The 72,089-nt window shown below is 41.2% G+C and overlaps 2 long non-coding RNA genes across 2 annotated transcripts; both read right to left on the bottom strand.

The window, feature by feature from the left end:
- Positions 1-43,055: 43,055 nt before the first annotated feature.
- LOC146768036 (uncharacterized) lies at positions 43,056-53,159 on the bottom strand. Its single transcript, XR_014954003.1, has 3 exons — positions 46,793-53,159; positions 45,565-46,189; positions 43,056-43,352 (listed from the first exon to the last, which is right to left on the bottom strand). It is a non-coding gene; the product is annotated as an uncharacterized LOC146768036 (long non-coding RNA).
- Positions 53,160-63,186: 10,027 nt separating this feature from the next.
- Positions 63,187-70,648, bottom strand: LOC116183456 (uncharacterized). Its single transcript, XR_004148090.3, has 3 exons — positions 69,983-70,648; positions 68,328-69,471; positions 63,187-63,969 (listed from the first exon to the last, which is right to left on the bottom strand). It is a non-coding gene; the product is annotated as an uncharacterized LOC116183456 (long non-coding RNA).
- Positions 70,649-72,089: the final 1,441 nt, after the last annotated feature.

The raw sequence follows: 72,089 nt of genomic DNA, 5'->3' as shown, positions 1-72,089 counted from the left end.
CAGGAAAGGAGGGAACTTCCACATCTAGTTTTTTAGTATTGGATCCTGCAGGAAATATAGAGAATTTCACGGGTGAGATGTCCCAAACCAAGCTCAAAGTTATGTTGTCTATACCTACAGTGTAAGAAGGAGTTTATTTCTGCAAACTGATGTTTACAGTTTTATGAAAGGAGTGGGAACCTTTGGGAAATTCATGGATAATTACTAAACACAAGGGTCTGAATTTAGACAAGGTTAAATATAGGTGTAAGCTCAAAAATATGTCTTTGCACAGCCCAAATTTTCTCTGTATTAAATATTTCTGACTACATCTGTCATATTATTTGAGGCAAAATGTATTTTCAGTATGCCTCTAAGTTAAAGGGTAAAAAGGTTAAGTTGCTGTCATGTCAATATGTGCTGCCCCTTCCATTTTTATGAGAACATTTCACCTGGGTTCTTGTCTGTGAACATCTATGTTAGGGAGAAAAATAGGGTTTGGATATAAGAGCTAGGAGTAATTTTTTATTTTCTGATCTATAATCAAGCACAGTAAATACAAACACTTGGCCTGAGCCTCCTGTGACATTTGATAAGACTTTGATTGTGAGTCAAAGTAGTCAATTTTTTTTTCTGTGAAAGTATTGTTGCACTCCTATCAAGGAGAACATCTGAAATGAAGTGGATACAAAGTGTACTTCACTCTGAAAGAAAAAAGTCAGGTTTTTGATGTGGATCATTTGGGTTTTAAGTAGCATATTGACAGAATAAATTGTATTGTTCTGTCTGAGAAGAAATAGGGATTGGAGTACTTCCAGTTAATGATTGGCCTCAGATTCCAGGTAATTTTCTTCTTTGTCTGTTAAAAAATAGACAGAAAAAATGACCTGGGAAATTTCAAGTTCTAACACAATATTGAATAAGGAAAACAAAATACTCTCAGTACTGTTCAGTGCCCAGTAAGGGCAGAGGCTGTCTACTACTTTTGAAGAGATCTTCAATATTAGCGCTAAGTGATGATCTTACAGGGAGTAGAAACTGACAGAAGAAAAAGTCTTGAAGAGAAAGCTTAGAAAGAGGAGTCAGGGGTTTGCTCCACTTTTGCCTGTGTGATACTGACCAAGAAACAGTAAATTGAATACCAGACCTGCAAACTCCTGGGTGAAGCTGAGAAGTGTATGAAAATACTGGCTTTGGGCTTTAATTTAGGGTCTGAATTGTCAAGGTACCGAGAATTTTGCAGAAGAGCACAAATAATTTTATTGACTTCTGTTGTACTCAAAATCCTATGAAAGACTGCTCCCAGAGCCCTGAGTTACTAATTCTTCTTCATCTCAAACATTCTTGTTGCTGTCATCAAGGCCTATTTAAATGCCTCACACCATATTTTTTTCCAGTAATGTTATACTTGTGCTGGGCTTAATATACTGTAGGGTACAGGTGCCCACCCACTGCTCTCTCACAGGCCTCTCTACTTGACCTCCCTGCTACCTTCTCTCACTCTTTTTCCTGCTGCATCAGTTCTTCCTCTCCACAAGCCATTCAGATTCAGATAGTCTTTCCAGATTTCTCTTCCGTATTCTTTACAGATGCCAAAAACAAAATTTAGAAGAGTATCACTAGCACTTGCATCTTCCATGCACATCCAGTCACGTACCCAGATGCAACTTGTGCATCATTCCCTATGGATGCCTTTCCTTCTCTATTACTTTAGACTAACTCAGCTGCAAAAGTAAACAACAAAACAGCTGGTTGGCTTTTTTTTCTCCTCTGCCATTAGCAAACCCTGGATCAGCCTTCCTAATCCTTACAAAGGATATATCCTTTACCCTTTTCCCACAAAGAACTAGTCCTTTCTGACCTCTCACTTTCCACATTACCCTCTATGCGAAACACCTCATCTCATTAACAGCTTTAAACAAAAAGTCTTTTTGCTTTGAGGAAAAACTTAATCAAACCATACCTGGGGAGAAATATTGCAGACAAACACTGTTTAAAATATTTTTCTGCTAGAAAATTGCAAATTCACTTTTCCCTTCCTGGAATAGTTTCTTAAATCATTGCCACACTTCTTGTCTGCCTTTCACCTTTTTTGAAGATGCTTCATCTTCAGTATTGCCAAAACTGACCTGTTCTGCTTCCCTCTGTACTCTGGCTTTAGTCTGTCTCCTGTGCTTCATTGCACTGACCAACACTGATATTGTTGCTGTGACCACAGATCTGCTAACCTGCCATTTTGTCCCTCCAAGAAAGCTGCCAAATCCAGCAAAACAAGGAAAACTGTCATCTATACTTTTATAGTCTCCCGCACTTCTTTCCTTTGGTTTTTCTTGCTCTTAAGCACATGTTGTATCTCTTTGATACACACAGAAAACCAGCCTTAGTTGTGCCTGGTATTCCAAGTACTCAGCTGTGCTCATTCTTCCTTTCCCAATGCCTTCCCATTGCTCTAAGCTTAGGTCCATCAAGCAAGCAGCCTTGCCTCCTAGCTGTCACCAGCCTGCACCCTGGTCCTGGTTAGTAGCTTGTCTAGACATCACCATTTGTTTTGAACACAAATGAACACCCAGTGGGCACGTCTGTAAGGCTCTCTTATTATTCAGCCATTTCTGCAGAAGCCACAGCTGCTACAGCAGCACCTGGTGGGACACCCTGGGCTCACAGCTGGCTCAGAAGATTTTAAATCCATTAGGAGAATGCAAAGGGGCAGGAAGGGGTGCAGATGCCCACAATGAGAGCAGGCACACGGGTCTTTGATTTTACAATTTTGCTTTCCAGCTATTTTGTGTTGCCTGAATTATTTGACTGCAAACTCTCTGGGGCAGGGATGCTCTGCCTTGAGCAGCACAACCTCTCTGTGGGTTCCTAAAGCCAGTGGAATCCTCTGTGTGCAGCTGCAGAACCCTGACTGGTTCATACCCCATCTATGCTGCTGTGCATTCCAGGAATTGTCTGTGCTTGCATCCATACTTCTCACCCTCTTTCTCATGCTTAGTGGCATTTCTTTCTCAAGCAAGAATGAGGTGATTAAATCCATCAGCTGCAAAGTGCTTGTATTTAAAATGTGTGTGTCACATGTTTTGTGGAACTTTCACAGTCAAAATATTTATATTAATGTAGTGATATACTTTTCCTCAGGAAAACGGGAGGTTTGGGGCAGACACAGATCCCTGCAGCTGTAAAGAATGATTGCCTTCCAGTTTGGCTAATGATATAATCCACTGTGGTCTCAAGTCTTGCTTTCCTCTTTAGATGATGTCAACATTTCCATGAGCTACATGTGTTGTATTCATAAGTGGTACTTAGAAGTATGTGTTCTGTAATCTCCTCCTTATGCCTGACACTTTACATGTGTTTATCTACAAGGAGTGGTGACATGAGCTTGCTAATTTTGCCAGTGTACTGTACCAGTGAGGGTGTGAAAGACTGAGAAGGATATTTAAACTGGCAAAGAGAGAATTATTGACATTAGCTACAAATACTTTGTAAGACTCTGTTTTGGAATGTCATTTGTTAGAAAATCTTTGCTGCTGAAAGTCATCCATCATTCCCAGATGGATCTGCAAGACTTAGAGAAAACTCTTCCCAAATCCCACTCATTGGCACTGGCCGAAAGTACTCACTGTGCTGACTTGGGCTGGGATAGAGTTAATTTTCTTCATGGTAGCTAGTATGGGGCTGTGCTTTAGATTCGTGCTGGAAACTGTTGATAATACAGGGATATTTCACTGTTGTTGAGCAGAGTTTACACAGCACCAAGGCCTTCCCTGCTCCCTCACATCACAGTACCAGTGAGGGGGCTGGGGATGCACAATGAGCTTGGAGAGGACACAGCCAGGGCAGCTGGCCATGGCTATCCCATACCGTGTGACATCATGATTCAAATAAGAAGCTGGGGAAAGAAGAAGGAAGAGAGGGATTCTCACAGTGATACTGTTTGTCTTCCAAAATCACCATCATGCCTGATGGAGCTCTGCTCTCTTGGAGATGGCAGAATATTGGTTGCCTGAAAATGGGGAGTAGTGAATGTATTTCTCATTTTGCTTTGCTTGCACATGTAGCTTTTGTTTTTAGTAGTAAATTGTCTCGATCTCAACCCACAAGTTTTGTCCACCCTTTCTGTTCTCTGGCCCATCCCATCAGTGGGAGAGAGCGAGTGGCTGTGTGGGGCTTAGTTGCCAGCTGGGATTAAACCATGACTGTCCTTTTTGGTGCCCAATGTGGGACTCAAAGGGTTTGACAGATTTGATAGGAATGTGCTAGACTGAATATATAACTTACTGCTGTTTCACTGGTGACAGGTTCCTGTGCTTGCCATAGGTTTTGCTTGATATGAATGATATGGAGTAAAGGCTGGATAATATGCTAGTTTTACCTGAGACATAGTTTAATTTTCTTTGTAGTAGCTAGAACTAGGCTGTGTTTTTGGATTTGTCCTGGAAACAGTGCTGATAATGCAGAAATATTTTTGGCATTGCTGAACAGAGCTCACACAGGTCTTTTCTGCCTCTCACCCCACCAGTGAGGGGACTGGGGGTGCACAAGGAACTGGGAGAGGACACAGCTGGGATAACGGACCCCAGCTGACAAAAGGGATATTCCACACCATGTGGCATCACGCTGGTCATATAAAGCTGGTGGAAAAAGAAGGAATAGGGGAGCTGTTTGGAGTTCTGGCATTTTGTCTTCCCAAGTAACTGTTACATGTGATGGAGCCCTGCTTTCCTGAAGATGGCTGAACACCTGCCTGCCCATGGGAGGTAGTGAATTAATTCCTTATTTTGCTTTGCTTGTGCACAGAGTGTTTGCTTGCCTATTAAACTGTTCTCATCCAAACTCACAAGTTTTCTCACTTTTACCCTTTTGATTCTCCCACCAATCCCTCCTGGGGAGAGTGAATGATTGTTGCTTGGGGCTAAACCACAACATGTGCCTATTGACATTGGCAAACCAGATATGCAGATATTATTCTCTGAGAAGAAGTGGAGTGTACAAATGGTATGATAAGACACAGTTTTCTTGGCTGCTGAATGGACTTCAGTGCTGAAAAAAAATACTCATGTGGCAGAACTCCACCTACACAGTAGGATCCATGTATCTATGGAACTCAGCTTTTCTTTATTAACTAGACAGTATGCATGATATTCACATGGTGAAGATCCTCAGCAAGAGCTCATACTGCCATGTAAGTGTTTTTTTAAATAATCAAGCTCTTACCTCTCAAACTTACATTCACATGGTATTGTTCAATATGTATGGCTGGCTACTATAGAAAGCAGTGACAACGGGGTACAATGCACTAATTTTATCCCACTTTGACTATGAAAATATAATCGGTACTTACAAAAACTGTAAGTACTACAGATTCATGCTAGTAGGATTATTCAAAAATGGGAGTGCTAATACATAAGAAAAATAGCTTTGCTATTCCTGACTGGCTCTTATTATCACTGTTATCATAAAAGATACACCTTTGGCCATAAAAGTGTGCTGGAGCATATATATGCATATATATACATACAAGAGAGACAAGATTTAAGGTGGTGATTCTTTTTATCTTACAATGAATTTTGCTCTTTTGAGTGGCACTGTTAGAGTAAGAAGGGCAAGATCATGTGTCCAGTTGTCAAGTCTCATCCAGCTAATGAAGCTGTAACCTGATAAAATACATGTAACTACCCATTTCACATGATTCATCTGTGCATTAGGCAAAAAATACAGTCATCCTTTATGTATTATGTATGTAAAATCTTAGGACTATTGTAAACAACTTGTTAGATTAACAAGCACAGTAGATAAAGTATCATTATAGAGTAATCATTCAATCAATCAATCATCACAGGCTTGGGAATTTTCCATATGAAAGACAATGCCTGAAGTAAGAGGGTTTTTTCCTCAGGTCATGTTATGGAATCCATTTTTGCATATCACTGTTCTGATATCACTGATGATAAATTGCCTACTATGAGAAACTGCAAAGAGAAAGACACGGTGATTTGGACACTTTTTGGGGAGAAGGACTACACAGCTGTGTTTGCAACTGGGTTGAACACAGCATAAACACCATTGCCAAATCACCAGTGACAGTCTTTATAATTTCTACTGTGTTCTTTTTGTGAAGTTTACAGTGGGTGCCTTTCAGAGTATTGCAGCCTGCTCCTGCAACCTGAAAGTCTGTGTGGCCTCCCTGCGCTGAAGGTGTTGTGTCAGCACCGTGTCAGAGCATCTGAAGCCAGAACCTTCCCTCAGGAGTCCTATCAAATGTAATTTCTCACAGTCAAAGCTTCCTGGACTCTGCAGGGATTCATTTCATCCTCATCAAGATGACGCTGTGTCGACTTTAGGACTGTCACAGAATGTAGATGCATGGCAGCCCCCCAAGGGAAACAAAGGAAAAAGATAAGTCCTATACCTGCCATGAGGAGGGCACCTTTGCAAATGAAAGCAAGTAAGCACTGACCTCACCTCTCTTTCATAGCCTTTATACATCTGGTCAGCAAGGTGGTTGTAGCCAGCCTCTCACTGCCTGATGAAATAATGCTCTGCTTGAGCCTGACACCTTAGCACAGCAGCAATGGAGCTCAATGTCCTGTTATTCCCAATGAACAAAGGGCTAAACCCAGTACTTGCTGAAGTGCAGTTTAGTTAATCTGTAACTTGTCTGGGTTGACAGACTCCCTTATCTAAATAAGATAATGTTTCAGAAATGTGCCCCAGTCCCACTACCCCCCATTCATACTCACTGAAATAATGGTAGCCATGGAAGAAGTGATAGAAGAATGGGAGAACTGATTCCTCAGCAGGATGGATAAGAAGAAACAGGTGAAATTAGTGTTTAGAGGAATGCTGACACCTTCAGACCTGTGCAAGTTTAGAGTACCAAGTAAGAATGAAAGTTCTCAGTTCTTGTAGTTGAGTTCAAGATCTTTGGTTACTGATGGAAAATGATCTAGCATTTGTTATGGATCAAGGTCAGAACTGCATGGCTGAGGGACGTTTAGGTGAGATGGAAGGATTTGATTTGGTGTAATTAATACAACATAGGAGTGCAGTGGGCATGAAAGGCTTCTGCTGGCATTGATGGGTAGATTAAGTCTTTGACTTTCATCTCATTTAAAATGGAGCTGGTTAGCTGCTCACAAAAACAGTCTGCTAGAAGATGCTGATTAAGTGCGTAAGTCCTGGAACAGTGCTAGGCTGAGACATATCTGCCAGACAGCATCTGTTTTGATGGTTCATGCTCAGTGTTTAATAGAACACTAAGTCGTCCAAAACGCCTTGAGGTAAAATAAATTGTTGCCAGCAGCTTGCTCTCCTGCTGCTTTAGTACATCTTAACAGTGATCTTTTAATCAACTGCAAGGTGATTCCTAAACATGTCGTCCAAGGTTTTGTTTGCAAATGACAATCAGTAATTTATACAACAAGTGTTTACATTATTTGCAACAATGGGGACCACTGGCAATAGAATTACCATGTGGAAACTGATTATGTCATAAAGGCACAATTTGTTCAATAGGCAAATTAAAGCATCTATGCTCTCTGCAAAATCCTGATGAGTGGATTTATTTGGGTTGGTAGACATCTGGTTAATCCTAGCTGTCTTCACTTGGACGCTGATGTGAATTCCTCACATTGTGAGGAAATTTCTTGTTAGCTGTTAGCTAAAACCAATGAGATTTGACTGAGCTTTCCATACGCATGGAAGGCAGCCAGGGTGTTGTTTGGAGAATGCATGCAAAGTGTTTCCTGAGCACTTCTCAGCTGTTGTCTCTTCCCGATGCTCTGTGTACAGGCAAAAACTCTACACCACAATTCATAGGGAAGTTTGATGCCTTTGTGGGTGGAGAAGGCAAATGAGTATTTTCACCTTGATACAGGCTCTTCAAAGCAGCTGCCTACTGCTTGCTTAAAATTTAAAGAGGCGTATTTGTGTCTATTCCAGTAGTAAGTCACTAGCACTGGAAACATCTGTCTGTCTTCTTTGGAGATGGAATGTGAAAGGAGAAGTGTTGAAAGTGAGCAGAACATCTTAATCACTTTGATTCCTCAGTGTTCCCTTAACTTTGGCTTTTAGAACAGGGCCCCTGATGTAGTTCCCTGATGGAGCATTTTTCCCTGTGCATCCATCTCTTTGCTACTCGTGAGGTACTGATGAGTGGAGGTGCATGAATTTGCATTTCTTTCTCTTCAACATCTAGCAAAATCTTGCACCAATAACTTTTCCTTCCTTGAGACACTTTACAAGTGTGGGATAGCAAAGGTTCTGTGTTTGTTCAAAATCTATGCAAGTGCATTAGAAAAAGAAAAATCAAGTGAAAAGCTTTCAATGTGCTGACCTCTTTACCATGTGTCTTTACTTCAAGAATTCAGAGAATGTGGCTGAAGTTCTCTGCATGTCTGGAGATGAGTTTGATAAATATGATGTAAGAACCGTAAATTGGAGGAAGCAATTGGAAGTGGTGACTGCTGTTACATTATTCCACTTGACTGAGTGCAATTTTTATTACTCACATTTGCAAGATGCAAGGACCCCACAAGGTTGAAAATGTGAACTATTTTTCTGTCATTCAGTAAAAAATCCATAGCAATATTTGCATTAAAATGTTACTCATGGTTGGGTTTGGAGTTCCAAAATTTACTGATGCAACAGCTCTCTAAAAAATATTGCTAGAGATCTCTGCAAAAGTTGGAGTTGAGATTGATGGTCCGATGGAATCAATCCAATTTAATATCTAAATTATCACAAACACTTGGAAAATCTCTGCTTGCTACTTATTGGTTGATGTTAGTGAAACATTACAGACTAGGGCATGCTGCAGGCAGGCAGAATAGTGTAAATATACTCTGCAGATGTCGATAGCCAGCAGTCCTGGACACACGATTTGCACAGAAATCCTAAAATTCCAATGAAAATATGTAAGTTTTTTGTTCCAATTCATTTATGACCTTTAAATGAGTACTCTACAGGCCAAATGAAATAGACATTAGACCATAAATGATTGAATTAGGATTTGAAAACTCTACACTTTTTAGACTATGCTCAACCCTTAGCTGAATTGGATTACTAAGGAAGCAAAAGCCATATCTCCATTATTTTTTGGTTCTTCAGGAATAACCCTTCCCCTAGAAACCACAGTGCAGTTTATCAAAATTAGGGATAGAGGTGGGGAATTCAGTAACTAATTAAGAATTATTTGATCTATTCTGTCCTTTTAAGACATACAAACTATGTAAATGTTGAATTTTAAGGTACTCCTGAGTACGCCCTGCCAAAAACTGCTTGTCAGAGGTTCCCTGTACACACCAAACCACATCTCATATTTAGAGAAAAAAAAAGGACGGTGCTTGAAAAGTGTCACCCATGAATATGGAATGTAATGAACTGATATGCAGTGGAGTTCATTTGCACATAAATACATAAACAAAAACAACAAAAAAATACCCCTTGACAAATATTTATCATTATTATAGAGTACAATAAGTAACTTTATGCACAGCAGAATCTGTTTGTATGAGCAATTACATTTCCCTTTACTGAGCTAATAAATACATATGTATGCACACATATATCCATATATATGTGTGTATATATGTATATACATATATGTGTGTGTGTGTGTGTGTGTATATGTGAAGAAAAGTCTTTGTAAATATCCATTGCAATATCTTGGAATTATTGGCCAGGTAGAATGTTACAGAAGAACACAAAATCATCTTCTTGTCTGAATTACTGTCACCATGGAACAAATTGGAAAAAATATTATTTTGTGTCAACCAGTTGCACCCCACTGCACACATGGATGTCTCTTAAAGCCATCAAGATAATATCTGAGCATGTAATCATAGCTGGAACAGTAAGGAATCCTCTTTTTCTGCAGCAACCAAACAGCACATTGAGCCCACAAAGACATGACCAACACTGTCACTCTCAGGCAAAGTTAGAAACTAGATTTTTCCCTTATGGCCTTTGAGATAGCTTTCTTTTTTTTTTTTTTTTTTTTTCCCAAATGTGCAGGCAGGAAACTTTGAAGACAACCCTTGCATACTAAGTAACTTGCACAGCTAAGACTAAAACTGCAAGCTTTGCAAGTCACTAAAAATTTCTGGCCAGAAAAAAAGCAGACTTAAATTATTTTTAAGAAGCCATCCAGCCTATTTCTAGGTCTGTTCCTCACAAGTTCTTTTTCCAAATCTTCCTATGATATGGATTATGAATGTAATCATTCCTACTGGTTTTACCACACTAAAAAGTTTTATTGCTTCAACCAATCTGAATATATGTAATTTATTCAGCATTTGTTGTATAACTCTTAAACATACCAGCCTATATATTATGTATATATTTATACATAATATTATGTGTGTATATATATATATATATGTGTGTGTGTGTTTCTAACTAAAACTCTGCTTCAAGAAAAACAAAGTAGCTTTCTTTTAAAATCTTAGTTTGGAAGATGCTGAATGCCCCAAGCACCCTAAATTATGCAATGGGTGCTCAGCACCACACAGGAAGTCTCACAGCTTACAAAGCATCCATTTATTTACTGTTCCATTGGCAACTTGCTGTTACCCCTAATAAACAAAACTACTACATATTTTGTTTTGGTTTTTTTTCTAATTTATGAAATTTGCCATTTTGGTCAGGTTTTGTTGGGGAAAAAAGCAAACACAGCTGTTAAATATAAGTTGCCTTTGCTTTCATCATGTTTTCTTGCTTATGGTTCTAACTTTAATGTAAAGTTCTGTTGTTTAGTTCTCCTTTTAAAAGCAAACCCAAACATACTCTACACTGCAAGAAGTCTGTGGGTACCTACATGGAACAAATGCACTTGTTCTCTAAGTGGTCATTTTCCATAAAAGCACATTAAAGTACAATTTATCCAGTTTACAAAAACACTGTAATATTTCTGTGTTCAGCATTATGTTCATGGATGGATGATTATTCTACAACAGAACGTAGTATTTACTGTTCTTGCAATTTTCTACACTTCCTGGCCAACAATAGCTAAGAAAGATGAACTGTGAACAAGTCTAATAGATTCTGGTCTATTAGTACACTGTAGTTTTATTTTAGAATAAACTGATTGGAAGCACAGAGAAAGAGCATCACTTAGTTGATTTGAGTGAACTTTTGCGGCCCAGAATCTGGGTATTGTTTGTTCTGGGCATTTGTAAAGCTGGATTTGTTACTTCTGTTTAAATATGGTTCTTATTAAATTGATTCAGGCAAGATTTTCAAAACCTCATAGCTAGGAACATTAGCTGTCTAGACAAAAGGAGAGGCGAAAGGAGCTGCACTGGCTCAGGAACAAGGCAGGGATCAGAGAATGGTTTGACTCTTTTGGTGCACAGTTTGTGTTTCTAGGAACAAAATTACCCATTAACATAAGCAGTTGCTTTCAGTGGTCCACTACAACAATAGTGTTGAAATTATTTTGCCATTAACATAGACAGAAAAAATTGTGACTTAAATTTACGTCAAGACATAGATCAGATTCACAGGATGCTTAAAATGCTGAATGTAGCATCCTACAGACTAAAACTAGTCTTTGGTGAAATTTCTGACACATACAAATAACTATTATTTGTACCCTCTGTCTATAAATTAGCACCTCAGCCTCTTCTGAGACCAGCAGACCACAGCAGTGTGGACACAATGCATCCAAGCATTGCTATTGTAGGCAGAAGTCCAAAGTCCAGCTTCCTTCAGGGAAAATTGCACAAAATTTTTCCTACTCCATTTGTGCTGGTACATTGCTTGGATTTGATCAGTGTATCTGAGTTGTCAGTAACTGTTGTCTTGCCTTTAATGGCTGGATGTGTTTTTAGTTCCAAACAAAGGGGGGAAAATCAGGTGGTTTGATATATTCTGGGATCTCTCCCCACAGATATCGAGAAACAAAATGTTGTAGATCAAAGGGAGGAAGCCATGGGAATATGCAAGATCCATAGTAGTGCCCACCCCCAACTTTCCTAGCAGCTTGTTTCTGAGATGCAGATATTTTAAGCATTAGAAGGGACTCCCCACATGTAGAGAGGGCAGTGCCTTAGAAAGCTGGTGAATTACACATAGTTTTAAGAGGAGTTTATCTGCATTTTGTCTTCATAAATATGGTAGTTTTCCACAATTTTTTTCTTTTGTGATACAATGATACATTTTTTATTATATCATGTTTTTCACCACTGTTACACAGAAATGGACCAGCCCGGTTGGGTGAGATTTTATAACCTTGTACAAACAGCAAAACTGAAGGTCATATGAAGTAGTGCTACCAACAGCAACTACTCACTGAGCAATAGAGAGTCAGTAGTAATTTAATTAGCTGCTTATAGCAGTCATAGCATGAAAAGCCAGCTGTGTAACTGCAGCCTTCACAATTTCCAGCAGAAAAGTAACACCAAAATAAACCCAAATATATTCTTCAGGATTCTCAAGTCTAAGGGCATTTATTTGCCTTTAGTAACATGAATAGTAAAACTCCCTGGAGGAGTTTGCTAATGACTACATACACTTGTTATATTACATATGCTTATGATGTTGGATTTAAAAATAAATAAGATGTGGATGTAATGAAGGCTTTTGGCTGGTGTGGAAATGGAAATCACAAAATCACTTCAAGTTTTCACCACATGGAAGTGTTTTTGAAAGGTTTTTGAACATAGATATGTTCCCCATAGTGGGAAAGTGGGAAAGCAATTGATCATCATTGTAAGAGGTAAACATGCTAATAATATTCCTCACAGGAGAAGTAGAAATGGAAGCCCAGAGGGGACATGCACTGTGGCAGTGCCCCACAGCAATTCCTGGGCAGCCTGAGCTTCCTTCCTGCCTTCACTTCTTCACAGTGCAACCTAAAGAGCCAGAGGATTGTTGTGAGGTATGGTGCTGTTGTGGGATATATGACAATAACAACATTTCTAGAAGAGAGGGAGTTTTTTTTAATTCCCTCCAAAACTACCAGCTTGGTCTCTGCTTATTGACAACAGCAGTCTTGTGTGAGTTCCAGCTCAGGTGCAAAAAGTCTTTGTGCTAAATATACAACTTGGTTTGCTCTTCTCCTTTGGATACTTCTCAGTGGTAAAAATAATAGTGCCCCTCACAACCCTGCAGACATCACTGGGAGTACTGGGAGCTGAAACTGTCACTGCCAGCCATGAGAGATTCACGAGTGCACAGCTCATTTTTGGAACTAATTAATTATGCCATGAAAGGGAGATTTATTCTTCCCCCCCTCCTTCCAGCCCCCACCTTCCCCAATCCTTGCTAATCTTGCTTTCTGGATAACAGGGGGAAAATGAGGAAGGTGTTTAGCAGTCTCAGTTGTCTCTGTGATTCAAATCACAGAATGAAGCCAGATAGCAAAACAAGTGCAGATCAGGCCTGCTCTGCTTGTGTTTTCTCTGCAAGAATCAGTTTCAAATATTAGGTGGATTTTTTTTTTCCCGGTTGCAATTAACTACGAAAAAATGTTTCAAAGCTGTATAATTAAAGGCCAGCATTTTATTCGATTTTAAAATAGCCTTTATGAAATCTACTCCTGCCACTGGTAATTACAATGTACATCTTAATACACCTCTGCTAGGCCTGAGCTGGAGATAACAGTCCTGTGTGTATTGCATTTGGCTTGTGCATAGAAGGTAAAATCCTTTATCTTATCTCAATCTCCAAACAACCAGCCTCTCTTCCAATTCAGCCTTAATCTTCTTAGTAAATAATACTGATATTTTTCACCATAACAAAAATGGAGCTGCCAGATTCAGACTGATAACACCTCTCATTTACACACCATTCTCTGTCAAAATCTGCCTGATTTTTCTTAATCTCTTTAACTTATCAAAAAATACTTTTTTACATTCAGCCATGATAAGTTCCTTGCTACCAAATAATATTATTATAAATAAATCTGTTCAATACAGCTGCCTCTCTGGGTAAATATTGGAACTCCTCTCTTTCCTGGCTTGTTTTCCTGAAAGACAACAAATTATTTTTGTTGACTTTAATTTTGCTGTAAAATTTGGTATTCTAACAAAATTACCTAAAAAGATTATTTAACTGAGATAATGGCTAAAAGCCTTTTTATTTTTCCCATGTCATCTCAGTTCACTTCTCTGGAGAACGCTGCCTTTGCACTGCCATCCTTTCCTTCACAATGGCTTATCTTTAAAACAGGGGAAATTATTACCTAAATATTTGGAATTTTATAGCATATTGATTATCTCTGTATGAATTATTACATTGTAAGAAAACACTGTTGAGATAATGGCAGGGAAAAAAGGTGGATATCTGGACTTCTGCTTACAGTGATTTAATGGAAATAATATACTTACATGTGACTAGCTTGTTTCAGCAGCAACCTAAACTCTAAGTGACAAAGACATTGGGGACCTGTCTTAATGTGGCAAAAGATCCATGTAAGTAAACATTAACTCAGTCATTTTGCACCAAACCTCCTTCCACCCATTGCTGTGCAACAGACTACAGGACATATTGCACCAGCAATTTTGGATTTCCTGTATCAGAGAAAACAATCTGAAAATCTATAGACAATATGGTCAAAATTTCCAGATGCTACAGCTGGCAGGAATAGGTATTTGTCTTCTGTAGAGCCTGTGGACCTGAAATGCTAGTTCCTTCCTCCACTAGAATTTGGTGGGATATATTTAAAAGCACAGCAAAAAGGATTTTGTTCCACTAACCTTAAGGAGGATTTTGGAGGGTCATTTTTACACCAGTCCTTCTTATTTTTTGAATGTTGCAGAAATGTTTTTCACAAGCAAGGCTGCACATGTTCATTATGAAGTAATAAGATCCTATTTCAAGGCTTGAAATGTTGCTGACATGCTTCCAAAGTGCTAATTGGGCTGTTTTAATAGGAAAACACCTACAACATCGCTATCCAGGTTGGGATTATGGAAAAGATTAATCAGATTCTCTAGATAATCTGTCATCTTTGTATCACTCTGAGAGAGGTAAGAGGCGGTAATACTGGTGAGTACCTGATACCTTGTAAGGCTGGTGTGGAATGAGGTGTGTAGTTAGCAAGGGATGGGGAACATTGGTCTTGGCCAACAGATGTCCACTGGCAGGACTCCAAAACAGATCTCTGGCTGCTGTGGACCACTGCTGTTGCTTCTGTTACTCACTTGGTAACAAAGGTGTGATGGAGTGCCAGAATTCCTTTGGAGGAAGCACCATATGAAGCTGAGACAAACAAAAGTTCCCTGCCTGATGGGCTGACATTTAGGTCTAAATGTTATATATATGTTCCCTGAAAGATGTAAGTCGTTCCCCCAGTCTGACCAGTTGTTAGCACTGACTCCTGGTAAGATCCATCACACAGGAGACACAAAAGGTGAGAGTCTTACTGCAGACTTGAAGAAGAAAGCTTACATTGTGAATGCGAGTAAAGGTACATGTGTTTATTTTCTAAGGACAGCCTCAGAATTTATAGGTATCTCTGACAGAGTTCTTGTTGGTTTAGTCTTTATTTTCTCTCTCATTTTGGTTAGCCCTCTCTGCACCTGGTCCTGTTTTGATTTGTCTTGCCTGAGACTGTTTAGCAGGACTGTGTTAACACTTACAGTGAAACCTCAGCAGAGATTTTCATAATGGAGCCAGTTGTCCATCTAAAATACACCTCCTGATGCATTCCTTGTGTGCCCTTTTTCACTGCAGTATCTCACTGCTTGCTCTCAGCTGTAGTGTGACAGACAGCTAACCTGGGGTCCCCCTCCAGCTCAGTCTTTTCTAACTGATTCCTAATTTTTATTATTAGTTTCCAAATGCATTATCTTTATGTGGGGATAAGTGACTAGCTTCATTATCTTCAAAATACTGCTTCTCATCCCTTTCCTATTACACCTGTCCTTACTGTCATCCAGCCTTTTTCTGCATGATATCCTTCTCTCCTGTGTATTGATAGTGCCAACCTATGCAGTATCACCACATTCCAAATATTTGTGTCACGATCTTAATTGAAATAAGAAGGAGATCAGACCCAAGACTGATCCATAAAGAATTCTACTGCTAACTGGTAACCCTCACGTTACTTTTCCTTTCAACACTATCTTTTGCTGTCGTTCCTTGAGACAGTCTTTACCTATCTTTCAATTCCTCTACTAATCCCTATCTTCTCCAGCTTAACAAATAATTTCCCATGTGGCACCATACCATATGTATTACTGAAGTCTAGATAAATGACATTGACTCCTTTTCCTTTGTCTAGAAAATCAGCTATCTTATCAAAGGAAGCTATTAAGCTGGTCTGCCTAGATGTCCCTTCTTTTATTATATATCCTATTGCATGATATCCAATAGTTCCTTTACCTCCAAGCCTTTATTTATCTGTTCTTTCAAAACCTGTTCTAAAATGTGGCAAACTTTAAAGGTTAGGTTAATGAACCAATATTGGCCAAAACATTCTTTTTTTCCCCTTTCATTTACTATACTTTCTCTTGTCTGATCATATGTCACTATCTTTTTATGCATCTAGGGTTTGTTCCCACTTTTGGCTTGAAAGACAAACTTCTCAAGTTTTTTACTTCAAGAAATTCACTGTCTAATTCTAATTCAAGTCTCTCAGTTGTTCATCATTCCACATGATCTCAAAACTCAATTGCATTAGTTCTCTCATTACTAGAGAACATTTGTTCTGTAGTAATAAGTAAAATATTAGTTACAACATTTTCCAAAGGACTGTCATTTAATTCAAATGGCCTAGCTCATTACCCATTTTTGTCTTTCATAACCAGATTTTCATTTGGCCCATAACAGTTTTAATGATGGGTGTTAGTGTTTTGCATTGAGATGAAGATGTGGGGTTTTTTTCATCCTTCATAAGTAATATCAAATGGATCCAGATAACTTCAGAAGAGATGTATAGGAGTAGTGGAGGATCTGACTGTGAAGGAAAGGGAAGCTAGAATTCATATGGAATGTTTTCCTAAGGAAAATCAATAAAAATTGAAGTTAGGGATAATATTTTCAAGTTGATGTCTACTTCATGCAATTGTTTAAGACTATCCAAAGCAGGGCAAGAACATAATTTGCTGAGCATCCATTCACATGTACATTCATTTTTACAGGAGGCAAAAAGAATGACACTATGAAATAGATGACAAAAAAATCAGGACTAACCTTGAGGCCTCAAATCACCTCACTTCTTATTCTGACCTGAAAATCCCACATAAACTATCCCAATTCAAATATAAGTTTGACCAAGTTCTCTTATCTCACTCAGCATTAACAGTTTCCATATGAATGTCAGAAGAAGGCTGGCCAAAGGGCAGAAAGACAGAACTCCTTGGATAAGCTTACACTTGCAAATGTTGCTTCTTATTTAAAAAAAAAAAAAAATTCAGCTACTCCATTTGGCTAATTTTATTGTTCTCCTACTCCCCAGTAAGCTGTTAGTTAAAAACTATTAATCTAGTTTCCCTTCAATTATGAGTACAGCTTCCCTGTATCTAGTCAGGGAGACATAGTCCAGAACTATCGCAGCACACTATGCTTTTTCAAGTTTCTCAGGACTTCCAGAATTAACTGGTCTGTATCTGATATATGCCTGTTTCAATTGTTTGTGTGGAACTATTCTAGCATGTATGGCTAGTAAGCTGATTTATAGATTACTTTTAGCAATTTTTGTTTAGCCCTTAATGTGAAAAAACTAAAGAACATTCTCAGTACTGACAGAAATGTGAGTGTTCAAAAGTCCATTTCCTGACCAATATTTAAGGACCAAATGCTGTTCCTTATTACACTGGCCCCATATTTTTAGATTCTTCCAGATGTCAAAGAAGACAAGTGAGAATGCAGCTTTTGCATATACTTTCCAAACTTTGAAATTTCTTCTGCAGTGCGACTGAGAAGAAAACATACAAGTTAGAGTTGTTATTTAAGTCTTACAGTCAAATTAGACCCTAGAGACATGATTGCATAGCTTTATTCTATCAGTCCCCATGAAGTTGTGTTCTCATATCAAATATGAGGTATTTCAGCTTACCACACACTGTACAAGTATTCATCTCATTGTTAAAAGATACCAGCAAAGTGATGCTTTGTTTATTTTTACAGGTGTCAGTTATTTTTAGTGGTAGTGTGAGTGTGACACTACTGCCTTTTCCTGCGAGTCACAGGAACATGAAGTTCTACATAACATTCTTAAACATTTTAACGATGCTAGAGCCTCCAGGCTTTTTGTTAAGCTCAGGATGGCATTTTTCATTGTGTCTTGCTTTTGAAGAAGGCTATTTTTGCTGCGAAGTGCTGCTCTCTTCTCTTTTCCTGTGAAGTGCTCCTCTCTTTTTTTAGGAGAAGGGGGTGTGATGGCCCAAAGGTGCAAATGCTGATGAGCAAGCAGAGCCACATCACTGTGAGCTTGGCAGGCAGGGAGCACCAGCCCTCACCTGGAAGGCTGCTGTCATCCAGAGTGGTCTGGGACAGAGGGACATCAATGAGCCAAGAGGGAAGCCAAAAATTGGTGAGGAGGGTTTGTGAGGAACTATCTCCTTGAGAAGTCATGGTACTGCTAAAACCAAATTACATAGGAAAAATTCAACTTGATTTCACCTGAATTTTCTTTTGAAAGAAAGAAAGGAAAAAATGTCAAAAGAATCAGTTTAAACATTGTTGGGGGTTTATTTTTCACTTGATTTTTTTTGCTTTTGTATTATATTTTCTCTAATAATTGGTTATTTATTACAGCACATTGACTTCAAAATGGGTACTATGAATGACCTTGAGTGTTTTTATTTTCAAGAAATTTTGAAAGGTCTGTATTTTAGTCCTGGCACAGAATGAAACCCTTGTCACCAAAGCTCCTTCTGCATAGCCTCAGGGCAAGTTTGCAGCTGATTTGGGAAGTAAGGATTGAATTTGGACTTGTCTCTCTGGCTAGTTGAGAAACACTCATGTTTCTAAACATGGTTCCTTACGTATTCTGTGATTTCTAAGTCTTGATCTGTAGTCATTAAAGTCACCAGAAACCTTTGTCCTGGCTGGAGCTTGGACCATAGACACAAAACTTTTGAACAGTTTTTTTTTGAACTTTTTTTTTTTTTCAGTGATATAGCAATGATGCATTTTGCATTAGGACTTTCTTTCACACCTGTATAATTTATGCTGTTGGGTAGCCAATGTTTTTAAAACAGCATAGCTGTCAATTGCTTATGTAATGGCACATTTTGTAATACTATCAGATGACATATAACTTGTTAAATTACATTGAAAAAATATTGGAGAGAATTGCACTATAATTAAATGACAATAATAATGAGACAAATATTAGCTGCTGCCATCAATTATGTAAGAATTATATATTTTTCAAAAAAACCTTGCCTAGTGGTTGAAAACACATTTCATTCAAAACTCTGCTGGTGCTTTTAATATTTATAAAGATGTTGGCCTTTGAATTCACATTCAGATGTTTATACCATGTCCAGAGAATATCTACATTAAAGAAGTTTGATAAAATTCTCTGAGGTTGTTTTAAAGACATTTTATTAATCACTACAATATTGTGCATTTTTGATCACTCTTTTTGTTTGTTTCATATCTGGGTGATTAACAAGTTGCTAAAAAGTTCAGGCCTAATAACCTAATAAAATTGCTTTTCCATTTAAATTTTTTGTTGGCTATCGAGTACTGTTCAGTGCTATTGTCTCTTGATGAGGGTACATCTCTTCAACATGGTCTAATTAGTGATGTTTTCAAACAGCAGCACTAGCACTAACACATATTTTCACCTCTGAAATACCAGCACCTTCTTATTCTAACACTGCAGCAGATAGCAAACACTATTTTCTGTAGTGTTTTCAACAGTCTGGTTCTGCTCTTGTCTGCACCAGTTCAGCCTCCCCTGGCACAGGGTCAGAATTGGATCTGGTCAGGAAGCCATCCTTTGCAAATCTGCTGGAGCCCTTTGGAGAAGCCATGGAAATTGTGCACAGAGGAGGTCAGCTGATAAGGTCTTTTTTCATTTTCAACAGCACAGAGGCTCTTAAAGTGACATGAAAGAAGTAGTAGGAAAAAAGTTTTATGCTCTTATGATTAAAGGCTAGGAAACATAATGTAAATGGCTAATAACTTTTTTAAACATAATAATATTTCCAATGAAGTCTCACAGAAACTTATTTTTAAGGTATTGCATGTTTGTAAATTATTTAGAAAAGCAGTAGATGCCAAGGTACCAAAACATGTTGTTGGTCTGAATTTCTCAGAAATATTAAAATAACTGCATATGAGGAGCTTCAGGAGGAGTTCACAACACCATGTGTCTGAGCAACAAAATGCTAAAGAAAAGTTGGTACTAAAAACATATAAAGTGATTGGCATGGACTTCAAATCCTGTAACATCACATGGAAATTGATGATCATTCAACTGCTCAGCAATCCTGTGTGTACAAGTGTTCGCCAGGGAAAAACAGGGAAGGGAAGGGAAGGGAAGGGAAGGGAAGGGAAGGGAAGGGAAGGGAAGGGAAGGGAAGGGAAGGGAAGGGAAGGGAAGGGAAGGGAAGGGAAGGGAAGGGAAGGGAAGGGAAGGGAAGGGAAGGGAAGGGAAGGGAAGGGAAGGGAAGGGAAGGGAAGGGAAGGGAAGGGAGGGTGATTTAACACTGGTGCTGGAGGAAACAAAAATTTCTCAGTCTAAAAGAAGATAACTAAGTGGGATGTGATGGAAATGCTCCACAAATGGTGTGGAACTTTTTCAAGGGTTTTAACAGTGCAACAGCTAAGGGGAACATATGAAACAAACAAATGGGAGTACAAGGCAAAAGGATACTCTTTCTCCTCTCAGTTCATAAACTGCTCTTACTCATTTTTACAGCATATTGTGAACGTTCACATTGATTCAAAGCAGTCCATGAAAGCTGTTAAAACACAGAGGTGTCACCTCTGGCTCAGAAGTCACTGAGTTGCCAGCTGTTCTAAGGTGAGAAAGCACATCTGGAAAGCAATGCCCTCTGCTTGCACCGTGTGAATTGCTGTACTAATTGACTTCAACTGATACCAAATAACAACTGGTGCCAAAACAAGGAAAAGTGCCAAGGGAACATTAGCCTATTCAAACTCCATTAAACCTTTAGCTGAGTTTTGTACACATTCTTGATAATGTCCTTTTTCTGTAGCAGGTGGTAGAGAATAGGTGATTACTGAACGAGGCCTCAGAAAATTAGCAGAAATAGTGTCAGATCTTAAACATTCTCTGGTTTGAAGAAGGTGAAATTGTAACCACAACCAAGAATGGATGTGCAAGCGGCAGAGCTTCTCTTTTGTCCTTGTTTTACACTGTCCCCATTGCACAACTTACCAAGGCTGGATACTATGTCAGAAAAGGCAGCAGGACAGGAGGGTTCAAGTTCTGTGAAATGCAAGCCTTAAAATCTCAAAGTGAAAATAAAAAGAGGAAAACATAATTCTAAAGCTTAAAAAAAATAAAAGTTCAATAGGCCAATTGGAAAAATAGGATAAAATATTGCAAGCAAATGTCTTCCATGGTAGTACTATGCTTGAGCTTGTACTGTGATTATATTGTGAGGGGAAAGAGTTAACTGGCAGACTTGCAGAATATATTTTCAGAGAAATAAATGATAAGGTAAAGGTTAGGTGCTCATTTTTTAGAGCTGTGGAAGTGGCAATAAAACGGCAGATGAAACTCCGTGCTGATCAGTGATACACATGAGAAGAAACAGCCCTAACTTTATATATGCAATAAGGTAACTAGCACTGGACAGGCAGCTATTAAAAGAGGGAAAATGCTCTTTCGAATGGTAATGCTTTTCTAAGATAAGAAATGTCCTTAGGTAACAATGTAAATGGAAATAAATTAAAACCTGGCTACTCAAATGTTTTGCACTAGTAAGGAGAGAAAAAACAAATAATTGCATGTCAGGATGTTCACTCACCAGGTTACACAAGGAGCATGAGCCTATTTTGGAACCAGCCTGCTCTCTGCTTATTATCTCCATCAGACATTACAAATATGCAAAATACTCTGGTTGGTGCTGTTTTTGAAGGATGGTTAAAGCAGATGGGTGAATTGGTTTAGGTGAAAATAGAAACTGGCTTCTAATCCGGTCCTTTATCTTTTAAAGTGGTCTCTCTCTGAACATATTTTTCTGAAGTTGAGTAAAATCTGAGATTCACATGCTTCTGCATTTCCTGTTTTTGACCAATAGAGGAAACAGAAACACTGAAATACTTTAAGATGTTATTTTTAAAATATTTACACTCAGCCAACCAGGAAGTTCTGGAAATCTTGCAAGAAGTCTAATCCTGTAGGCTATGTAATACAAAAATGGTCGCACAAGTTTGTCCAGTATTTCAGGTATTTATAGTCCTATCTGATGAGGATCAAACATATAGAGAGAGCTCTCTGTTAGTGTGGAAAAAAATTTGGCATGTGTTGCTTCTGAAGAGCTTCATTCCCTAATGGGAAATATGCAGAAACCCGAGCTGCAGCTGAGTGCTAAATGCCAAGGGGCCGTAGGGGATGTGGGGGCTGGGTTGCCACACAGGGTAGGAAGGCTCCGTGGAGGAAACTGCAACAGCAGCTAAGGACACCCATGGCTTTCTGCAGGGTGGCAGGGAGAGCAGGATACTGGCACGGGAGGGACAGAGGGATGGATGGCTGGATGGATGGATGGATGGATGGATGGATGGATGGATGGATGGATGATGGGTGATATGTGGAGCCCCAGCAAGAGGACTGAGAAACAAGCAGGCAGGAACAGGAGAAACCAAGAGCAGATGTCCAAAGGCTGGGATGATGTGGGGAGCAGAGTGCAATGCAGGATGTATGGGGGGCAGCAAGTCCTTACATGCTGTGAGAAGAAGGCAGAAGACACAGGGGGCTGAGGAAAGTGAGAAAAGGGGGAAAAGGGATTTGACCAAGAGTTGTGAATACCAATGACAATGTTGCAATATATCCAAGGAGTGTCGGTCTACAAAGGTGTGCCATGAGGTGGGTGGCAGGCAGGCAGTGAGCCTACAGAGACTGAATGTCAAAAGTAAATGGGATTTACTTTAAAGTATTATAGAGAAACCCATCTTATAGAAAGAAAGCATTTAACAAAACAAAACAAAACAAAACAAAAAAACCCCACAACCAACCACAAGACCTAAGTTTATGTTGCAATATTCAACATTCTTCTTCTTTATTTCGAGATGCTTCTGCTCCTTATCTTGCTGGAACTGGCTATTAAGAGTTTTGTCCAAGCAGGAGAAAAGAGTGCATCACTGAATGGTAGAGTAACTGGTATGTGAAAGCTGATATTAGTTTAGGGATGGTAATTATCTGCCTGTGTATTTTGTGATTTACTCCTTAAATGTTTTCATAACTTGGTTACTGAAAGTATGAAAGTATGAATGTTAAGTTAAAGCAAGCCAAGGAACTGTTCAGATATGTTTAACATATTGGAGGTGGATTTGGTTCATGTAACTGATGAAGTCAGTGTTTTCCATATTGTGAAATAACATAAGTTTTAAACAACTTTTTACGGGACCCTATATGAAAATCTCTTCTGGAATAGCATGAAGGTGGATTTTTTTCTATGACATTAGTAAAACATGAGAGACTGAAAACACAATAAACTCCAGAACATTTCACATCATTCACCAGAAGAATTTTTTATGTTCTTCTGTGGTGTTCTAGACCAAAAAATGTACCTTACATCAACTCCAATTTTTGTATATTTTACAAAATATCTCTTGTAGGATGAATGTGTGTGAGAACATTGTACTGTCCTTCCATCAGATATGTAGTGAATGGGAAGGGGAAAAGGAGGAAATGTTTCTGTTAGTTGTGTCTAAATAACAATAAGAGAACTTGAACGTCCTATGGGCTCCCTAAAACTTGGATAGTAAGACAGTTAGCAGCAGGAAGCCACCAAACCCCATACAAAAAGTCCCCTGCCCCCACCATTGCTCTGGGAAGCACATTTTTGACTTCCTACACAGCCATGCCTGTGAGGCAGAGACCCTCCCCTCTTGAATCACAGGCTATCTCAGATCTCTTCAGAGCCACTCATCCACACTGCATTTCACTTATGCATTTCACAGCCGTCACATATCTTGAGTCTGTCAGATTATCACAGAGCTCATCATTACTAGTGCCTCAACAGATGATATCTTCCTCTATTCATAGATATCAATCCTTAATCATCTGTGTGTGTATTTCACCATCGGCACAGCAATACACTCTTATGGATGGCATTGTAAGAGCAAGTCACTTCTTAGCTGGGATGTGACAGACTCTTTGAATCCTGAAAAATTATCTAGCGGTGATAAACTGTTAGACCTAGAGACTGTCCCTCCCACTACATACTTCATTGCTCATACTGACTCCTTCTAAATGACTTAAATTGGTGGGGCAGCCACCAAACCTGCTCCATGTCAAAACTGCAGGTTCAACACATTGAGCAAGAGCTGCCTTCCAAGATGTTCCTGTTAAACAGTGAGGCCATGCTCAATCAATATCTCTAAACAGCATTAAATGAGAGTTAAAAATGAGAGTTAAACACCAGTTGCTTTGAACTGTAAAGTGAACTAGAGTTTCTCTCCACTCTTTCTTAAATTTTATGTCAGTGAAAAGATTTTCTATAAGCTTATTAATGACCTGTGCTCTCTGCATGGAAAAACTTTGACCAAATCTGTATTTATGCTATTAATAATTACTACACACAAATTAGAATAGTAATTCTTGTAATAATTAGGCTATAATATATAGCTTTAATAAATATAACCACAAACATTTTTAGTCTGTTCACAATGGATTTTTAAATAAATATTTTAAACAGGGAAGTAGTTATTTGAGGAAGGGTTTTGGGAAAGGGTGAAAAATATAGGATGATACTAAGTGCATGAAAAATTATGACTCATACTTGTGGTTTTATTACCCAATAATATGGTATTACAAAGTTGCTTCAAATTTACAAAATGCTCTCTGAAGTTACAGGTCTCCAGAATCCCTATCACAAATCAGGACTACTTTGATCAGGTGAAATGGAGAAAAAGATGTGAAAAAGCAAAGTAGAACTATTACCAGTAAGTATGAAACCAATTAGCCATCTCTCAGTATGTAAATAGACTATTCCTATGTATCAAATAACCATGCCACAAATCATTATTTGCTTTTGTGCTCAACGTAGAAGTCAGTAATGAGTCTTAACAGCATTTCAGACACCCACTGCCTTCTCAGAGGCAATATTAAATAGAGAAGACAATGGCAGTGAGCAGCCAATAGGGTACAGTGTGGGCAATGCAAAAACATTAGGATGGAGAATTAAGAAGGCATTGGTTCGGCTCTGGAACAACTGGAATTTGATATGGGGAGGAAGACTTTGCTGAAGAGATTTAAGACAAAGACTCCAAACTGTGAGAATTGGCTCTGTATGCAGAAGCCAGGATTTGAATGTCAGAGGAGCCAAAGAGGAGGAGAGTGGGTGTGCAATGGGTGTCAAAGCAGGTGATGGTTCAGAGTTTTTGATCACAGAATCACCGAATGATTGAGGCTGAAAGGAACCACCAGTGGGGTCATCCAGTCCAGACTCCCTGCTCAAGCAGGATCATCCTAGAGCACATTACACAGGATTGCATGCAGACAATCCAGTGAGACAGACTCCACAGCCTCTCAGTACAATCTGTTCCAGTGTCCAGTAACCCACACAGTAAATAAATTCTTCCTCATCTTCAGGTGGAACTTCCTGTGCATCACTTTCTGCCCATTGCCTCTTGTCCTATTGCTTGGTACCACTGAGAAGAGCCTGGCTCCTTTTGACACCCCTGCTTCAGATACTGATAGTCTTTGATGAGGTCCCCTCTGAGCCATCACTGCTTGAGGGTGAACAGGCCCAGCTCCCTCAGGTGTGATATTTTGTCATAAATAGAGAGACTTTACATATGATCTGAAGACAGACACAGCAGAAGTGTATTGCAGGCTGTATGTGTGGTTGGAAAGTCAAAGACTGTCCTCAGTTACAAGTCTCAGTGAGTGTCAGAGAAAATAGTGGCACAGATAGTGTAGAAGAGACCAAAAATGTTTAAGGAAATACAAGGCGCTTGGTTTTTTTTTGTTGGAGACAGGGTAAGGTACAGCGTTACATGGATGAAGATAAGGTAGGATGGTACCTAGCAGAGATAAATTTCTGATCCGTTGCCCTATAATTGTTACACATTTGACTGAAGGAAAAAAGATTGTGCTAAAAAGAGTCATAAGGAGAGAACTATAAAAACAAAGAGAAATACGACTTTGTGGTGGGAAGGATGTCTGAAGGTCTCCAAGGATACATGAAGGTCATGACAGCAAAGAGTTTATTGAGAACAGTTTTGTAAGATTAGGAAGTCATAAACATCTCAGTATTGGATCAGTAGGGATGAGTTAAAGCAGAAGTTGATGGAGTAGTTTAATACTCAGACAAAATTTTGTCATGCAGTAATAACACAAACTTAGAGTTGGGAACTGTCTTTAAGAGATGAGTCTATGGATAGGAAGCATGCAATGGAAAGTCAGCAGAAAACTGGGGAAATGAAGTAGACAGCAAATATTGCTGAGAAGTGGTGGGAGACAACATGACCAGATGATATCCAGACGTAGAAAAGAAGAAAGAATAATATAAAACCAGAATTGCACTCTTCATTGCAAATTAACCACAGTTGTAGCCATCAGTTTCACTCTGTAACAGAGTAAAAAATTCCATTTGTGGAATTCCCTGAGATAGGGAAAGCCTAACATCCTTTCCAAACCAACAGAACTTTCCTGACTGAGAAGGTAGCAAATGTTTTACTTAAGTGGATATATTTCAATGTTGCCTTCACTGCTATCTTGAGTAAGGATTCCTGACATTATTTTCAAGAAATCCATTTGTTTTCCTAAGAAGTTTCATGAAACAGAGGGTTTTTTCCCTAAAGGAAAAAAAAACAAACTCAGCGTTAGAAGGAACCTTCTAATTGATAATGGACACACATATTAAAACCTAAAGCTGAGATACCTCTAAAAACTCACGGTTTCTAAAAATACATTGAAGACAATGTATACAAAGCACAAAATCAGGAACCCTGAGATTTTTAATCATTGGTTCACATATTCAGAAATGAAACACTTTTTCACTGGCTGTCAGATGCAGCTAAGAAGCACCACCTTTATAATAGGTGGCCCACTGCCCAAGGTGTTAAGAGAGAAGAATAGCATATCCAACTGAAATTACAGGAAGGACTACAGGCAAAATGTAATGAGATAATCAGTGAATGCAAATGAACCCTCTCACTTAAGACTGTGATAGAATGACTTCTCTGAATAGAACAGAAAATTCACATAGATTCTTAGGCCAATAGATAAGAGCATATTGCTAATTTTAAAAGACAAATTACTTGAATAATTATCCTCCTATTTAAATATTTTCTTAATTACTCTCAGCCATATCTTCAGTTTTAAAGCAGAAAGTTAAGTGCAAGACTGACAAGCTAGAACATGTTAAAACTTTGCAGGTATCCAAATCAGAGCTGCTGATAATTGGGCTTAATCTGTAGGACTAGTATGTAGGAAAACTCCCATTTACTTCCTAGATAGAAAAAATAAAGATCAAAGAATCAGGCCTTACATATTAATTATTCAAAGCTTACATTTTTGTACTGAAGAATCAACTAGCTGAGGGTGTGTTTGTGTAAATGTACAGATAGCCAGGCAGACAGAATTAAAATGCTCTTTTTTTTTTCTACTGGCCTAAGTTGAGAGTTTTCTGTCACTGATCAGCAGTAGGTTTGCTTTTGCTCTCACAGCACCAATAGCAGTTGTTAGCTGTCCCTGACAGTGGGACATGCACCAGCATGGCAGGGACTGGGGACGGTGGCACTGAGCAGAACACGCAGTGACACACTCCAGCTCTGACAGAAGACTCACCCACTGCCAATCATCCTGTCTTTGCCAATCAAATGCACATCCTTCCAGAGGCGCCTGCAGTTGACACTGGCACCCCAAACATAGCAAAAGGTTCATGTAATGACATTTCAGAGATGACACATTGTCAAAGGCCCAGCAAAAACAGCAGAACCACACTGTGTTTAGGAAGAACTGGTGTGTTTTACAGGACACATACATGATGACGACATTCCCAGAGGGGATAGGTTGGGTGTTAACACCCTTGAAAGACCTTGTTCAAGGAAATCAGGAGTTGGGAATGGATAGCAGCATAATAAGGCCTGGCCAGGACCCTGAGGTTCTTTCTTTTCCCATCTGTGGCAAAACAAATGTCCTTTTGCCAAAGCTCTGGCTAACCTTTGCCAGAGAAAAGTGCAGAAATAGAAAGTCAAAGCTTTTGGAATCTACAAAGCAAGCCCTCCATTTAATTACAGGGATTTGCAGGGCAGCTTATGGCTATAAAATGTATAATAACTTATTTTTCTTCTTAGATAAAGATGTGTGGCACTCCCACCCATTTTCAAAAGGGATAATTGACAATTAAAATAATTCTGGTAGGGCAAAAGCTGCATATTTAGAAAGTCATATTCCAATATGTATCCCTACCTGAATAGATGCTGTGTATATATAGCATTAAATTTCAATTGCTCCCTCTCTATCCCCATAAATTTTTCATTTGTTTCCATTATTCTTCTGGCTTGGTTGTTGTTGCTTTTCCATCTGCCTCATGTGGAAGGGCCCCTCTCCTGGCATCTTCTTCTAACCTCACCTCCGTGAAATGCAATGTCAACATTCATATTTGACTCATTACTGTGAAGTGAGCAAGTGTGAGCAAGTATGTTGGAAATAAAGTAGAATTATTTTCTTTGTCCCTGACCATCAGCAAAAAATTGCTCCCAGTTGGAGCAGTGTCATGACACTTCTCACTGACTGCAACTAGTGGACCTATTGCAGTTCCAGATAAAGTCAGTATGTCTTATTCATTTATTTGTTATTTCTGTGATTTGTTGGTTGATTGGTTGATTGATTGATTGATTGGTTGGTTTATTGGAACTTCAGTGCTGTCTGAAGACATAATAAAGTGCATAGGCAATCTCTGGGGCTAATGGTAGGGGAAGAAACTATTTCAGAAAAATTTGGGGGGTAAAATAGAAATCAAAATGCCCAGTGATAAAGGAAAATAAATTTTATTGAAAGAGCAAGGTTAGAAGGCAACTGTCTCTTCCCTGGAGACACTGACAAGGATTTGATGGCTGCAGTTATCTCAGTCTGAGCTTCTTTTCCTTGGCATCTGTAGTAAAACTTCCAGTGACCTCAATAAGAGTAAGACTGGAGTCAATATAAGCTCTTAATGTTGTTTCCTGCAGAGCTAAGTGCCACAGACTGGCCTTGCATTATGCACTGATCATCAGCTACTTTATCCCACCAATGTACTTTTAAAAATGCAAATATTAAGAAGTATCATTTCCATTCTAATGAGTGTACCTACTTTAAGAATAAGAGATAAGCCCAAACCAGATGTCCATATTCAAAAATTGCCCTTGAAATATAGGGTAATAGCTTGTTCTGACATCTTACAACAAGCTTCGTGGTCAAAGGATTGGGAGGAAATCCCTTCTTCTGGTCTACGAAAATTCTTATTCTAGATGTTTTTCCCTTTGGGATTGCCTATCTCTCTTGCTTTTCTGTGGAAGCAGTCTGAGCAACGCACAGTCCAAACACCTCAAGTGTAGGCAGTAACATTTAGGTGAATCAAATCTTAACCTGAAGTTCCACCACAATGAACTTTCATCTCCCACTTGCTTTACCTTCTATGTCTTAATCACTGTCCTGTAATATGATTTTTGCTTGCTTCTATCACAGAAGCATCTAGAGGAGAAAGTTCTGTCTCTTCCAACAGTCTCTCTTCCTTCCTCTTTGGGACAATTTCAGAAAGAGAGATCTGTTGATTTAATTACTTTAATTAGACATGAAGTCCAGGGAGTTATGTCCACATAGTACATATATAGCTGGGTGATGTTTGTTCATACCAGTGGGTTATTTTAGACTGGTGGCTGGTTTTGAGACGTGTGGAACAGTGTACTTTGACAACTGCAGGTGGTGTAAGCATGCTTAGAGTCCTACTGGTAAGAGAAGTGTGGAAACTCTTTTTTTTCTCAGTTATCTTTTTTATGTCTATCCCCAGAAAAATCAGAATGTTTCAACTGAAATCAACCCAGCTGTTAGATCCAAGCAGGAGAGATCCAGTGGTATTCTTGGATGCATTTAGATTGAAGAATTTGGAAATTATGTTCTGGTCTAAAGAATACATAAATTGCTCTCTTCTCATGCTTGCTTATGGACTGAGAGGTCTACACAATTAAATTATTGTTCCACAGGAGGCTTTCAGAAGGTGATTCAAAACTCTATAGTCAATAAAGTTTTATGTAGTTTCAGGCTGAAGACTGCACATTAGCAGTAAATGATTTCTCTCTGAATTATCAAATGTTTCTATAACTCAGCTCAAGATATTGAGTTGTTAAACCTCCCATTCTCTTATGATTGTCTTTGTCTACTCTGAAATAGCCATGAAAGTTTGGTAAAGGGCAGGTTGCCTATCCTTTTGCACAAAAAATTTATGACTTACCATTTGTTTCTTGAAGAGAAACTGTTCTGGCTGTTGGACAGTTCTTCAAGGCAAGCAGAGGACATTTCTGAGCTTCATGGGCTCAGCTCACTGAACCTACAGGCCACAGGTGCTCTTGTTTCAGCATTTTGTTGTCGTGAGAAAAGGGACAGAGTTAAAGGTCTAAGCCATTTTCTCTATTCAAAGTGCTTCCACTGGTTCTTCCTGTTTGTGTTTTATTATGTAGTGCATTTAAATTTGGAAGCAGGATTTCAGGGTACACATTCTCAAATGTTGCAAACTGGTTTTGGAAGAGCAAAAAAGCCCTTGTAGGACTATTCAGCAAAATAGTGACTTTTTTGGTGAAAGGTGGAATCAACCAAATAAATAAGGCAAGGTGCAAAAAAGTTTATTGCTGCTCTCCTCATTAACAGAAAAAAACCAAAAGTTAGAGTGTAATTATAGCTTTATGTTCCTTTTAACAGGGCTCTTGCAGCCAGTTATAGACTTTTGTATCTGTTTTCAGATGTGCTTATGCTGTCTACACCGTTCTGGGCCTGCATTGCAAGCACCAGGGTCATCTCTGAATGAAGGAAACATGACTGTGTGTGCCATGTAGAGCCAGTTTTCCCTGGGTTGCTTACTCAGTACAGATATATTTATAATGATTAATCAGCAATGCTGTTACTGGATGAATGTGTAACTTGTGTCAGGATTTGGGACTGTAAGCTTCTCTTCAAGGGCTGTGAAGCAGTTGTATGCTGCCTGAGAAGACCCTTTGGACCTTACCAGGCCCTGAAATTCTTGGAAGAATTCCTTGGCAGTAACTGAAAAACTGGGTACTTTTGCATGTTCAGTCTTCCAGATGGTGGTCTATAGACAGATCTTTTATTGTGCCTTATTTATGCATTTTTTTGGTCTGCAGAATATCAGGAATCTTTTTGATTTAGCAATGAGCCCCACTGCAAGGAAGTGAATGCAACTGCCTTTATTAATATAAATTGTGCAGTTGGACAAATGTGATGGCATGAAAATAGCATACTGCTAACTTTCTTTTGAAAAGAAACTTGAAAGAGTTTGCATACAGTATGACCATTACATTGTACAAAATTTTCCTTTGAAGAGATGAAAAAAATATTGTTATTCTTAGTATTTTCATCTGTCTATTAACCATTCCAAATATAGTCCTTGTTAAATATATGGGATGGCAAGCTTTTTACAGAAGGAGCTTCTTGTAAAATTGCTCAGGCACAAAAAAGGTTGCCTTATTCTACAGGCTAGAAGTCAGCTAACTCAGAACATGCTTTTGCATTAGTATTAATTAATATTATTTTTTTCACAGCCTGCATAGCAATTATTTTCTGTGTATACAAAGAAAATGTATGCATAATAAAGACACTGACTTAGATGTAGCATGAAAAGTGCACTACAAGGTCAAATCCAGCCCAAACTTCCTTTTTCCTTTTCATTAATATTTTTAGAAGGAGTCTTCAAACTTGTAGGTGGTGACTCAATGGGATTTGATATGAAGATGTGACACCTCATCTTAAATTCCTTAACCACATTTCTTAAGTTGACAGGAATGTCAGGAAGTGTGCCTGATAAGGCTTGCTGTCCTCTCCGAGCTGACTAATCATACATGAAGTCTTGGCAAGAGATAACCAGGTTACAGTAGAGCCAAAATGACATCACATCAACTCAATTTCATATCCTGTAGACACCAGTGCCTATCACCACTCCAGGTTGCTAACATCCTTGACACACAAATGGTATTTTCAGTCTCCAATGTCCCCCTTTTACCCTGTGTCTGTCACTCTGGGGTAAATCAGGAACAAATTTGTCACTAAATGTAAAGAACCATTAACTCACGGGCACTTTGTCATCTGAAGCATAATTTTCTGTGCACGGCTCGCCAATCCCTGGACTCTAGCTATTTGCATAACAGTTTGCTGTACGAATTTATGACGGAGGATAGTGCTGAACTTGTTAAAATTCCATGTGAATCTCAGCACAGAAAATGGACTGGTGCTTTAAATCTTGGAGAGTTGTTCACATCAATAATGAATTTCAAATAATTTATTCACTTCAAGTGTAAGTGGTTGGCATACAGTCCTTACAGCTGGTTTGTTGAGATAATTGATTTCCATATAGTTTAAAGATGGGGAAAAGAAACATATGACAACTACAGCAGGTTTCGAGGCAATTGTGAATGCCATATCAGTTTAATTATAGCTCCATCTTTAGCTAACATGGGTCTGTCCTATTGGAATGAAAATATCCCAGCAACTTGAAATGTAACAGTGATGAATTTTTTATGTTCTTCTACCTACCTTGTATGCTCGCTTAGGGCACTGTTACAAGTACACTTCTAGCTTTTTTCAGTGGATAGTTAACATGACATGCAAGACTGGTCTGCATGACACAGATAACTCAAGGGAATAGCAACAAAGTAAATGAGATGCATTAGTATCTGGATGTGAACTGGGGGATATAAGTTCTCAGAACTTCTTGTTTAATTTATAGAATTGGTTTTTTTCCCCTGTGCATAAGATTTCAGAATGGTAATCATATTCAGGAAATGAGCTGTTCCCACTTCAGGTACTAATATCAACATGTAAAAGATAATCATTAACCAGATGTACCACTCAGCAGTGCCTATTATATGTTAGCAAGCTAGCTGAGGTGATAGAGGCTTCTACTTAAAATGTAGTTATATTGACCATGGAGAGAGTGGGAAAACCATGAGGATTTTGTTTTGGTTGGATTTCTTAATTAACCACTCTATGCATGAATCCAGGGCTTAGAGAAACAAAGAGTGTAATAAAAATTTGCTTTGCAGCTAAGAGCTCATGTATGAAACACCCCCTTTGCTGAGGTCCAGTCTGGCTGCCCCTCCGTGGGGGCATTTTAAAGGAGGTGGACAGCACCTCCATATTCTCACAGGTAGGACATGCAGAGGAGCAGAGAACCAGGACTGCTAGAAACCCCAAGCTTCACTCAATTTTTTTCCTTTCCACTAAAAGTTGACTCACATAAACTGCAAATAGAAGACCTTTGTTTCATTCTTACTCTATTAATTCCTAAGTTCCACGGTGTAGTAAAAGAAGTAACAGACAGGGTGTTCAGTAAACTTTCCAACAGTCAGGAACTCCTTACTGTGTTGTTTCTACTTCACCTGATGTAACTTCCCTGATTACAATCAGGGTCCTATACTATAGTTCCACTGTTAAGTTGAAGCAGCTCCTGTGGGCTGAGGCCATAGTTTTGTTTCAGTTTAATATAAAAATTATGAGTATATCTCAAATATTTTTCTGGCATCTCTGTATGATGGAATAGATGAGAAAGGACTCTCCTCTGAAATAAATTATAAACGTAGTGGTGAAATAAGGGCTTCAGTGGTCTAGATTGACATAGATGGCACAACATTCCCTGCCATTAACTTCTTTTTTTTTACAGATATATACAAACTTTTCTTTTGACATTACTAAAGAGCAGAAAGTTCCCCTCCAGTTTCCAAGATTTTTTTAGGAGTAACTGTTGAGGATCTACAATTTAAGGAAAAATACTTGGGTAATAAAAAATAAATAAAAAACAACAACAACAACAAAAAAGGTCTTCTGGTATTTACTTCTAGCTCTAATTCCAGAATACTAGATTTCTTTTTAAATGAAGCATAACAGTAAGATGTTTGAAACGAACCTGCATGTCCCTGACAGTCACCACATAAGTATTTTGGGATGCATAATCACATTACAACTTTGCTCCCTGTTTTTTGGCTCAAATATATAGCTTTGATTCTGTAAGTGTGCATTATGAACACATGTTCATAATTTGGGGTTGGAGCTTGGACTGGGTCTTTTATCAAGAAGTTCCTGTAGGGAGTCATTCTAAAATCGTCTTAGCTGTTCTAATTTAAAGACAGTAAAGACCAAGGGCTGGAATGATGAACAAGGGCTCTGGAGACTTAAAAAACTTATTGGCACACAGATACATTAACATTAGCAAGAGTTGAGATAAGTGAAGAAAATAAAATGGGGGTTCTATGCAGAGACAACTCTCTCGAGCATCTGTTTTTACAGGGAATTTTGATTGCATACAAAATGCTGGTGATTGATTTTGTTTGCAAGAGGTTCCTGAAATGTATCAATAAGTGGAAGTGAACTGGAAATTGTAACAGAGAAATCACAAGTCAAAGTACCACCAAGACTTCCTATAGGAGAACAAAGTTGCAGAAATACCCTTTCACTTTTAAATATAGGCTCAGGTCTTGATATTCCTGGAGTGTCTTGTTATGGGCAAGCAGGAATTCTGCCAATGGAAATAAAGTAGCCAAGTGTGATATTCTGCTATAAATAAAGGAAGTGTTCTGCAAAAGCACTGCCATGGGATTTAACCTTCTGCAATTCTGAATGTAGCCAGGTAAGTGGTACACACTAATAAATACATGCCAACAATTTTTTCTGTGCATTTCACACTTCCATTACGTATTTCAGGTTGCATTTTTGCCTCCCAGACTGGTGAGCTAACTCATAACACCCTGCTTCCTCCCCTCAGCCTCCACAGGGAGAGAAAGGAAGAGCTGGAGAATAGACTCCCTCAATCTCCCACGGATGCTTTCATAATTCTTTGACTTCAGAGGGGACATGGCCTGTCCAAGCATCTAGTAACCTTAGTAGCTTTTAGGACAAATGTTTTTAGGTCTCAGAATACCTGATTTACTTGCCATCCTCTGCCACTGAACAGCCATAATCACTTTCAAGGAAAAAGGCTTAGAATCCCAGATCTAGATAATGTTTTCAAATATCACAAAACAACATTTCTTGTGTGCCATTTTTATGTAAAAGTTGTTCTTGTATCTAAGAAAAAACAGACTACTAATTCTATATTTTAATGTCTGCATAGAATACAAGGATTTGCACATAAATTTTCCACAACTTCTAAGATATGACATAAAGTGTGTCATCGACAGGAGTTTGTCCCTCTCAGAGTTAGTGAAAAAAGCCCTTAAATAGTTTGAATCAGACTCCAGACTTTCAACTCTTATTTGTGGAGATTAAAGGTATTTCTTGATATCCTGGAGCTGCAACTGCATGGTAGAACATGTCTTTTCAGCTTATAGAATGTGCTGTGTACTGTGGCAAGTTGTTAGTTATGCAACATGGTTAATCTTTCAGGAAGCCATCAAACAATGCACAATAATGAAAACTAAGTAAAGAAAATAACTTGGGCACATTTGTTGCTTTCCTTGCTGAAGGCTACCCTAGTGGTGCACGCCTTGAGAAGTTCTGCAATAGCAGCGGAGCTGGTGGCAACAAGAGTGGCAAAGTTTGTAGGGCTAGGTTGAAAAGCATGGATGTTGATGGGAGACTGACCGTTTGGACATTTGAACCACGCCCTGCATTGCCCTAGCTTTGGCTGAAACTTTTTTATTTCCATGTCCAACCTGAGCACATGCTTCAGACCCATTGTCCCAGCCAGGTGACATCTTGCTGCCTACTGTCTTTCATTTGAATGTTTCTATATACAAATTGATGTCATCTGCTGGCTCAAAATCTTAATATTTCCTTTCAGTTTCTGGCCAAGAAGTGGTGTTTGATTTTTCTAAGTTGCTGAGAGAGAGGCATGATTGAATCCGTGTGTTGCAGAAAGGATGTCAAAACAAACCCATATGAATTAGCAAGCTCCACAGTTGATGGCACATATCAAAAATGACAAAGAAAAAAAAGACGTGAAGGGAAGGAAGGGGGCAGAAAGAAAATTCCCCAGTGGCAAGTTGGAAGGAGAATCTATTGTTGGCATCCTGAGACAAACAACTTCCTCAGGCACCCTATCCAGGGCAATAGGTGGTTCCAATACAGTGCTTTCCCTGCAGCAACTACATTGTTTTGTTTAGGACTCACTCAGGCTCCCTACTGATCATTCAAATTTCCAGTTGAGCAGGGAGAGGTGCTGTGTGGCTGGTTAGTTGGTGAGCTCTGTATTTTTGAGTTCCTTAGCTTAAGCCAAATCTACAATCAAAGGAAAGGCAGAGGAAAAGGAGGGGTTATTCTTGCCCTGGTAACAGTCACTTCCACTGGAACGTGCCATGCCAGCACTATTGGAGTACAGAGGCAATATCCCACCTACCTCCAGGAGGGCCCTGTGGTCTCTGGAAATCCTCCGGTGCCACTTCAAAATTTCTATGGTGCCAAAAGCATCATTCATTCCTTCCAGTGCCATGTAGCAGAAGACAATTAATGCTGTGTGTCCCTTCATTATAAAAACCATCCAACTTTCCAACATGAGCAGGACACAGCAGTCACTGCCCATGGGGAGGACAGGCTGCTGCAGGGAGTTTTGTTCACCTAAAAGGCACTTGGAGGTAGGCAGGAAACTGTTGCTGGTGACCTGTAAGTACTGTTAAAGAGTAACAGTAAATTTATCAGCAAATTATTTGGTACTCCTGAAGTGCTTGATTAGCTGGTGTGAAAAATATATTAATAAATCCTATACATTATTCAATTGGCAGTTGTCTAATGTCTTAGATTACAAAAAAAAACAAATGGAAAGCCATGTCTCACATTAAATATTTACCTCCCTCTGCCCAGACTGTGTGCAAGGATTCTCTGAAACTTCTCTGTGTCAGAGTGTAAAATGTTGTTTGTAGAGTAGGGGACCCAATGCCACTGCTCCTATGCTAAACTATTTGTGTTTGGATCATAATGTACACATACTGATATTTGTGGCAATGTAAAAAGCCTCAAGATGTAAAAGAATAGTATAATATTTAAATAGGAACTGGATAGCAAATTTTAGTGGTTTATAGTACAGAAGTTCCTGGAAAAAAAATAAAGAATTATTAAATAAGTGCATTTCATGTATCCATATACTGAAATAAGCACTTCACATTTAGTCTGTTAGCATAGAACCATGCTATGCTGGACATGATAATGCAAGGAAGCAGGCATTTGACATGTAATCCCTATATGTCCTCTTTTAATATGAAATTCTGCTTATGTAGACCATCACACATAAAAAAAATGCACATCATACTTGTCTTCTCCTTCCTAATGCATCATACACAGCAATATTAAAAGATTGCTTTTATCCATACATTTCATTTGATAAAAATAAACATCTGAATGCGCATCAGCAAAAAAATGAACTACCATAGATCTTTTCACTTTTGCTCTTGAATTTCCTTTACTTCCAACACTTTATGTTAGCAGCCACACATTATCTTTGTCTGGACTCTGCTGTGGCTCTGTGCCAGCTGCAGAGCTGCATTGCTGCAATCTGCATGGCAGTGTACCTGTGGAAAGTGCAACCTGCTGGCCCCCAGGAGACTGCGGGTACCAAGGATGTGATAGAGGGTTAGAGACATTTTGTGGCCTTTCTCCAAATCATTTCTAACTCTTAAAATTTTGATTGATTAAATCCATGTCTGCTGACATCTATTTAAGTGAAACTAACCTACCAACCAAAAACCACCCAAAAGAACCCAAAGAAAAAACATGCAGAAGTGTTGGTTTTGTATTTACGCATGAGCAGGAGGCCTTGATTTATTTGATGTTTGTTTGCATAACCCTAACTAATTTTATTTATCTAGATTATTTATTATTCATAGAGCTCTGTAAACACTGGCCACACACACACTATCAATATGTTTGCACTTCTGCGTCTGCAGTGATGGATTCTGATCAGCCTTTCAGAAACATTTCAGAGTCACTCCATTCTAAAAAGTGTCTTACTGTTAAAGGAATAAATTTGAGATCTTAACCCCATATTCAGTCATTCTTTTGTATTAACTGCTTTTAGATCAATCATTAGAAATTGTCATCTCCACATAAATTTACAGCTTGTAACAATTAATACTGTGCAGAATTAACTTTTCACAACTGAACCTGTGACACTCATACTAGGTATACAAAACCTAAAACTATATAAAGTAATAAAATAAATGTTTTTGTTTAGTTGTCTTCTTGTTATTTGTTCTGATGATAAAATATCAACATCTTGCAGTAGTTCTAAATAAAAAACATTTCACTTATCAATGAATATTCTATTTTGCTGCTTTGTTTATAGTGAAAAAAAGTAGCAGCTAAGTATAGAAAGATTTATTTTTGCTTTTATCATTCATTTGCAAGGAGTTATTCTCCAATTACTTATTAGTTGCGGAATAATACTGAAATTAAAATGAGAACCCCAGTCAATATTGCATGCATCAAAAATGATGAAAATCTTCACTTACTGAGAACTGTGAAATGTTTATTCATTTTTAGACAGAGTCCTCCAGGGAGTGCTACAAATCCACACAAGCTCACTGCACCGTCAATGTTGCATTTGGAGTGTTGATTTAGATTGAATATGTGTAAAAACTCCTGTCAGCAGACAGCTCTCTAGTGACTATACATCTGCAAAGGCTCAAGAACATAAACTATTGCAACAGGAGTCTGGAATAAATTATGTTCACAACTTCTAGATTTCTTTGGTCCACAGTAACAAAGGAAAAACTGTAGTGTTTTAGAATTAGGGAACCAGAGTTTATTTCATCATCCTATATATGTGAGTGTAATTTTAGAACAATTTTTTTCCTGAGCAGTAGAATGTTAATAAAATCAGCAAAGGAAAGAAGATTGGTGAAAGTAGGACATGAAGTGATTTGAGACTGGTACAGCAAATTCCCTGAGCTACTTCAGACCTAAGGTAAAGAAACTGTCTTCTCTTCAGGAAAAAGTGAATCAAGCTTTTTACCCTGTATCATCCTACTTACTTCAGATTCCTTAAAGCTACTCTGTATTCTCTGCAAAGGTAAAAGCACTTCTAGTTTGTATCTCATAGATTATCAAAAAGGTTATTTGTACTGGAACAAAAACAAAACAAAACAAAACAAAACAAAAAAAAAAAACAACAACTAAAACCTACTTTCCCCAATATTCTCTCTCCAGCAAACCAAACTACACAGTGGTTCATCACTTGCTACTATTTTGCATTCAGTAGGTGTTTCAGGATTTGCCTTCCATGAATTTACTAAGTCTTTACTGAGTTTACTTATCTTTAAGAATTTGCAACAGACACTGCACTGCTATCCCAGCAGATTTAGGGAACAGGAAATATGCCACTTCCCTCTTGGGCTGTTTGACCAGGTGACTCGGGTGCCATCATTAGAGGGGGAGATCTGCCCCAAGGGGCTGAAGTGCACCAGGCTGAAGCACACTCTGCTCAGATTCACCTACCCCTCCAGTGAATTACTTGAAGGGGTGAGTAGCTCTAGGAGGAACATTGCAAAAGCTCAGGAATCCATGCCTTTCCTAGTATTTGCAACTAAGGGATAATGGAGCTGCCAGCAGATATAGAAAAGAATGAACAAAACCAGGCAGGAAGTTGATTAACTCACCTGGGTTTGCTGCAGTTGACTGTAGAGGCAGCAACAAAACACAGGACACCAAGCATTGCAGCCACCAGCCTGGAGAACTGTGCTGAATTTTGGTTTTTGGGCCCATGGCTCCTTCAAACAGGTAGCAACCACAGTACTTAGGTATTTCAGCATGAGCATGGCAGAGACAGAGCAGCCATCCTGTCAGCTCTCTGTCACCCATGGCACGGAGCAACAGAACTGGGACAACACAGTGGAATTTCTTTACAATGGGATAGAGCCTTCTCACATGATAGGACTTCTTTCCTCATACCCCAAGCTTTGATTCTCTTAAATGTCCTTTTTGATGCCAGTCTTTCCTTTTCTTCCTGATAGATCCAACATCTTTGTTTTATCCAGTCATCACCAGGGAGCTCTGTGAGATTCAAGATTCTGAGTATATAGAAAATTTTGTGAGATGGGGATATCTGGCGATAGGTAAGAAAGTGGAAAAGACCATTTCTGTGATGTAGCTTGTTACCTTTACTGTTCTCAAAGCACTAAGTCAAATAACCATCCATCTCTACTGGGCTCTGTTTTTACACTCACAAGGACCTTACTCCTCCAGTGGTACTGAAACCAGCAGAGGCATCTTTCCCACCAAATAAATACCCTTCATGAGAGAGTGTGATGGACTGAACCTCTTTGGCACAGAGAGGCAATCTGAGGGCAGCAGGGGGGAGCAAAGGTGCCTCAATAAACCATTTCAGTGAAGTAGCTGAGTCAGTTCTCCTGTGCTCTAAGTGCTAATGGCTGGAATGACCACACCTTGTGGCCACTGCTCTGCTTCTGCCAAGGGCTCTTTTCTACTGGGTGACCTCCTCTGCAGGGTAGGCAGAGCACTTCTGCTGTTGCACTGCTTCTGCACACAGGTTCCTTGTGCCAAATAACATCACATTTCTGTTGGAGCTTCATGGTCACTGTTTCTTCAATGCATCTCTAACTATTTTGCCAAAGCCACTCATTCTCTGCCATCAGTCAGGTGGCAAGAAGAAAGAATGTGGCTTCCACTATGCTGAAGGACAGGAAAACATGTGGTGAGAGGCAACAAATTCACATCATCCCCTCACAACATCTTCTTTCATGTGATACTTTATGAATCATAAGGGACTATTATATGTATAGTGCAGAAACCAGAAAGTTAAAACCCCACAGACTAAGAAACTGCAGCAGTGTTATGAAGCAAAAGGTGCTAAAGCCCTTTCTGGTCTAATATACCAATGACCACAGTAATAGAGATTTTGTAGTGATTCTTTTCAGCCAGTAAGCTAAGTCCTTATGGACAATGCCCACAGTTTATATTTCTCATAAGAGCAAACATGTTTTATCTTTTATCTAAGCTGTTTCCACACTTCCGTATGCGTTCAGTTATTTATCTTAATTGTGGAAACAAAAACAAATACACTACATGTAAAGAAATGACTTGACCTTCCTTCCATAGGCCACATCCTATATTCTTTTTGTGCTCCAAAGCTACCTTGCACTGTGATTAACTTGACCAGGAGCTGTGTTTGTGTATATTCTCACACAAAATGTATATATAACCTGCCCTCACATGGCTCCACAGAGATCAGCTGAAATCCCAGAACTTCAGCTGTGGTATTAATCATGTATTCATGATGGAATGTGCGTTGCAAGAAAATATTTAAGAGTCCATAGAAACTTTTCTTTAAAGCATGCAATCCCTAAATATTTGGGTTCATATTATAGTCCTTTAGCTAGGATTTATTAGACTATTTCATATTTGCCTTTCTGTTTATTTTGTAAAAGTATACTTGTCTAGCACACATTTTTATGCCAGCCTTGCTTTGCATTTTTACAGTCTGCTAATTAGACCATTTTAACTAATTTGTTTGCATTTTGTATGAGCAAGTTGGGCTTTTGGATTGACTAATGTAATTGCAGCCAGTTTCTGCCAAATACAAATTACTCTTTCTAGTGTGAGCTAGAGAGAAAAGTAAATATTTAATAGCCATCAATACCCTTGTAGCATTCTAAAGTGTGCTTTTTTCCTATGGAAAGTTTAAATAATTTCTTCAGTGCTTGATTGCACTTTAATGTTAAGAAATTATTTTTTAATCTTTTTTGAAATAATAATGAATTAGACACTTTAGCATGTCCGCAAGGGTTTTATTTCTGTGCACTTTGCAGTTTTAAATTCCAGGCTTTAAGACCTGGTACTTTGATGTTTGAAGTTTATCTGCTTAGCTTTTTATGTACTGTGTACCAACTCCTGAAAATGTTTTACTGGGATGTACTTGGATTTTAATGTTTCAGGGGAAGAAGACAAGCCTTATAGTAAAGTTAAATTGTAGGAGTTTTGCTTGCTTTGTCTCTATTTTTTTCCTCCAAAGGAGCATAGCAGAAGACAGGAACTGGTCACCAAACATCAGCATTAATTGTATCTGTATTTTGAACTGCAAGTCTTATGTGCTTCTTCTCTGCACAAGTGTACATAAAGGCATAAGAGCCCCAGAGCCTTAAAGCTCCTCAATTTCCAGCCTTAATAATCCTGGGGTACTTGCTATGATATAGATGAAGAAGAGCAGCTGCTCACCAGGGCAGGGCAACCTTCTTCCTTTTCCTCTTCATGCTTCACTCCCTCTGTGACCTATGCAGAGAACAGGGCTGTGTCTGCCTCACCCGAGGGGGCTGCCTCTGAAATGTTGTACACAGAACACATTTCTCAGATCAGGGACATCATAAAAGTCCAAGAGGTTTTACACTCTGACAAAATTTGGTGATGGTGCATCCTGCTGTGCCCTCGGGGGTGTTATCTGTGCATTTTCCCTAGGGTGTGAGTGCTTCAGTCTCTACTTTCTTTTCTCACATGAAGCTTTCAAATGCATGAATCCCACAGGTCTTAGCCAACAGCGTAAGGAGTGGGGCAGCTGTTGTTTTCTGCCACCCACTGAATGTGGGAAAGCAGGAGGGTTTGACAGGAGACATGGATACAGGTTAGTTGGTATCTGGGTTGTCTTAGTGCATGTCAAACCTTGTCTTACCTCTTGTGCAGCTGGTACCAGTCCCAGGACGCTGTGGGAAACAGAACCTGCCTTTGCCCATATTTCTGTTTCATCTGATGAAGCTAAAATGATTAACAGATCAACAGTGAGATCCAGCACTAATCAGAGAGAAATCAAAACACCTTTTAGCCAAGTCCTTGACATGTCAGTACTCATTTTATTTTCATATAGGGTGTTAACACCATGTCATGCAACATCCAAAACTATTAATTAAGACAGGGAATATAAAATCACATCCAAATGACAACAGAAGCCCATATCATCAGCAGGTTATAGAACCAGGATCCAGATTTCATAATCCCAGCAACCAAATTCCTTCTCTCTGTTTCATTCCTGGTACAGCAAATGTGTCACAGAGCATGAAGCAACAGGTTTTTGTTATATGTTCCATCACTGTCTTCACAATTCTCTCATCATGTACTAAGAACAGGTGCACTGCAAAAAGTAATGGTTTTTTTTGGTTTTAGCATTTGCATGGCATAGATGGATGGGCAGGTGATTTGATCAGTGAACTAATCACGCTGTTCTGAGAATGTTACTATTAACAGGCAGTCTTACCTACCCTCCTGGATAAGTTTAATTGTGACATTTTGTTAGTAAACCCAAAGCCATCTTTCTCGGATTTCTGCAAGTTCCACAAATATGAGTGGCAAATTTGAGCATAACTCTGTAGTAGGAATTGTCTACTTGGATTACTTTTTTAAATGTAATACTACATGTAATACTAAAATTCTATACTGAGAAGCTGTAATTAACTTAACTATATTTAATAAAAGTAGATTTAATACTAAATTTCTGGTGTATATTTTCCATAATGGACATGGGAGGAATGCTCTGTGGTCCTTATATACTGAATTTCTAAAGTGTGTCCTTATATACTGAATTTCTAAAGTGTGTTTTCATGACAGACACGAGAGAAGTACCTCCCTGTGTATCCTTACGTTTTCTATCTTGGTATCAGTATTTTGTAAGTGAGGAGGACAGATTATTGAATGGATTTGTTTATCTACTTTTCTAAGTGTGCCCATCTGAACACATATTGAAGAGCTGGTGTGATTTTGGTACCCCTGAGAGGAGATAAAAAGATGGAGGCTTTGAAGATGTTGGTACCATCACAAAAGAGGTCTGTCTAAAAATACCGCATAGATAATCTCTAGGAAAGAGAAAGAAGTCAGGTTATTTTCTCACTTCTGACCATTTTATGACTTTTCCATGCCTGTGTTCCCTTGCTGCTAACAGGATTATTCACACAAGGAACACAATAGTACTTTAGCCTGAAGCAGTTGGCCTCCACACTGATACAAAAGTGAGAGTGTCAGCTGGTGCTTGCTGTGGCGAAGAGAACAAACTAACCAAGAACTGGACTGTTAGAAGTCATAGATAACTGAAATTTATTTTAATCATTTCTGTCACAGGAAAGTGTTTTCTAAATGTGATATGTCAAAACATCCCAAGAAGTGACATGTAATCCAAGGCACATGTTTTATTCTTGGTTACATTTGCAAATTGAATCTCAGTACTTTCAAGGCATTTTGAATTTAAAGTAATGTTGTTAAATGCCTGTGTTCTTGATACTTAACTAAAGCAGTGACACAGGAATATTCAATAAAGGACTTCAGTACAATAATTCATTTATTCACTGAATACCTTGTCTTAACAACTGACAACTTTTACAGATCTGATTCCTCTCCAGAGATTTAGTCATTCTCCAACACGCAACAGCAAGAGATGGGGAGATGATAAAAAAATGTATAGTACTTTTCATATTCAAATAAATATCCACCATAAAACCAGGTGCTTTTCACCAGCTACATCACAAGACCTCTCAGTGTTTGCTCTCTGCTTATCAACTCTTTATTTCTTTAAAAGCCTATGACACTCAATGTCTTTACAATGTCAAGTCCTGGTAAAACTTTACAGGAAAACAAATCCCATCCATTTATCTTTCTAAACCTACAATGGTGTTTCTCACACTGATTCAGCCTGAATGTCTCTGTTGTGCTAGGTTGTCTCAGCAATTTCCAGCATTTCATACTTCAAGGCAAAATAACTTGTTTGTAATTTTGTCCATTTCTAAGGCCAGTATTTCTGCACTTGAAGAGTAGCTTAAAGGTAAGGGGCAGTGCACTGGTTCCTCTGTGTTACTGTAACAATCCAGTAGGAAAATTCCTGATTCAAATGATGGACACAGAAAATGAAATAGATACTATTTCTTAAACATATACATCCTCTACAGATTTGTGCTCTGCCCATGACATTTTTCCACTAAAGACAGACATACTTAGAAGACAAATTTCCATGTGAATGGCAGGACATTTTGCAATCATTGTGTGAATGAAAAGGGGAAATGACAATCACCAGTTTTAGACTATTTTATTTATATCAAGAAGTAGATGTTTCTAATGTTAATTAAACTCTGTTTAGATTATGAGAACAGTGAGATCTTGTCCAAGATAAATTCATTATTCATTTTATGTCATTTGTACCTGCAGTTTGGATTTAATAGACCAGAATGAAGATATGTATGGGGAAGGTATATGTGAGAAAAAAGTGCATGCAAAGTAGTGATGTGAATAGTGTGAAAGAAAGAAAAGCCAAAGAAGAAAAAATAATAGTCTGGCCAAAAGTTGCAGAAGTTTCTACTCACCTGTGATAGAAAGAGGTGCTAACAAAGCTGGTCCTTGTTGAGCTCTACATTAATACAGGAATTCTACAAAATTTGATGTCTTGATCAACACGTGGGTTTGCACCTCCAAGAGTGTAGATCTATGCCTGGTCATCACTTACATGATGCACTTCAACACAAAGCATTTCTCATGATGTTCTAACTATGTAATTTTGTTTACAAAGATAAGCATCACTTTAAAAGGTGAGAAAGACACAATGAACAGGAGCTAAACTTTGCAATTGCTGACACATTCTGTAATGTACATAAAGTATACTTGAAAAACAGGAATGCCAGTTATGTTTGCAAGTGGCTTCAGATTAACAAGGGCAGATATAATCCAAAGTACTGCTTAAAGGTCAGTGAAAGGTTTAAAGGTTAAACCCTGCTCCTTTTTTTTTTCACTTTGGACTCCAAGGGTTTCAAAAACAAAGGCCATTTCTACTCTCAGCTACACTAGTGTGAATTTAATATTCACAAGTGCTTGGTCTTTGTTGGATTGGTGTGGATTTACAGCAGAAGGACTTCCAGCTCTGACCCTATACTGCTGCTTTGCTGCTTCGTTGCTTCGTTGAAGGAACAGATTTTTTTCAGCTGCCACTTTCACCTAAAATAAAAATAGATACAGCTATATCCATATCATCTAACTATCTCTGTAAAATTTGTCCATGGATTTTTCAGAGCAGAGAAGCTACACAAAATACTCTGAATACACTGTAGATGTTGAAAATACATATCATTGGGAAAGGTGAATTTCATATTAAATAACCTTTTTTGAGGTTCTTTATCTAGAAGCAAGAATAACGTACTTCCATCAGAAGTTCTACAGCATTTTTGAATGTGATGAAAACACTGGACTATATTTTACTGTTTGTTAACAATAAAATCATCATACCTTAATTCTATAATAACAGGAGCTACACCACTGAAAAGAAGAATGTCTTATCTCAAATGAGGTTTCCAACTAAGATAATCTGAGGAAATGTCTAACAACTGTGATCCTAGAACAACTTTATGTTTTCTTTTCCACTTGTTTTTCTACTATTAGAAGTAATAAAACTAAAATAATCCGAGGAAATGTCTAACAACTGTGATCCTAGAACAACTTTATGTTTTCTTTTCCACTTGTTTTTCTACTATTAGAAGTAATAAAACCATACTAGTTAGCAAAATCTTTAAAAACCATCAGCCAATATACAAGAATATTTACATCTTTTCTTCCTGGAGAAATATTTCAAGTCTCTCCCTTTGTCTCCACACTTCCTCACATTCCCTGAGGACAGAAAATCTTCCAGGACCTGGAAGGTTCAGGGTCAGTCCTGAAACAAATTGCAAACATGATACACTTGAGCTCAGGGGCACTGCCTTCACCTGCTCTCTGCCAGCCACGCCACCCACCAAAAGCCCATCCACAAATATTCTCTCCTGGCTGGGTCTGTAAGTCACTACTGGAGAAAGTTGTTTCAAGAAAATGTGGAGAGTTTAGTGATCAATATAAAGAAAGTTTACAAAACAGATTCAACAAATTCCCTTTGGGCATTTTCCCACAATGATATCCTGAGAGGTAGCTGGGTCAATAGCAGCAAGGAGCCTCACAGGATCCATTAACTCCCTCTTGGTCCTACAGGCTCTTTGTATTTCCCTGTTCTGCTCCTGTGCCCTCAAGATCATTCTTCCTCTGATCTTTCCATTTTATGTCCCACTTCTATGCTGTTTCTTCAAGTGTCCTCTCAGAATCTCCTCTGCTCCCAAAGCTCCAAAGCTCCTTTTCCCATTCTCTCCACGCTATCCTGCCACTTGCCCATGCCTGTACAATACATTCCATGGGCAGCTCTCACCCCAAGGTTCCCTGCTTGGCTTCTAAACCAAATAGCACTGGTGATAGCACTATGGATAGGCTTTTTATCAAGTAATATTTTTAAGCCTTTTTTTTTTCTCTTTTGAAGCTCTCTGAAGGAACTAGATGACAATTAAGTCATCAGCTCATGCAGCAGGAAAGATGAAATGTTGCATGAGAGACAAAAAAGAGAAATGGCTGCCTTTTTATAATACATCCAAAAATACAGTATGGTTTTGGGAATTGCAGCTGGTTTTATGACCCATCTGTCAACTCATGAAAATCGGCTTGAAAATCTGCAAGATGTTTCCTTCCCTTGATCACATACCTGTAAAAGCACTTCCAGCAAGTATTGCCAATGTGACCTTGTGGGTTTTTTTTTCCCTTTTCAGCCATTGTAAACAGTCATACAAATAAATTCAATTGCTTGGATATGGATAGAAAATAGATCCACAAGAATGACAATTTGGGCAATGTATACTCATTTCAAAAGTCAAGAAAATATTGACAGAAAACACTTCTGCATTTTCCACTGGAATTACTGAATATATTTGATTAAACATATAAACTTCACTTTGGTATTCAAGTTCACCAAGCATGTTTGGAATAACAATTATTCTATTAACATACTGACATGATCTAGTCAAACAAAATTAAACATGTTTTGGGATAATAAGATGTAAAGCCTTATTTAAGTATTGCTGCTTTTTTAAAACAATGGAGAGGCAGTGATATCTGCAGAATCAAAACAATATTCCCACAAAAAATGCAAATTAAAATCATTAACCTCAACCTTGACATAAGCATCTTTTTCCTCAGGGGCATGGACCAGCTGTCCTCAAAGAGAAATTTTAGTTTCAGAAAGCTCCTAGGAAAAACTTTTAAAATACAATAGTACACTATTCATAATATACAAGTCATCTCTAATTCTGTGCCTAATCAGTGCAAGGCCAGAAGAAAAAATAAAATTGCTTTAAAACTAAAAATTCTTATTGCCTTAGAGATTTAGGGAAGCATCTGAAAAAGTTTAAGTAATGCATCACATTCTAACCATGGTATTGGCTTAACAACCTGTACAGGCTCAGGTGCACCATCTTATGCCGGATTTTCCAAACTGCGAAATTCTAATAATATTTCTTACCTTGTTCAGAGGAGCTGACAGACTTTAGTTAGAACAATACTTGATATTCTTTGTCCTATTGCCTACTCTGGTGCAATAGGGCCTGGCTTTTAAGCATTTTACTGTGACATCTTTGTTATCTGTTACTTTAAAGTTTTTGATGGTGCCATATATACGTACATGATGCTTTGTAAACAGCAAGGTTCAAAACTGCTGAACTTGTGCACCCAAGCGTAAACCTACATGCAAGAATAATCCAGTTAATGAAAAGATGACCAGGGAAAGCTAAGTCTGTCTGTAAGCTCAGGATGGGAGAGGTAGCATGGGCTGTGGCTGGCACGAAGACCTAAAACTGCCACTGACCCATTGCGTGATTCTGAGGAAGCCATTTCACCTTTCTGTTGTGCTTTTCTTCTCAGCCTTCATCTCTCCAACCTGCCAGCCCTTCACAGCAAGATCTGTCTCTTATGATATATCTCACAGCAGGAGCTCAGCTGGGGCTTCCAAATTAGAGCTGATTGGGAATTTTCAATGAAATGAATTTTCATTAGAAAGTGCAGCTCAGTTTCAGCGCAGTTCTGCAGTGCAGTTGTGGGGATGCTCACCCAGCATAGGAGGAAGCAAATTCAGATAATGACTCTGAAGAATGCTTTGTTATAGGAAGTAGATCACCTCCAGGAGGAATAGTGGAGTGCACCTTGCCCAAGGATAGCTATCAGGCTGTGGGTGAATTGACACAGTCCTCTGCAGCAAGAGAAACCGCAGGTCAGGAATTTGAACCCAAGTATGCATGGGGAAATCACGTGTTCTTTTGGTGGGAGCTTTGTTTGTTTGTTTCTGTACCAAAACCAAACCTTGTCAAAGCACTTATGTTTGCTGCAAGAAAGCACTGGAGCATCAGTGGAATGCTGGGAAGTTTCATAGGGAGATTTACTTGGCCTAATTTGGTTCTGCTTCAAACCTGCCTGCTGTTAACAGTGAGATCAGATATATTTTAACTTGTAAAATACTTATGGTATTTTAAAAAGTCTAAAGGAGACAAACAACTTCAGAATAAACTATGATCAAGTATCTCAGGAGCCTTAATGACAAAGAGAATTTGTTTTTGAAATATTTCCAAAGAGAAATAGAAAGCCTTCTGGTAATTAGAAAATAAACCAAGCTGTCCCCAGCATGAGGAAGGAGACCACAGCAGGTAGGTGTGGGCAAAGGGAATAATCAGATCAGTAATTCACGGGGAATAGTAAAAAAAATCAGTAAAGAAAACAGGACATTAAAGTACAGAATTAGGGGGAAAGTGATATGGGACTCTATTAAGTTTTGATATACCCTAACGAGAGAAAGAAGATAACCAGGAACTTGCAGAAGCAATGTCACTACAGCTTTTAGAACATTTCCTTAATATCTTCTGAGTATTAATTCTGGTGAAACACACTGGAGAGAGAAATATTGGTTTTTACAAAAAAAGTTCTGCTGTTACAAAGGTGATCTCCATATCCACCAGTATAAGCTGCTACCTGCATAGAACATGGCAGCATTACCAAAATGGCAGTGCTGAAGGGAAGATGTCTTTTCTCCGTTTTCTAGCCCCACTTCAGCTCCTCTTACTGTCTGCTGACATAAAATACCCTGTGTGTGTAATCCAGAGAGCAGCTGCGTCATGTTCAATTCACATGGTCACTTTGAGCTAGGTATGACTGCATTACCTATGTGGCATCTCCAAAGAATATGCAAAATGTCATTTGCTGAAATGGCAACTCTGCAAACATGTCTCCAGGGGGCATTTTGTACAAAAGTTAAGAATACTGGGAGGACTGCACCACTTAGGTTACAGATTTGTACTGGGTCTTGCACTGTTCTGTCTCCAGCTTCTGTCCTTGTTCTACCAAACGCCAATCCCATGTGCACGGCTGTAGAGCTGGGATGAGGATTCAGGCTCCAGGGTAGCTGCAGCAGAGCTAGGATGAGGATTCAGGCTCCAGGGTAGCTGCAGCAGAGCTAGGATGAGGATTCAGGCTCCAGGGTAGCTGCAGTCAGGACACAATCTGCTGCATGGTGCTGGCATTGCCACTGTGCTCACCTTCCAGGAGAATTAAGGCCTTAAGCATAAACTCACTTCAAGAGTTTCCATTCTCTAATTGTTCACTTTAGACTCAGCCAGAACAAATCATTTTTCCAGCTTACAGAACAATATTTCAGGAGAATAGAGGGAGAAACAAGCCCCACCCTGGAGGTAAGCTCAATGACAATATTGAATCAATAGTACAGATTGCTAAAAACTTCTTTATTAGGCCCCTTCATGACAAAGACATTAACTCTTCCAGTGCAGGGTGATGACCTAGGTTACTTCCTCAGCAACAAACAAAAAAAACTTTTAAATTATTTTGCTAAAAAAAAACAACAAATCCCAACATTTTTGGGGGGGGAAAATGTTTGTCCGTGAACCTTCTGCTACATAAATTCAGATTAAAATGAGAAAAATTTGAGAAAAACAAGCACTGACCTGTGAGTGAGAGTTAAAAAAATAGAGATGAATTCAGAGATGCAGTCCTGTGAAAATATCCAGGGTAATAAATGTTTACAGAAGAAAGTTATGTGGATTTTCAGGCAGGGGAATAGCAATGGTTACCTCCTGCTGAAATATCATAGCCGCAATGAAGTGGCAAAGACGACAACTGACATGTCAGAGACACATAAATCTATCCTTACAGGACTGACAACCTGGTCTGATTGCTCTCCAAAGATAACTTTATAACTTGCTGAAGTGTGACTTAAGGATGCCCTGGAGCAGCACTAACCTGTGCACCTTTCTTGTGGGTAACTTTTTATAAGCTATAGCTTTAGTTAATAGCTTATGCAATTTTTCATTTGACCTACGGGTGTCCCATGTGGGTGGGATTTTCAAAAACACTCAGGCCCGAATCTACAAAGGGATTTACACAGAGATGATTGCACCCATAATATGTATTAGGGAGCAGAGCAGAAACTTGGCCTCAATTTAGTCTGTAATCTAGCAAGGATACAGGAGAGGGTCTGCAACACCCTAAATGTTCACCAGGAAATCTATCCATGCTTATAGGTGTGAAATTGCTCTGGACTGTGGTCATGCCTTAGCTCTGCTCCTACTACATTTGAGTAAAACTGGGCATCAGGCAAGTGCTTTTGAAAAGGCCAATATGAATATTTTCTTCTCCTTACTTCAGTGTTTCTGAAACACCTTTTAGAAAGAAGTACTCAGGTAGACCACTTCAGTAGGAAAAACGTGTGTGATTTTTATTTCAGTGCTTTGTTTTTCAAGTGAACTATTGAACACACACACAAGAATAAAACAGATGATAAAAAGGACAATAATACAATATCCAGTTGGGTCCCAGTGATGTTGGCTGTGCTTAATCTGAAGCTGTTGATAGTCTCTGCATGCATCTTGAGATCTTTGAGTACATCCTCCCTTTAGATGCTGGCAAAGAGCAGGAGTGGTATCTTCATATATGTCAAAAAATAGGAGAAATTTTGTCCTCCATGGGAAACAAGCCACAAGCAGCAGTGTGTCTTATTCATAAGCCCTTAGGGAAGCTGCTTTATTTCCTTTTTTCCACCATCTTTTCACAAAGCCAAACCATCCCCTGTGGCATTTGGACACACAGAAGACAGTTGCATTTGAAAGGCCACAGTCAAACTAAATAAATAGATGTGAAAAGCTGAATCCCTTGCAATGCCATGCTGAAAAATTAGGTGCCAAGCTGGCAATTTCTGCATGAAGGCTCAATGCTGGTCTGCTTCCTCCAAGCCAGAGAGTTTCCAGTGAATGTCTCTGAAGAAGTGCACAGAGCAGGTTGATGTGGCCTCATGCCTGTGGAGCAGGCAGAGGGGTTTCTGAAGGATGGTGGAGCCCCAGAACACTGCAAGCTAAACTCTCAGAGCCATACTCAGACCCCAGTCAGTGGCAGAATTCACACTCCTCTGGGTAGGGAGAAAGTGCTTTTGAAGCATAGAAAATCCCAAAGCTCTTGAGAGCTCCTGGGATGCTTGACCATAGTGTAGCAGAACATACTCATCTGGCTTTCACGAGGACAGGTGTGTAAATGCAGTAAACTGAACTCAGGGTAATCTGAGTGAACTGAAGAAAAACCTTTGTGTGTCCTCTAGGAGCAGTGTTAGGGGAAAGCCTATAAATTTTATAATTTCTACACCCAAGCACAGAGCTTCTGCTGGCTTCCAGGAGAGTGTCAACTGTAGATAATTACCCAAGGGCTTAAAAACATAATAGGGCTTCATTTCAAAAGCATTTTAAGTTTATCTTTCACCCCTTCAGGACAAGTAAAGCATGGTTACTGTTAGGTGTTTTAGTAGTATGGTCTAAGAATATAATAGAAGCAGCTGGAAAAGGCAGTATTTTCTCTTTGACCAACTGTTTTAACTAGGTGGGGGGGGAAATTTTCAGACGCAAGTCCTTTTTTGTATACAAAACCTTACTACAGATGTTGCTTTCAGCTATTCTACTAGAAGATGTTTCTTTTCCTTAAACTTTGCCTTGGAAACAAAGTGAGGTCGAAACTCCTAAAGCAAATACTGGGTGACACAAAGTACTGTGTCTACACAGTAAATAAGCACTGAAAATGTTAGTTGATGGACTCATGACACTTCCTAAGACTGACATGATTTTAAAGTTAGCCAGACAAGAGATTTTTCCCCACTGAGTATATTTTGTAGGCATAGAGATTTAAAGTCACATCCTTACAGGAAATTATCACTGATTATGTGAACAATTAAGTCCTAAGAGTGAAATACAGACCCTCCAGAACTGGTAGGGATATAAGAGGGCACAGACCTTGTAATAGTATGATTGCAATAAGGTGGAAGTTTATATAGATAATGGTAGAATATAGAGGAAGGTAGATTTTACTCTAAAGTACTTCCACCCTGGCTTCTTTTCAAAAGACAAGTATTTTATGCTGCATGGCACATCAAGATTTACAACCTCTTGTCCTCTCTGATAAAAAAATACCAGTTAAATGCAAGTAATAGAAAAATTACTTTACAATAGTTTTCAGCTACTTCCTACTTCATGGCATGATCTAAGGAGGTGCTGTTGTCCATCAATACCAAAAATGCCCTCTTTGTCAGATAAATTACACCATTCACTATTTCCTGAAAAACAAATGTTCTTGTTGGTTCTAGCATTCAGTTCCTTTCGTGCTTTCCAGCTCTTCAGTGAGAAGAAATCTGATGCTATATGATCATAGAACAGGGAAGTAGGTTTCTTTTTAACGAAGAGAAGTAGGACCTAAGATGTTTCTTCTACGTATTCATTGCAAAGGCAGGGAAAACTAAGGAAAAGTGACACCCAAGTACCATCTGCAGTCAGATTTAGGGTGAATGTTCTCAAAAACTGTTCTGTCTCACACAGACATATTCTGGACTTGAGCATTTTGTCCAAAAAATTGATCAAGAACTGCTGAAAAAGGAAGAGAAACCTAAACCAGGATAGTCCTCTAGATCCCTGAGTCCAGGGCAGGTACATTGTATTTCTGAGGCTGCTTTAAAATCCAAGCCAGCCTCTCTTGACCTATTTCAGTACCTAAACTAAAAGAGGGTAATAACACTAAGTCCTCTCACCCGTTTCTTTCCAGATAGTGTTCATTTTCACAGGTGGCACCAGAGACTATTTCTTAAAGCATTTCATTACTTTGGCCAGCCTGGAAGGTTTCCCTTGGCACCCCCAGATGTAGGAGCAGGATAAATATATCCAGTGCTACACTGATAAGCAAACTCTTTGAAATAACCTAGATCTCAGCACGTGTGCATATTCATACATAAGCAGTAAGGCACATCCAGCATTAGCCTGCACAGAGCACATCAGGTAACGCAGCACAAGTGCAGAAAGCCAGTATAAATGAGCCTTGATCAAACAGTTTCTACTTCATTTATTTTTGCCCTGCTCTGACTGGTGTAACTTATAATTAGTCTCTGCCGGCTGTGCTGTGGTACCAAAGAATGGTGGATTAGGGAGAAACTCTAGAATTTCTCCATAACTTGACAAGTTATAACCTGAAAAACTACACTTAGTCCATTAAAGATTTTTCACAGTGACATTTTAGTGCAGCTAGGGAAATATGCCACTGTGCCATTTATCATTTTCAGGCCATGGACAGTGGAACGGAGGTTGCTATGAAGAACAAAATAAAATAGATTACACGTATAGAAGTGAGGTGAAGAATACTGATAAATATACACTACTGAATGTCAGCAAATGTCACTTGAGAAGCCATTTGCAGCTACCAGAACAGCCCTGCAAACCAGCAAAAGTAGCAAAACCAGGCGAAACAAGTTGGGTGTACTCACTTCCACATGAATAAGCAATAAACCTCTCTGAAGTTACACCAGAAAGTTGTTAAACTTGATAGATGAATCTTTTCCAAATGGTTCTGTCGAACACTGTATGTGGCTACAAAGGACTCGGGATGGTTTAAAGTGAGAAAGAGAAAGCATTGCTGAGAATGCAACAATTGAAGCATTTTCTTTCAAACATTTATATTCTGCTTTGTATTAAAGGGACAGTATGAACAAAGAAGTGATTCATCAGACCACTTTTTCACCCATAGGGCTGCTCTTTTTTTTTTGTCTGAACTTCACTGTCAGAACTATTGCATTACTACCCTTTCTCCTTTAAATACATTTGCCACTCTAGCAACAGGACTTAGAGTTAAATCAGTTTGGGTTTGGTAGGCAGAAACATTGCAAATTAAAGCTTTTCTGCCAAAAAACTTTTAACAGTAGCTATCTACCATGCCATCTAAGTGTAAGTGAAAGACCTGCAAGACATCTATCTTTGCAGCAGCATCTGAGCTGTAGATCTATGGATCAGCTCCATTTTGGGTTATAGACATGCTGGCCTAGAAAAAGCCCTCCTAGTGAAAGTTACAATACTTGAGCAACAATATAAAGATTCCTTCAGGCTTATTTGAATCTGTGCTGTCTGCAGCCTCTTGAACCACTGTTCTTCATTGATAATAAAGTGAAGATCTTTGACTCAAAAAAAATCTCCCAGGAAAAAAATAGGAGGGAGTTCTTAAAACTTCAGAAACTCTGAACTCTGCTTTTATATTTAATTTTCCATGAGATTCTTCCTCCCAAATTCTAGTTTATTTTAGCAAAATCAGAGACAGCATGCATCATTTTGATTTCATGAGACTGTTATCCCCAGGCATCACACTCATGCAAATTTCAGATCAGTTTTGTTTTCATTAGTGAAAAGCAGCAATGTGGATCACATAAATGGTGTCACACAGGAACTCCTTTATTCAAAATATTTCATACATGCTAAGATATGCTGTTTGTACAACTATTTCTGTCAAACTTCTCACCATATGTTCATGTAAAAGCTATAAACAACCAGCCCTACAATGGCATCCTAAATCCAAAGAGTTTAAATCTTTGAAGAGAACAAATTTCTTGTACTTACAAATCCTGTAGATGGAGTATGGGTGAACCTTCCTTTCTTGGGCAAGATGTTTATACAGTGAATTTTCTTTGTACTAGTCTTCACTCTATTCTTGCACAATCAAAAGTGATCTTTATTGGTCAAACCAAACACTTTATTAAATTAAGTGTAAAGCCTGGTTTAGAAATTAACAATGAAAATTGGAAAACAAATATTAAACAGATGGGTTGAACTTTCCTGAACCGCTCTCCGTCTCTCTCCCCCCGATTCTTTGAAAACTGAAGTAATCTTTGAGGCAAAACAAGCATTTGACAACATCTGTTATACAGACATTCTCTAGATGTTGTGCTGCTTCTTTGGTCTTGTTTTGAATCTCTCTGTCAATTTGAATGCACGCAACAATCTCTAGGAGTGATGCTCACTCACAAGCTGAGAAGGCAAGGACCGTGTGGGATGCAACAAAAGAGAAAAGATCTATCATTTGTTACCTAATCATGCAAAACTTCTCTTTTTACCAAAAGGATAGAGTTTGGTGAAAAGCACGAGAAAGTTTATTTATAATTTATAGTTGAAATAATAAGCCTAACATTTTTTCAGAAATTCTGAGGGGTAGTGTATTTGCACACACTTGTCTTCAAAAGAGACAAAAATACAGTTTCTTAAACGGTATTTGAAAAGTAGAAATGCTTGGCCTAGAGATTTTAAATAAATTCTTGAACAAATAGGCAGCACATGAATAAATATGCTGATTGTGCGACAGGCACTGAAAAGAAACTTCTGGTTAGCAGCCTGCTTAACCTCGTGAATGGTTTAGTCCTTCCTTCCTCCATCCTAAGCATGAAAGCTGCTATCCACACCCCAGACTTGATCTAAACTAGTGAATGTGATAGAGAGGTGCCTACTGATGCTGGATCAGGCCTGGCAGCCTCTGTGGGCCTGAATCAGCCCAATCAGCCCAATCAGCCCAAAGCCAACCTGTGCTTCCCCATGGCCAGAAGTCCTTCCAATGCAGATGTTAAGGTATGTGCTAAATATTTGAATTGCTTGAGCAGACAGCCCTGGCCCTTTGAAAAAAAGTAGAAATTTTGGCTGAATAAAACAATACAGGTTTTGCTTTGGTACAGATGGTAATAATGAAGAATCACAGTTTCTGTTATCAGGCTTTTTGATACATTTGTCTGAGTAAAAGGAACATTTAATTCTAAAGGGCAGGGGAAGAAGATTGTAAGTTTTTGCCCTTTTTTATTTTAATGACTAAACATTGTAATGCTAGCTAAACACAAATTCTTGTCTGTTAATAGGTTCTTCTAGTTTGTAATAAATAGGAATGCTAATGACTAAAATTTGGTATTTGGTATGCATTAGCTTTTGTAAGTCTTTTCTTTATAGGCTTCATTGACATTCAATATGGCAAGCTTCCTTTGAAACATATTTATAAAATAACTACAGTGTAATTAAACCAACAAAGCCATCTTTTAAGTAAGCTTAATAGCTCCGTTTTTCATTCTGTAAAATTTTTATTTTAAGGAGGAAAATAGTTATACTCAATTCTATTCTATATTGCATTTTGAATGTAATATTTTCTTTCCATTTGCAATCTGTGCATATCTAATTCTTGACAACTGTGATTATTAATAAATGTGCATGAAAAACATGCTTCAGAGATTCTTCCACAAGAATATTTTTTGTTAATGAGAACTAAAACATATCTTGACAAAGACAATATGGGTAATATACATGTGTATATATACATATTTCAGTAGCTAATGGTGGTGTAGTTAATACAGAAAAATGGATTAATAGATGTGGCAGGTAATACTCGAAGTGGATGCTATTTGATAAATGTAACTAAAAATATTTTAATTATATGAAAGCAATAGGTAAATAAAAGCAATTATATTTAATTTAGCTTTCAGCTTGTGAGCATTTTCTGTAAGCTTTAATAGAGGAGATAGCCTGTGCAGAAGGCTAATGGTATAGCCCCTGCTAACATTACTCATTACGGTTTCTAAGCAGTACTTATTCTGAGGTATTTCTCTGGAAGACTACAGTGTTCTTCATAAGGGTACTTGGAGCCTGATAAGTCTAATTCATAATAACATCTACCTCATTCAGAAAATTAAAGTTTACAGAGTCCTCGGCAGTTTGAAAATCTTTGTAGTATTTAGAACCACGATCCTGTTTACTTAAGGACAAGGTGAAAAGTGATAACTTGCATTGTAATAAGTAAAGTAGAACCTCATAACAGTTTCTTAAACACTGTCCTCTACAGGCACAATAATATTGAGACCCCATTTACGGTATGATGAATAAAAACAGTTGACATCATTGTTATAACCTTTATTTAAAACTGTTACCAAGGTTACTAATTACCATCGCTGTGTGCAACAGGTCCCTCTGAAGCAGTATCTTTACAGATGAACTGTAATGTGTAGGGCTATAAGAAAAGGCATAAGGGATTATGCACGGGCAAAAATGCTGAAAACCGCACAAACACATCTACATCATACGGTGCATCACTTTGCAAACCTCCTCTTTCGATGCTGAAATACACAATGCGGCTTTTTTTGTTTCATTCGAGCATTTAGAGAGATGTTAACTGTGCCCTGAAGTGGCTTCACAAATGTCGGGGAGCAGAGAAGGTAGGGACTACAGTGACCAACAAAACCTGCTGATTCTGGAAAATGTTCTCACCTCTTCGCGGGGCACCTGGTACACGGGGAAATCTGCCTGCATTGCGTTAGGCAAGACTGCAGGGAGAGAAGACGGAGCTGGCGGGGCACGGCCCGCAGCCCCGGGCCCGCACCGCCTCCGGCGCGGGGAGCTCGCCCGGGGTGAGCCGGTGCTAAAGGGAAAGAGGGGCGGCAGGTGACGTCCCGCTCCCCGCCGGCCACCACCCCGCTAAGTCACACACCCTGCCCGCAACTTCATGACACAAATCCGGGCTCTTAAAGTCTTTGCGACTGATCGTACTCGCTCATTTATAAATCATGATCTCCATATAGATGCATAACAACAACATACCAGAAGTGTTTGGGGAGAAATCCGATTAAAGTCTATAGCTTTTTTCCCCCCTCTCTCCCGGAGCAAAAGTCTTGCCACAGGTCAGCTGTCGCGGCCGGCCCAAACTGCGGGGTTAAAGGGAAGAAAAGGCTCCGGGCTGGCCGCTTCCCCGCGGGCGGCGGGAGGGGGCTGCCCGGCCCGCTCGCCCTGCCGCCCCTTCGCTCGCCCGGCCAGGGACGGAGGGAGGGAAGGAGGCTCGGCCGGGCATTTTGGGGGAGGGAGCCGCCGGCCTGGCTCGAGCGTGAACTCTGCTCCCGGGACCGATTTCCCCCGGCGCCAGCATCCCCGGGCGGGGGCGTGGGGCCGCCCCGCTCCGCCTGGACCGGCCCGGCCTGGAGTGGCGGTGACGCAGGACCGTGCTTTGCTTTCCTCTTTCGGGCGATTTAGGGGAACTAGAAAAACAAACATCGGGCCGTTTCATGAAACCGTGGAGAAAACTCCGAAGGGAATGAGAGCGGGGCACATCCTTTTAGAGGAAGGACAAGGGTTCTCTGAGGAGGGAAAACAAAAGATGACAGTGGTGGCTGTAACCCCACCATGAACCAGGGACCTTCTGGCCATGCTCGGAGAGCTAACCTCCCCGGACTTCCCATTACCTCTCCATGACACTTCACTAATGCTCACACAATGGCCAACTGAGCAGTTTAAGTAAAGATATTTTAACCTGAACTAAACATTGTCTCCAGACAATAGGATGCAAAGCAACATCTGGTACCACACATAAACAATGCTGTGCAACAGCATATGCTCGACGTCTGGAAGTTTATGTCAACGCTAAGCATTCGAGTAGGCTGTCGCTGCTCGGCATGAAATCTTAATAAATGGCTGTTTGCTGTGCTTCCGACATGAGCATCTACGATCCTTCCTCTCAGGGCGTCCTCTTCAGGTTGAGATTGCCCGGCAAGACATCTTCGGACCCATCCGCGGCTCTTCCCTCCCGCCCTAGAAGCAGCCCAGCTGTGAGAAATGCCGCGGGGAGAGCCCGTGGACCGGCCTAGGGACAGCACCGGGTTACCCTTTCCCCGCTGTGGCTCCGGCTCGGCCGCCGGGGCCGGTGGAAGCGGAGGACGCTGAATGGCCAACTTCAGGAAAGCGCTTCTTTAAAGAGGAGGCTCTAGGCTAATGAAACAACGGGAGGTGACTATTGCAAACAGCTGTTCCTCATGCATATTTCATTATACAATCAGATAATGCGTCTTACCACCTTCTCAATTATTCACAGATAAACATTTTCAAGACGTTTTGACATCTGTCTTAGGGCCTGCTATTAATTTTGTAATCACTATGGTTAAAAATGTATGGGGATTGCACCTCACAATAACTCGGATTTTTCTTACGGAAAAACTATTGTAAGAGCTCGTCCTAAGCAGATCATCAGGTCAAAGAGAGCCCCGAGATAGAGGGAGCACAGGATCTTTGCCCTGCAGCCCTCGGGCTGCCGCTCCGGGGGGGCTGCGCCGGCCCCTCGCACCGTCCCTGTGTGTCCGGCTGTGCAGCGCCGGGCCCCTCCCGGCTCCCTCCGGAGCTCCCGGGGAGAAGAGATGGGCGGAGGAGGCCGAGGGGGGAAAGAGACTGCACCTTTCCTCGCAGGCAAGCCATAAAAGCGCACAGAAAAGTCGCGTCCGCCTCTTCCGTCGGGCTCTGGGCACAAGCGCTGCCGCCTCTCTCGGCGGGCCAAGGGCGGCCGCGGCTCCCCGGGCCGGCCTGGAAGGGGACACCTGCCCCGCCGGGAGCGTGCTCCGCCAGCTCTCCGGCCAGCGGGCCTGCCGGCCGGGGACAGCGCCACGGCAGCTCCCGTGGCTTCGTTCCCCGCGGAACAAAGCCCGCGGTCCCCGGCCGGGCAGCGAGCTGCGCTCCTGCTTCCTGAGCGTCGGTAAACTTCTGACAGCAAGTTTGTTTCACTGCTGCTGAGCTGGTTGTAAACCCTCAAGGCTCTAGAAAGTCGCAGCATCTAAAAACTGCATATTTTGTCTCTTCCTTGGCTATTATCCCTTTTCTCAAAATAAAGCGCACACCACCTCCAAAATGCAGTTGTACGCGCACAGTAACAGATGTTACACATGAGCATTAAAGGGCAAGTTAAACTAGCAAACGGGAGAATCAAATCTCGACAACTATTTCAGATATTTTATTGATTAAATTAAGCCACTCAGCGCCTTTCCTCCCTCCCCTTCCCCAGGTTACCTCTTTTTAACCTCAAAATCCACACACAATCGGCGCCTTTCATGACCCTCCCCCTCTTCCCTCCCATGCCCAGGTAAGTAGATGGAAACGCTTGCGTACTTCCCCGTCCTGCTACACAAGATCTTGATCACAACTAGTTTCTAAAACTGCGGTCTCGACAGCGATAAGGGGAACAGCTTTTGCAGAGGGAGCAGTACCCGCGCGTGAGCCAGCACAACGAGGGAAAAATTGTATTTTTAGCCTGGCCAGACTCCTCTCCCCGTCCCGCGGGGGCACGGCCAGCGCCGCTGCCCGCCAGTTCCACCAGTTCCCAAAGCGCTGGCTGTCCCCGATCGGCGCATCCCGGCGCATCCCGGCTGCGCGTGGGTTTGCTCTAAAGCCTCAGCCTGAGTCCCGGCCGTGAATTTCATTTTAATCGCGCTGCCAAGTAAAGTGCCGGCACCCAGGACGGCCGGGAGTGTAAAGGCCTTTCTGCCTCGCAGGTGGCGAAAGGCAGAGAAGGATTTGGGAGCAACCAGAAGAGGGGATGCTCTCTGAAAAGGAAATGAGAACTCTTAGTGCTCCTTTCAAAGTATTGCCCACATTTGGAGACCTTGCCTTCTCTTGAATGCTCTGTAAACAGTGAAAGGGTTAGTGATGAGCACTGAGCCTCTGGTTCAGCTCCACCTCGAACCTATTATTTTAAAAGTCAGAAATCGGGGAAATAGGGCTGTGAGTGTGTGGAGGAAAGACCCTTCCACCTCAGCAACATTCATTATATTTTAATGTGAAATGTCAAAAGCCCGCTGGAATCTTTATGCAGCCGTTCTTGAATTGGTTCTGCACTCGCTCAGAGCCGGTCTGTGCCGACCTGGCTCTTAACTTCAGCTCTCTAAGTCCTCGTATAGTTTCAACACTGTTCTTGCAACTTTGCCCCCGCAGAGCCGTCCTGCTCCCCGTCCCTACCCCAGCCTCAAGACGTCCTTCGCCCTATTGATGTGTGCTAGAGCCAAACAGGGCAAAAAGACGAGAATTGTATTCGACAGATGCTGCTCACTCGTGAATAACAGGTTCAGCGCATACGGTATCTCTCGCCATTATCCTGTAAGTTAATATCGAGTAGCAATAGCTGTCTAAATATCAAAATCTATTTATAGAGGATGCAGAGCTATGACCTCTCCATCTGACCTTCAGGAACTGCAGGCTGGAAAACAGGGCACATAAAGAAAGGGGAGTGGGGGGGGGGAAAGGATAAGCCCAGGATTACAATGGAGATTCGTGCGTGGCGGAGTTGGGCTGGGCTGCCTTTGTTCCGAAATCCTGAGAGGACTTGAATCTTTAGGACAGCACCGGCCCCGCGGCCCAGGGGAGGAGCGGCTCGGTCCGGCTTCTCTGTGTCCCTGCCGCGATTGCGGTGCTGCTTCCTCCACTTCTGCATAGCTACAGAAGTTGTTGTCGTCGAGTTTTGGGTGGGGTTGGTTAGTTTTTTTCACAATTAAAAAAAAAAAAGCGCAGAGGGGAAGACAAAAGAGCGCCCTTGACTAAGGAGTAGGTCTCTGTGAGAAGTGAGGGAGCAGAGAGCTCAGTGAAGTGCAGACCCACAGCTTAGGAAATAATTTTCCACCGGGGGAAAGAGCTGCTGGGGGTATTTTCTCATTTTGAGCCTCATAGCCTTTCCAGCACAAACAGGGTGTGTGCGGAGGGAGCAAGGCTTAGGGAGTTTTCCCAGTCCCTCCCCGGCAAGCAGCAGGATGGGGGAAGCTGGGCGCTCTCGGGCGCTGCCCGGGGGTGCCTGGCCCTCGGGCAAGGCGAGTGTCGGGGCCTTGGGCAGGGCCCCCGTGACACCCCGTGCTCTCGGGGATCGCCCCCCGCGCACCCCCTTTCCCAGCGGGCGGGAAGGGGGAGGATGCTCCGCAGGGTCCCAGAGCAGGCATCAGTGTTACAAAGTGCATCCCCTCGAAAAGGGGGGATAGCCGGGGGAGGGGGGTGGGTCTGGGGTGGGGTGGGGGGGGGAGGCTAAGAAGAAAAGAATAATCCCAAAGTACTCTTCTTTTTTTTTTTTTCTTTCTTTATTTCTTTCTTTTTATGGAGCCATCGAGTGCTCGTCCAGTCTGAATTAACAACTGCGGAAAACTAGACTAACTGCGCACCCGCCCTCCCCCCGCCCCAGCCCCGGCTCCCGGCGGTAATATGGCGCCTGCGAGAGAGAGAAGCACTTTTCTCGGTGTTTAGCAGTTGAAATGTGCTCCCCGAAGGTCACACCAGGCGACGCGCCCGTTGGCTGCCGCGCAGGGCCGGGGTGAGGGCTGGGCCGGGCCGGCGGCAGCGCCCGCAGCCCCGACCGCTATCCCGCCGGGGATGCAGAGCGGCTCGGGCAGGTTCCCCACAGCCAAATATGCCCCGGCTAGGCTTTTTCTTCCCCTTTATGTTCTGTGTCTACAAGGGAATAGTACCCCATCTTCCCTCGCTACCTTATTAGAAAAAAAAAAAAATCAAAAACTCCGACCGAAACACCCAACAATCGACCACCTAAACCAAGCCGGTGCTCCGAGGGAGTTATTCCTTGTGTCTGGAAATTAAAAGGTTCAAATTCCTACGTGACCATGTTGAGACACGGGAGCACTGTTCGCAGCTACTTTAAAGCGCCAGTCCCAGTTGGTTTGGAGGTCGGAGCTACTGTTCTTCATTAAGAGAAGTGTAGTTCAGGAGGCAAACTCTGTCCCCGGGGGGTGTGCAGGCTCTCTTGCCGCCGTCTAAGTGCACCTACCAAGGGAAAAGAGAGGCAGGGCTGCTCACCGAGCTGCTTAAATGTTCTCCTCTTTCTGCTGCCGGGGGCTAAGCAAGGAGCAAGCTTCTCTAGCTTTCCGAATAAATTTAGAAAGATGATTTTTAAAAATTGCTGTTCCTGGCATTTGCGTCCCACTTGAGAAAAGTGTCTGGGGAAAAAAAAGGATCTCCCAAACTCTTCCCAACATACTTAGTAATGATCTCCTTTTAAATCTTGGGTCTTGCTACCACATTATTCTCCGTGATATTGCATTCCAAAGAAAATAGACTGGGTATTAGAAGACGAATCCCCTCTTCCTAATGAATATTTACCCTGAGGTCATTACATCTGTAATGGCCCTTGCTAACTTACCTTGCTCCCCTCTTTCTCTGCTAGAGACTGGGATTTCAATCACAATGCCCTCGATTTTAAAGTGCCGTGTACCATTTAATGGCGGGGTGCAGGAGAGGTTAGAATATTATTGACTTCATGCAATATATAAGATGGATGCATTTAAGACTTTTAACTTCTTGTTGCAATGACATGCTGTATTTTTATGAGGTACCTATTATGCAGACAGAACCATTGTGCTGTAGCTGCCTCACAGTTGCTGGATCGTTTCTATCAGATGAAAGATTTTGAATAGTTTTCTTTCAACAATGCATCCTTTTGGTCTTGATACAAAGAACGTAGGCATGGTATACACTTAAACAGCTCTGTCACAGAGCAAGATTAAATAGAGTATATATCGAGCCCTGTCTGCAGTATAATATGTACAGGGAACAGAATGGAGCTCCCTCCGCCGCTGAAGGAGCACATTAAGGTCTCATGTCCTGGGAGCATCTTCCAGGTTTCCCTTATCTCTGCTATTTCGTTAAGCTGTTAAAAATCTTTACAGACGGGCTTTAAAATCGGCTGCTTCTCGCAGGGAGACCGAATTTGATGGCAGGGTCTTTTAACAAAACCTACTGCTGGTGCTCCAGTAAAGGGACAAGTTGCGCTCTATCCAGTCCCCCATCTCGGCCCCCGCGCCTGTCCCGGGCAGGCGGCTTTTTCCTGCCCTGTGGCAGCGGCGAAAGAGGGGCACCGGTTCAGCACAGCCCCTGGCGTGCGTTTGCCCACCCCCGTCCCCACCCGCGGCGGCAGCCCCGGGCCGGGATGCGGGAAGGCGGCGCCCGCGGCCGCCGGTGCCAGGCGCGGGGGGCTGGGGGTGCAGCCCGGGGAGGCTCCGCGCCCGCCGCGACCCCCCTCCGGTGCTCACTCGAGCGACTTGACCAAAGTGCACGTGCTGAGCCCAACTTCCCTCTGCCCAGCTTTGTGCTCTGCGCTGATTGAGTCCCCATATTAAGCTCGAGATCCTTTCTAAGCAACTGCTAAGAAGTCAAGAGCATCCTTGCTTGCTTTCTCTCCGTGGCCTTTCATGCCCTCAATTTGTTATTCCACTGACACTTTTCTTAAAGTTAGCGCCTAGCATTGAAACATTAGCAACAAAAGCCCTGGAAAATCTCTCCCTCCTCACCACTAAATCCTCTAATGGGTCTGTGCGTGTCGAATTTTTATTTGATTTCCAATAATCTCTAGCACTTCAATATTAAACCTACCTCAGCCCAGTACCTCACCTATGGGATATTTTTCAGTGCTGCTTTGGAAAGTACAGACGCTCAGATTTCCTTCCACGTGCACCTACTAATTTATAAATGAGTGTATACAGCTGTCTTCGTGTATATCTGTGTCTCTGTATCTGCAGTAACGCTTTCATTTTGTGTCAAAATAACACATCCTGTCACTCCACGCCAAAAGTATATTTATCGAATGAAATAGCACCGCAAGCTGCATCTTCTTTATCAAACCTTCATTTCTGTTTTACACAATTGTTAAATATCTTTTCATTTCTTTTCCTATTTTAAAATATGTATTACAGTAATTGTTACTTGGAGGTCTTTTGTGTATCTATAGCTCCTTTGATTCATATCTTTTCCTTTCTTTTAATCTTGTTATGAGAAATTATATACACATTTCTCAGGAAATCCAAGGGGCATAACTTGATTAAATAAAAACTCCCTAATCCTCGAGGTTTGCGGCAAATACCAATTTTTAAAGTACACGTTCCTAACACACGGGTTGGGTTTTTTTTGGTTTGTTTTTTTTTTTTTTCTTGAATGAAGATCCCTAAGTCCTCTTCACTTTATTACACGGATTTGGTGAAATGATTCTTCAGGCTCTCTAATTTAAATAAGTTTTAGTGTGAACTAAGAATGAACATTATCCTCTAACCTGAGGTCAAGTGAAGGGTGATTTACATGACAAAGAATAATTCCCATTTTGTCCAATATGAAACAACTTCACCTTCGGCATCATTAAGAAGAGTTTAGCACTTTCAGGGCTTTGGGGGTTGGGTTTTTTTGGTAAATAGTTGGCTATGTATAGCGCAATTTCCCTTTTATAAATCACAATACAAAGGCTGACTTCTTGTGCTCTTGAATTTCGGCATTATTTTTATAGCCTTAAGTAGAGTGAATTTGCACCTGCTGGTATTTAAACTTTAACATATTAGCTGGGGAGGACTTATCAACCCAGAGCACCGCCTCGAAGCAAATTAAGAATCTTCATTAAAGGGGGGGGAGGGGGAGGGGGAGAGGAGATGTGACCATTTAAGACGCTGTCCCGGATCTCTCCGATCTATACAGGTTCCAAGTGGATTATTTGGGGTCTTTACAGCAGCAGAATAACCGCTTTACTCCCCCTCCCCCCGACACATATTCGCTTCCAAATTTCTACTTCTCGCCCGGCACTTTAACCCTCTCGATACCTTCTTACCCTCGGCCTGGAGCAATGCCCTGCAGAGGGAGGTTGCGAAGAGGCAGGGGCAGCTCGACTGCGCTCCCCGTCTCAGCCTCGGCGGCCTCCCGCTCCCACCCCACCTCCCTTTAAGAGCACTTCCCAAAAAAAAAATCAAGTCGTGCTCTTGGTGGTTTCTTCTCTCTCTTTTATGGTCACTCTGAGCTGAGCTTGCTCCCTCTCCTCGTCTTCCTCACATTCACATACTCACACGCACACTACAGGAGCCCGTGAGGAAGTGATCTTAATCTAAATATCAAACTTACCGTCCGGAGGATCCTGCCTTGGGGAAGTTCTGCTCTGTTGGGTCTCAAAGTTAGAGAAACCACCGTCATCCCTCATTAAGAGCCCAGGTCTCGGGGAGAGGGGCTGCTGGCGGAGGGCCACGGGCGGGGAGCTGAGCTCCCCAGCTCTGCCCGCCCGGCGGTGCCGGCTCTGTGCCCCGAGGGGACCCAGACCCCGCATGCGGCCCCGGCGCTCTCGGGACGGGGCGCCCCGGGATTCCTCCCGTGGGCACGGGCGTGCGCACCTAGCCGCGGCTCCGAGGGGATCCGCACGCTCCCCGCGGCGGGAGGGGGCCCCGGGGCAGCGCACCGGCTCTGCCCGGCAGCCAGCTTCCTTGCGGGGATGGAGGGGTGGTAGTGTGCTTGTTCACAGCTACACCGGGAAAGTGGGAGCATTTCGTGTTTACAACCGGCTCCGGCTTGTATTGGTGAGATGTAGTTCAAGCAGCGCTCCTGTGTGTCGCGGGCTCTTAACTGGAGCTTTGCTCAGTCATTGAGAGCAATAGAAAGTATATGGAAATCAATATATAGACAGTGTGGAGGGCAGATAATGGATTCGAGTCAGTGAGTGTTATAATCTGCATTATGGGCTTCCTATTGTTTAGACTGAGCACAAATTTCCAAAGGGTGAAGTGTTGGGTTTGGGTCCCCCCCCCTTCTTCTTCTTTTTGGAGGGCTTTGTGTGTATAGGGGGAGGGGGAGTGTTAAATCCTCCAGCCACAATTATCAGAGTACACCCACTCCCCCCTTCCCGCCCGCCCCATCTGATTTTAAAGGTAGTGCTTTCACGGCGAAGCTAATGACTTTCATTTAATTGAACATGCCCTGATGTAGCGGATTGTTCTCGCAGCCCTACGCCTTTGTTGCTTTTGGGGGGAAATAAAGCTAATCAAACCTTTTGTCACGGCCAAATTCTCCCTCAGGGTCTCCCAAACATTTGTTTGAATAATTCACCTCAAGAATTGAAAATACTAATTGATTTTAAAATGCCAGCCCGGAGGGACGGGGAGGTGGGGGGTTGGGGTGGGGGGAGCCTGGAAATTAGAGGCGAAGAGCAAACGTCTACCTGCCAGCAGCGAAGCCTCCGCAGTCGCTGCCCCCGCCGGTAGCCGCTGCCGGGCTGAGCCCCCCCGCAGGCTGCGGTGCCCCCGCCGCCGCCGGCCGCACTCTCCGCTCCGTCCCCTCCCTCGGCCTCTTCTCCCCCTCCCCACCGCCAAACTGCGCCTGGTCACCTTGGTCCCGGATTCTCCGCTAAAGTGCCGGCGGTGGCAGGGGTGGGCTCCGCCGGGCGGGGAGGGGATCCCGGTCCGGGCGCCTCGGCCCCATTCAGAGAAGAATTTTGATGCGATTCATTAGAAGTAACGAGTTGACATAAGGTAAATCTACATCGAGGGGGCCTTTCTTTGAGTGCATGGGGAAGCTTCATTAACCATCGCTAACAAGGCGTGCAAATGCTCTGATTGGGCAGCTTTCTTGTAACGCCAAGGCCTTAGCAGGATGCCCACCTAATGAGGGTCACTACAAGAGACTGATAAAATATTCAAATTTTCCGTCGCACCAGGAACTTTGTACTAAAGGAGAAAGTTGAGACAACTGTGTGCTTGTTTACCTTGGGAAGGCACACTCGGGGGAGAAGGCATCTGGCTCTGACATCTCCATCTCCGAGAGAAGCCCCGAGCTGGATGGTCGCTGTTTTATGGACGTTTATTTGCAAAACTCGTCAACAGATTTTCCCCCGCCTTCTCTTCTCCCCCCCATTCTAATTGTGTTTCTCTCGGATTTAATGTACTGATTAATAAATAACCTGTCTGCGAGGTTCCACACTTTTCTTCGCTTTTCTTTCCTTCTTTTTTTTTTTTTTTTCTTGAAGATTTATTAAAATCAGCCTGATGGCTTTAATGACACGTCAATCATTTCGAAGTTGCTGCTTGTTACTAATATGTCAGACTCTGTACACATCACCGCTACTTTCCTCTCCGCAGCATTTAAAGCCTGTCCCCTCCTCCCCCCGCAATTTGTTTCTTCAAGTTTTCATCGCTAGGTTACGATTTCTAATTAGAGCTAAGTATTTCACTTAATATTTAATTTAGACGCCAAGCACATATATCATACCTAGATCAGTCAATCAAGTGTCCCTTGTTGATAATGCTACATCATTAAGAGTTGTGTTTAATTCGGGAGCAAGAGATTGTACGGCTGCTTCTGCTGCAGAGCAGGTAACTTTCGACTGGCGGGAGCTGCCAGCAGATCCAGAGGGATGGGGGAAAGCAGTCCAGCCCAGCCGGGAGGCAGCTGCGGCTCCCTCACCTTCTCGGGAGAGTTTTCTGCTTCCCAAGCCGTCGTCTCACTCTGAGGCGAGCTGCATTCCTTTTCTCACTTTTTGTTTTAAAAAAGAGTAATTAAAAATTTGTTGGTATTTCACGTTTCCCTCATCCAGCCTCAGGGTTTATGCAAAATACATCTTGGGAGGGGTCCCCGGAAGTTTAAATTGGAAGCTGAAGCAGTATTTTGGAACACTAGTTAAATACCCCCTCGACTTCTTAAGCCAATCCAAGCAACTAAAAAAAACATCACTTGCCACTTGTTTGTTATCACGACCTGTACAGCACACACCGCATCCACAGAGCTCTCTTACGGGAGCCGGATGGGCCACATCTTACACACCCATCAAAAGTGCATTCATTTATCCCGGGAAATCGTGACTAAAGAAAGAGAGGAAGAAAGAAAGAGGAAAGGAAGGAAAGAGGAAGATAGATGTGTTTTTAAAGATAGCATCCGCACAAATTGCTCAGCGCTTGCCCCTGAAGACTGACAAAAAATCCTGTTAAATCGTTGTATTAATAATATAAATAGCTTAACAAGACCAACGCGATGGGTTCTCCTTTACCTGCCCTGGCTCTCCCTTTCTCCCCCCTTTTGGCTTCCCCCTCGCCGCGACCGCAGTGCTGCATTTTCCTCTCGCCGGTACCTCGACCGCTACGCCCCAGCCCCGTCTGAACCACTGCCTCCCCCTGATAAAAAAAAAAAAATAATCAGCGCTTGCAAGCGTCGACTGAGTCACTCCCGAGTCAGGATTAAGGGGCACTAACTAGGCAGCAGAAAATCGCAGCCTCCTGGGAGCGTCCATCAAAACAAGCAGTGAAATAAAAGAGCTTCTCTCTCTGCTTCCCTTCCCCAGAAAAGTCCTTCAGGTTGGCAGCCCGACACACACGCACACGCACACAACTTCGTACGGCTCCCTCCACAAGAGAGCACTGGCTTGTCCGGGTTTGTTTAGGGGGAGGTTTTTGGGGAGAAGGGGAGGGTTGCTCCCCTGCCCTTCAGAGCCACATGTCATTCTAGCAGCTGAAACAATAAATCATGTGGGACCAAGTAAGATTGACTGGAAACGGACGGCAGGTTCCCCGGCCTGGAGAAGACGGCCATCGTCAGAGCAGAGGGACCCCGCCTTCCGCGGCCCCGGACCCCGGGCCCCAGCGCGGGGGTGGGGAAGCGCCGGGGGGAAGGAGGGGGAGGCCGCGCACCCCCTGGACGCTTCCCCGCGGGACCTCCGCCTGCCCGTAACAAACTTACAGGATCCGGAAAGGATTTCCCCAGCCGAGAGGGCAGCCTCTGCCCGGCCCCGTCCGCCGCCGCCGCCGCGCTCCCGCTGCCGCCGACCGCGCCCGGCTCCGCGCCCGGCGGGGCGCCCCGCTGCGCGCGCCGCTCCGCGCCCGCGGCTGCGCCCGCCCGGCGGCGGCGGCGGCTGGGCGCCCGGCGGGTCCGGGCTCGGCATTAGCCGATCCCATTGACAGTTTGCAGCCAGCAGCTGCAGTCATTAAAAGCCATTTACACCCTGGCCTCCTCACACAAAGCTGGAGCGCCAACAATTATCTGCTTGCACATTTCAGGACATGAGAGTGTGTCCCTAACAGGCTTAGGGGAGCGCTGAATCCCCGGCCGGGCTGGGCAGGCGCAGGTTCTGCTCCCCGAGGTCTGGCTAGCGACCACCGCGCCTCGGTGGCCCGCGTCTTCCAGCCGCGGGGGCCGGCGGAAACGTTTGAGGATGCTGGCTCCATCCTCCTAAGGGCCTCTGGCTAGCAGGGCTCCCGTGCTGGACCTTCGCGGCACAGAGAGGAGACTGGGCTTCAGGAGGACCTTGGTATTAGCTGATGGGCAGGGTTGTGGGTTTGTTTGGTTATAAACACACACGCACACAGAATACATGCATTAAAATAACCTACGGAAGGATATTGTGGAAGAACGGTTTTCGCCAAAAATGCAGTTGTTACATGTTTCATATGTCTGGTGGGGAGAAAGGTAAAAAAAAAAAGGGGGGGGGGGTGAGAAAGGAAAAGAGAAAGAGAGAGAAAGAAAGAATATATGTAGAAGCTTTTAGAGATTCATCAGGAATACTAATAGAGGGGTTGCAACCTAAAGCTGAACGACCAGAGTATGATAGTCCGTGAGATTAAAAAAAAAAAAAAACCAACCCAAAACTACAGAGGCGGTTTGGATGTTATTCTGGGCATACATTTTAAGGTAGTTTAATTTTCAGCTCGAAGTAAAATGGAATGAAATATTAAGAAACTCCCGCAGGAATTCCCCCCACTCTCCCCTCTGTAATCCTTTACATAAAAGGAAAGGATTACAAAGAAAAAGATTTTGTGTGTATGTGTGTATTAAAATCTTTGGCTAAACATATTGTTGTCCAATTAATACCTCCAAGTCGATTTGTAGAGGGGCTGAGAAGTCTCTTTCCCTCCTTAGCTGTACGACTGGAAATATGAGCCAGGGAAGGTGGGAAGGTAAAAAAGAAGTTTTTCCCAAGTCTGTTAACAGAAGTGCTTAAGCAGATCACTAAAAATTAAGAGGGCGAATTATTTCCATTAGGACTATGAAGCCATGTAGCACACCGATGACAGTTTAGTGGAAATCAGATGAATGTGTCATACAGCGAGCTTCTTCCAGTCCAGCAGCTCTTCCAACTGGACCTATTCATCTGCCACTTAGAA

Source organism: Lonchura striata, chromosome 3, assembly GCF_050655825.1.
Source record: "Lonchura striata isolate lonStrDom1 chromosome 3, ASM5065582v1, whole genome shotgun sequence".
NCBI classification, from domain to species: Eukaryota; Metazoa; Chordata; class Aves; order Passeriformes; family Estrildidae; genus Lonchura; species Lonchura striata.
This window is presented reverse-complemented; position numbering and strand designations above follow the sequence as displayed.